General features: G+C 44.2%; 3 protein-coding genes across 4 annotated transcripts; all 3 read right to left on the bottom strand.

Moving 5' to 3' along the window:
* Positions 1-12,333: 12,333 nt before the first annotated feature.
* Positions 12,334-64,715, bottom strand: TXNRD1 (thioredoxin reductase 1). 2 transcript variants are annotated; one of them, XM_024579060.3, is made up of 15 exons: positions 64,556-64,715; positions 63,036-63,145; positions 46,271-46,393; positions 44,251-44,323; positions 42,956-43,075; positions 39,777-39,919; positions 39,247-39,362; positions 37,324-37,549; positions 34,831-34,923; positions 34,160-34,236; positions 32,850-33,006; positions 29,496-29,603; positions 26,837-26,932; positions 24,093-24,227; positions 12,334-14,246 (listed from the first exon to the last, which is right to left on the bottom strand). In XM_024579060.3, exons 3-15 carry the CDS (start codon positions 46,355-46,357, stop codon positions 14,184-14,186), a joined length of 1,494 nt encoding a protein of 497 aa, XP_024434828.2. In that variant the 5' UTR covers positions 46,358-46,393; positions 63,036-63,145; positions 64,556-64,715; the 3' UTR covers positions 12,334-14,183. The 2 variants fall into 2 exon arrangements, with proteins under 2 accessions (XP_024434828.2, XP_024434827.2); XM_024579059.3 differs by having other exon boundaries at positions 64,518-64,658.
* Positions 45,159-45,708, bottom strand: LOC112321628 (large ribosomal subunit protein eL32-like). The gene has a single exon (XM_045186814.3). It carries the CDS (start codon positions 45,637-45,639, stop codon positions 45,232-45,234), a length of 408 nt encoding a protein of 135 aa, XP_045042749.2. The 5' UTR covers positions 45,640-45,708; the 3' UTR covers positions 45,159-45,231.
* Positions 50,755-55,338, bottom strand: EID3 (EP300 interacting inhibitor of differentiation 3). The gene has a single exon (XM_024579061.4). The coding sequence runs from the start codon at positions 53,381-53,383 to the stop codon at positions 52,241-52,243; it is 1,143 nt and encodes a 380-aa protein (XP_024434829.2). The 5' UTR covers positions 53,384-55,338; the 3' UTR covers positions 50,755-52,240.
* Positions 64,716-71,835: the final 7,120 nt, after the last annotated feature.

Raw genomic sequence — 71,835 nt, 5'->3', positions numbered from 1 at the left:
AGAAACAGAGCGCGTTAATGGATTGGCTGACTCAGTAGAGCAAAGACGTCACTTCTCCCCAAGTCGATATACAGGTTTAACCCAACCCTCCCAGCAAGAATTTTGGAGCTACAGGCAGATTGTTCTGAACTTTCTTTGGGAAGGCCAGGAGCTAGAATAGCTGAAACAATTTTGAAAAAAAGAGGAATGAAGTGGGAAGCAAGGGGTCAGACAATGGAACACTACTCAGCACAAAAGAGAAATGAGCGATCGGGTCACGAAAGGACGCGGGGCGGGGGCCTTCGGTGCTTATTGCTGAGGGAAGGAAGCCCGTGTGAAATGGTCTCGTACAGCATGAGTCCAACTATATGACATTGGGAAAAGGCCAAACTGTGGGGAGGGTAAAACAGACCAGTGGTTGTCAGGGGCTGGGGGGAGAGGGAGCAGGGCACAGGGCATTTTTAGGGCAGTGAGACTGAAATTCTGAAAAATAAAAGGGCTCTACCCATGAACCCCTCTGGGCTCCTCTCTCCCCACGGCCCCCTCGGCCTGAGAGATAGCAAAGGAAAGGAGAACATGCGGGATCAAAGAGACAGGGGCCTCAGTCATTTTCTGCATCCCATACTTCTTAGGAACCTAGCTTGAGAGCCCCCTTGCCCCGGCTCCTCAGTGGCATTGACATTGACACGCAGTGGCTGCTCAGAGACACTGAGCTTGTCGTCTTCGCAATGGAGTTAAACACACAGTTGGACATAATGAGACCATCCGTCCAGATGAGAGTGAAGCTGCGTTAGTGCCAGTCTCCCCCTCACCCTGCCCCCAGAATGAACCGTCCCCCTGTGTGTCCCCACCGGACATGCCACCAACAACCCTTAATCAAGCTTATTTCTTTATCTGCTTCCATTTCCATGCTATGGCAGGGACCCCATTCATTTGTCATGTATTGAGGGATCCCCCACCTGGGAGGTGGCAGGTACACACACAACATGGAAGACGGAGATGAGCAAGGCACAGCCACTGGGGAAAGGACAATTTAGGAGCCTCGGGTCTTACTAATTCCTACGTCCCTGACATTTAGCGTGGGGCCTGTTGAAGGAATGGATGAAAATCCCTAAATGAGGCTGCAGAAAGTACAGCCACTAAAATCCATTCTACCACTCTGGCCGTCAAGGCTCGGCCCCCTGCACTCAGAGAGGGGCAGTGACGAGGACAAGAAGGGCCCCCGTCACATCAGCACAGATGTGTCCTTTATCACCGCAGACCAGCAGCCAGCCCGGCCAGCCCATGTTGACAGCCCAGGGCTGCTGCCCTTTGTGTGAGAGAGCTGCTAGCAAGAACTGTTCTTCCGGGAGCAGAAATGGTCTTTTTTCTCCTTTTAACAAAAATAGGACTATGCAGTGCGTACTGTTTTGTAACTTCTGGGTCCCCCACTCAACAGCACTTAATGAATATGTTCCCACAGGACCAGGTTCACAAGTCACGCACCGATTTAATGGCTGCCCAGTGTCCCCTGCATGAACGGGTCAGCTTTTATTTAGCTCTTTCCCGAGTCTGGGGTGCTCAGGCTATTTCCAGACTTCCGTGTGATGGGTCCTTAGCAGAGGAATTGCCGGGTCACACAGCGTGTGCCTGTCACCGTTTAGCCTGTACTACCCAATTGCCGCAGAGTCCCCACTGGGAGCGGCTGAGCAGGGGCCCTGCCGGCAGGGTACACAGACCTCAGCGCCTAGCTGAGTCCCGTGGGACCAGATGTACTTCGGGATTCGGAATTGGCCGGGTTCTGGAGGAGCAGCGCAGGGTAGTTCTGTGCACCGTGGGACGCCTGCAGCAGATCCCGGGGCGGCCTGCGATCGAACTCATTGTCATATCATCTCCTCGGTAAACAGATGAGTATTCACAATAAGTTGGATAAGTCAAGACCACGGAGAACCTCATGGCTGCTTAGGATGGGTTTTGCTACTATATGAGTTTTGGAGCTAGAAGTATGTTTAAAAAAAAACAACTTTCAGTGTTTCAAATTGTTGCAGTTCGGGTTTATGGCGAAGGGGTGTGTTAAGTAGTCCATTCTGCTGCTTTGTGAGGGAACGTGGGCCAGGAGGAGGTGGTACAGGACCAGAAGTAAGACATCAGCTCGGGAGGAAAACCATCTGTGATTGGATCCTGGCTTCACCCACTACAAGCTGGGCGCCCCATCCAGTAGCTTGCCGTTTCTGGGCCTCATCGCTAAGTGTGCACAGATCCTAGAGCTGTGGAGAAGGTTATAAAGGATGAAGCATGTAAAGCACTTAGCGTACGCCTACCTAGATGAAGAGATGAGAGGTATTAAACTTCCCATAATGGATGGCCGAGCTGGGCAGTGCGAGTGAAGGGAAGCCCTTGCTCTCTCTGTAATACCAGGTGGGGCCAGAAAAACACCAACACCCTTCAAGTCTGTCAGCCCCCAAAGTCAACCCTCAGAATTCTGCTCTCACTCCCCTAAGCGGAAGCCCAGAAATCTGGGGAGAAGGAAGGGCCCCACAGGAGATGCAGTGGTCCTCCTCTCGGTGGCCCCAGATGGCTTCCGCCTGCCGTGGTGGCGCCTGCCTTCAGTCTCGCTGGCACCCCAGCTGTGTGGGGCTGAGCCCAGCCAGCTCCGCGGGACCTCCACAGAGACCTATTTGGGTTTCCCAGAGTGTGGCTGTTGCGAACGAAGGCCTGGACAGTTCAAAGCCATCGTTCCAGGAGCAAGTCAACCCAACACGCGGGCAGGACACCAGCAGGGCCCACAAAACGTCAAACTGTCTCAAGGACACGGGCTGTCCAGCAGGAGGAGGTGTGAGAATGGGCACAGGTGTGCTTTCTGAGAGTGCAGGGGTCCTGGGTCAGACCGCAGCAGGGTGCTGGGGGGGGAGGGGGATGAGGCTGCTGGAGTGGGGCGGGGGCAGGGCAGAGGCCTGGGCTCGCTGCAGGGACAGAGCAGAGGGGAGGGGCTGGTGCCAGGCTTCCTTCCACACGTTCCAACCACACAGCCCTGGCTGTTACTAAACTTGAGAGAGAAAAAAAGAAGGAACGGACTTGGAAATAAAAGCCTGAAAGGTCCTCTGTTGACCAAGTTTGACCCGCGCAAATTATGGCAACTGCGGGCGCTGGAGGGTCTTCACTCCGAGACCCCTGTGTTTGCCGGGAGAGACTTTGCCAGGCCCCAGCTGCTGAGCAGATGGAAATTTTCAGAAGCCCCCTCGTCAAATGAGGCTTCCCGAGCTCACCAAACAGACCCTGGTAAACATAAACTGGCTCATCGGTTTAGAGAGCAAGCATCTTTAGAAGAGTTTTAAGATATTCTTGAATCCAGGGTAAAATATTATCAAAAGTGTTTAATTGCTCATAATAAGCCCATTAATTTTATGCAATGATAACTTCATTTCTAAATGTGCCTTCCAATCTTAATCTGTATAGATCTAAGCATTTATACTGTTTTAATCAGTATTATTAAATTTCATCTGTACCCCTGTCCTGTATATTCCATAAACAGGTTTTCGTGTTTTTATACTGCTCATGTTAACTCCAATACTAGCATTCATTTCATTGTATTCAATACCACAGATTTCTTAACCAGACTATTAAAAAAATAGTTTTTCACTATTATAAGTAATGTTGCAACAAACATCTTTGTGCATATGGTACCTTCCTATACCGATGACTTAAATTCATTTCCAGTTATTTAATCAACTGTATTTATTGGATGCCTATTATAGGAGGCCCTGGGGATAAGTGAACAAAACAGACACAGTATCTGCTCCAAAGGCTAAACATTCTATAATTTAGTAAGTTTCTATCTTCCTGAGTGGGTCTCAAGTACAACAATAATCCTCTGACTTAGAAACTGTAGCATTTGCAGCCAACAAAGGATAGACTGGGCCCTGCCAGCTTCGGCTACATGACAAGTAGTCAGGGGTCATCAACGGCACCCCTCCCCTTCCCACCAGGAGCAGGGAGGAGGCACAGGTGGGGAGCAAACAGCAGCTCTTGTCCGCAGAGCTGGGCTGGAAGACAGAGGCTGGGGACCCTGTGCTGGGGGCTTAGACTCCGTGCACCGTGAGCCTGCCCCACCCCTTATGGGGTAGTGGCAGGGCTGGGATCTGCAGGCCTCCCCCCACCCCCGCTCATACCCTGGGGCCTACCCTGTAAACTGCTGGGATTTGGGGTGTAGAGAAGGCAGAACATTTGCTTCCTGTGGACAGACTGGCTCTTGATGGGGAAAGGATGTGCAGAGCATGCTCACCCCTTCTCCTGACAGAGGCTAGGATGCTATTTCATCTGCAGCCCCCCTCTCCACTCCCATGCTGCCTGGAGGTTGTGTGTTCTCTTAAACTTACAGCCCCCTGCCCCAGCAACACCAGCTCCTGACACCCACCTCCTCTCAGAGCCCAGCCTCTAGGACTGGCCCGCCAGGGTTCCAGGGCCTTGTCAGCAGTCACGGTCACGGTTCAGGCAGCGCCCACAGGCTGAGAGGTGACCCGAGGTGGTCAGAGCGGGAGGATGGCAGCACCCCTCCCAGAGCCTGGACTGCTTGCTTCTACCCTGCTTCTGCCGTTCGGTGGGCTGATGGGTCATGGGGCCGAAGGTCAGGAGGCAAACCCCTCCCCGGCATTTTGGGTCATCGTGGCTGCATTAACTGACTGAAGGCTCGTCATTGTGCATTGCCAGGCGTGTGCCAACCCTTGTCTGTCGGTGTCTGACTGAACCTTCCGAGCGGCCCTCGCTCCAGGGCACTGACCAGGAGGGCAGACAACTTCTCCAGGATCACACTCGCCAGGAGCAGCAGCCGTGGTCGGACCCAAACGTGTCCGAAGGCACAGGCTGGGTTCCCAGCCTTCGCACTGTGCTGTTTACACAGCGCCTGGCCGGCCCTGTCTCTGTGCCTTTGCCCGCACTGCTTTCGAAATCACTGCTCGGGCTGCTAAAAAGGAAAGAACGAGAAAAATTGTCTTTGGACAGACCACACCGTTCCCGGGTTTGGCTGGGGAAAGGCCAGCTCTCTGATGGCCGGATCGGCTGCTGCCGGTGGGCCACATACAGTAACGGCTAACGCAGAAGGAGCTCAGCCCCCATGCCCGAAGTCAGCTTACATCGTCCCACAGCAATCACAGGAGGGAGGCACTGATATGACCCCTGTTTCATGGCTGAGGAAACTGAGGCACAGAGCGTTTCAACAACAAGCCCCAAGTCACAGAGTGGCTAAGCTAGGATTTGAACCACCCTTCTCCAATTCCTTTCTGGCTGAAGAACAAAGCAGCCAGTGCACTCAGAGTCCAGGACACAGATGAGACCGGGAGCAGCTGTTTCCCCCTCAGTCCTTTCGGCATAAGCACCTTCAGGCTTTTCCACGAAACGGTCCCTGAGAAGTGTCCGCTGTTTCTGAAGGTGGGGCTGTGGGGCGGTGAGGGATGGGGTAGGTTATGAAAGCCTGGTTTTATTTCTCGGCCGGGAGACTCATCTGTGACTTATTCTCACACACAGGTACCTAACCCTTCTCAGTCTCTTTACTGACCCTCCCTGCTTCTAAAAATGCCTCTCTGCATAAAACACTCCATTTCCATAATGTGGCCTTTCTTACGCGTGGAGACTTCTCCTCCCCACAAATATTGACAGAGCTTTTCTCCCTGTTGGGGAATTAACAACGCCCAGCCCAGTCTGCATTCACTGCGCCCATCTACGCCTTGAAGTGTACCCGGAGGTTTTCCACTGATTTTATTTACAGAGAGGACTGGCTGGCCCCTGTTGCACTGAGAAGAAAGGATGACCAGACAAGGAGGGGGTCAGCAGAGGTGAGGTTTACAAGCTAGACCTTAGACTGCTTAACGATGGTTTAACTCAAATCCAAACCTTCTCACAAACAAACAGGGAAGAGGAGCCGACTGCTTCAGGGGGGCCGGTTTTGCTCTCCCCTTCAGCAGCTCCGATATTCTGAAGGATGACTAGAACTTGTACAGCACATCACAGAGCTCTTTCTTGTACACCATCTTCTTGAGCCCTGCAGCTGTGGGGGAGGGGTGGGGCCTGCCTGCGGAGGGCAGACAAGAAACAAAGATTTGTTTTTCCTCTGCTTCCCTTCCCTGTCTAGTGTGTCTCTATTTAGATGCTGAGATAGACACTGTACATTGGCTAATCCACTCATTAGACTGGAAAAGGGAAAAGAAACTCACTTTCCCAGCTTCCCTTACAGCTGAGGTTGGCCAGGGGACACAGCTCTGGCCAAGGAGGTACAAGTAAGAGTCTGCGGGGGAATGTTGGGACAGCTGCATAAAAGGTAAAGAGCTAGTTCTACCTTTTATACCCCCTCTTCTTACTGCCTTGAATATGGACATGATGCCTGGAGCTGCAACAGCTATCTTGTGACCATGAGGAAAAGACAAGAGAATTACAAAGAAGCAGACCCAGAACCCTGACTTCTTGGAGCCTGTTCTGTTCCTGGAGCAATGTTGGCCTGGGAGGGGAAACCATAAGTCAGTGCTAGGATTCAAGGACCTGGGAGGGGAGGATCATTAAGGGTGGAAAGGAAGGCAGCATGAATAAGAGCATGGGAAAGATAGCCTCTTATTGTTTCAATTCTTTTATCACATCAAAGAGAAAGTTTCAGATGGATGCTATGGTTTCCTTACCATCTCCCTCTGCTTGCTACAAGAGGGGAAAAAAAGGAAAATGAGAGGGAGAGAAAGAAACATCAGTGTGTCGTTGCTTCTCACATGTCCTCTACTGGAGACCTGTCCCACAAACCAGGCATGTGCCCTCACTGGGAATCGAACTGGTGGCTCTTTGGTTCGCAGGCCAGCACTCAAACCACTGAGCCACACCAGCCAGGGCTTACTACTTCTCTTTATCAGAGAGAAGCCTCAGGCCTGGCATCTTCAGGAGGCAACAGTATCTAGCCAGAATTCGATGCCAGTGTTTTATTTTTCATGACATCTTTTCAACTTATTTGTTTTGATTTAATTCCAAAAGCAGAGTATAAATGGAAATACACAAGAATAGTCACCAACAGTTGTCCCCTACGCCCTAGCCACCAGCTCTTCTCTCCGTAGGCAATCACTATGTGCTCTCCTTACGCACTCGTCTAGAAATATTTTATGCATATGCAAATATATGCAAATGTGTCTGTTGATTGAAAATTTGATCTCTATAGCACATGAGACAGATTTCCATTTTGAGTTTGACCTGTGGTGTGTTTACATTGAAAAGAAAGGGGCTCACTTTAAAGCACAGTGTTAAGTAAATACGCAGAGATGACAAAAACTGTGACTGAGGTATGTGACAGTGCATGCGGGGAAAGCTGGGGAGTCCGAGGGGCCCTGCTCCCAGCTTTGCTCTCTGCAAGGAGGGTCTTCCCTCCCTCCCTCCCTCCCTCCCTCCTCCAAGGGGGGCTGGAAGGTGCTTTGTTGGGATTCAGGCCTCAGGTTCAGGGGCGGTCCTGCCACAGAACTCCTTTCCCCCTGGGAAGGAAGGGCAGCCAGGTGGAGGGCGCAGCCGGGAAGGCTCGGAGCCGTCGAGGGAATCTGTAGGTGGGACCTGCGCCCTGAGTCCCACAGAATGTCAGAAGCTTTGGGGGCCTCTTTCTATTGTTGCATCCACATAATGGGGGTTCTGTTAGATCATGTCTGCCATGAATTTGCTTCCAGGAAGAACTTGTCACCTGAACACTGTGCTCCTTCCTGCCGCACGAGGGTCCTGGGCACAGGTGTGCACCTACGCGCCTGCATGAATGCGTGTGGGTCCCCGTGCGGGTTGGAGTAAAGGAGCAGAGAAGCTGCAGAAAGGGAGCGATGACTCAAAACTCACACCCGGCGTGGCTTTGGTGTGTCCACAGCACTTCGTAGTTATGAACAAAATATGAATGCACCGTATTTATGCACTAGTGAATTTCATTATAAACACAATTAATGTTCTCATTCTGCTCAGACACAACACTTCATGAATCTAATGAACGGAGCCGAGAGAGCTCACACTGTCGCCGTCTGTAACTACATCCACATCTCCGAAGACACACACAGACTCAGAATCGGCCCTTCTGGCTCAGAGCTGAGCAATTCTTACAGCGCAGTAGCTGCGTGGAAGTCAAAGAGGTGGAGCGTGTATAGTGCCGCGCAGAAAAATTCTAAGCTCGATTTCAAAAGGATCAGATGAAAACAGGCTGGGAAATGCCTGCAACTGTCACATTCTGTGATGACCCGCGACAGGCACAGGCTTGATTGTCCTGTGACTAAACTCTTGTGCATCCATTGGCTGCAGGGATCCTCAGAACCCAGGTGAGCCTCGGGGATCCCACCTGAGCATCTGACAGAGAGAATTATTCACAAAAAACTCCAAGCCCCAGGTGCTACATCAAATAAACGTGGGCCTCTGAGTTCCCCGTGACAGACCGAGGCCACAGCAAATGGGTCTTCCATAGGTGGTGTTCATCTATAAAGCCAGTTTTTAAAAAAAAAAATAGACTAATTTTAAGAGCAGTTTTAGGTCCACAGCAATGTTAATCACAAGGTAACCCCCCCACACACACACGGCCTACCCCATTGCCAACCCCCCCACCAGAGCGCACATCTGTGACACCCAGGAGCCCACAGTGACACACCCCGACTGCCCTCAGTGCAGAGCGTGCAATGGGCTCACTCCAGCCGCTGTACACTTCATGGGCTGGACAAACGTCAGTGCCACGCGTCCACCATTATAGTACCACACAGTCGTTCCACGGCCCTAAAAGTCTCGTTTTTATGTACTGACTTCATTGAAATATAAACTATAAGCTTTTCCTCATGTCATTAAATATTTGGGGGGGGGGAAGGATTTAAATGCCTGTTTTAGTTGGAGGACAGGTGAGGCTCCAAGATCAAAGCCCCCAAGGTGCCACTCCTTCAGCGAGTGGGCTGGAGAAGACACACTGAGCTCTCTCTCTCACCCGGCAGGTGGGGGTGGGCAGGTGCTCGGGGCTGCCCAACCCGGAGCCCTGGTTCCTTCCACCTTGTTGTTCCCCCTTTAGACTTGATGTGCTGAAGACACCAGATTGTCCACAATCTGTGTGTGAGTCACCGCCTGGAGGTTTTTCTGGAGAACTGGGGGATAGCCTTGGGGGGGTAGCTAGGTTGGTTAAAGTGCCGTCCTGATACACCAAGGCTGCAGGCCCCACCCCCGGTCAGGGCACATGAAAGCAACCAATGAATGCATAAATAAGTGGAACAACAAATCGATGTTTCTCTCTCTTTCTCTCAAATCAATTTTAAAAACTAAAGAAAAGAGAAAAGAATGAAGAAAGCGAGGCAATATGCCCAGCTCTCTGGTCCATCTGGGAGCTGAATGAGATGGTGCGTGGAGCAGCCCTGGAGGGTGGGCGGCAGAGTGGCTGCTCCATCACAGCACCCTTATTTCAGAAGTCAGGAGAGAGTAGAACTTGTCGTGGTGACGAGAAGCTAAGCCCTTATACAGCACAGCTCTTGAAATTCTGCCCGTGGCACTGGGGAGCCCCCACCCATCTCCCAGAGCTGCCTGACCCCACACCCACCGGGGATGAGCCCAGCCCCAATCAGCTGCTCATTTTCCTCCTTTGCTTAATGGTCTCAGACGTGGACCTCAGCAGAATGCCACAAGAATTATAAGAAGAAATTTATAACAAGATAGTCTTTAAGCTGTGTGCGCCACACAGGAGGCAATTGCATTCCTAATCATTTTCCTGTCTCCTCATTTCACCACGAGAAATTCATTTCACCATTAGGCTCAAATTTACTAGAGTAGGGAGGAGGCCAGGGAAGGGAGGTGCCTATGACAGCCAGTCACCACCCCACCTCCTAGAAGGGAAACTCGTCCCACAAAATCCCCTTCCCATGGTTGCTTCCACACGAGGCTGGGGGTGCAGGGGAGGAAGGTATTAGCTCCTGACGGCACCCCCATGATGGCACCTTACAAGGTTCCTGAATGGGAAGACACTTCACAGCGCCAGTTTTTAATTCTGTCCTCTCTTAGAGGAGGCCTACGTGGGCTTCCAGGTGGGCCGCTGGGGGCCAGAGCGTGGAGGGGTTTTTCTTCCCTGGCTTCTGTACTTGTGCCTTGGTAGACAAGCCTTTCCTTCTGGGTCTCCCTCCTGCTGGCCCCTCACTGTCCCTAAGGTCATCTTCTCGTCCTTGAGCACCAAATGGGGCTCTGAGCCACATTCCAAGTCAGTCGTCACTTGGTCCTTCCCAGGCTGCTGCCTGGATGGGAGGGAGCGGGGCTGCAGTAGAAAGAGACCGAGGTCACCATCCTGGACTTGTACCCTAGCGCTGCCCAACCTCCTATGCTGAGGGCTGAGTTACTCCTCCTGGTCCTCCTCCTAGTAAGTGGTGCCCACTCCCCCAGCACCTTCATGGTGCCAGCCACTGTTCTGAGTAATTTTACATGTGTGCTAACGCGGGCCTCACAGCAGCTCTGCAAGGTGAGCATTACTATCATCAGCAGCATCGTGATGATTATTATTGCATTTGCCCCTCTTACCCCGCCGAGTCTCTGTGAAGACTAGACTTTCCCTTGCTTTCCACTCAGCCCAGCTCTCAGAACAAGTCCAGGCACCTCAGAGATTTTTCATGGAAGCGTGGGCAACCAGTGAGCACCCTGTCAAGTGCCACCGGTCTTACTGCTCTTCTCGGTAACATTCGTCACCGCCTCTCTCCCTGACAACTGCCCCTTTTCAGGCCTCCTCTCTTTCTCACTCTGCCTTGCAATTGCCTTTGAATGTCTCCTTCCCACTCTTTACTCTGACCAAGCTGTGTAAGAAGTAGTTAAATTTGACCATATGCTTACTCTCTGCATAGCAAGGTCATGTTTTAAGTGCTTCATGTGTTTTAACTCATGCAACCCTAGGAAGGTACAATGAGTATTCCTGTTTTACAGATAAGCAAACTGAGGCAGAGCGAGGTTAGGTACAGATTAAGTTGGCCAAGACGTGGCAAAGCTGTGATTCAAATCTGTGTTGCCTCGGTCTGGAATAGGGTAGGACACTAGCCCACTGCCCGCCCAGCTGTCCGTCAGGCACGCAGGAGTAGGGAGAGGTGGGGCGTCCAGGGTGCAGAATTTCACTCTGAGTTGCATGAGGACAGTCCTGTGTGTGCCTCTCTCCCCTCACCTGTCCCATCTGCAGTCCTGCACCTTCCAGGCTGCCCCCGAGCACCGGCCTGCTGTTTGGGGCCTTCCACGGGCTGCTTACAACTCACCGCTCCATCTTTGTCTTGCTCCCATGTCTTGTCTGCTTGTTTGTCGGAATGTCCTTTCCCAGCCCACGTTTATGAGTGTAAAGCCTGCTATTCTTCGTCAAAAAAAGAGAGACTCTGCAGGGTCCTGTGGCCCTGCTCTGTTCTAGGGGGCAGTTACTGGTTTCTAGCAGGTCTCCCCATTTCTACCTGCACTCATGCCCTGGGGGCTTCGTCGTTCAGAGGACTTGAAACATCCCATCTGGGCTGACCCGACATGAACTCTGCACCCTAAACTTCTGCAGTTCGACTCCTGTGTCTACCCCCTACCCCCCATCTCTACTCTGATGTCTGCCAGCTCTCTCCAATGCGGGACCCAAGCCTGCTCCTCCTCCCAGCTTCCCACCTCTGTGAAATGACACCCCTGCCTCAATCCTTCCCATCAGTGATACCCAAAAGGTTGCAGTCACACCCTCCCACCCCACACCCAGTCTAATGCAAAGTGCTACCGGTTCCTCCGTCACCGTGTGTCACAACAGGACGTATCCGTCACATCTACTGCTGCCACCACGACCCAAGACTTACCTTCCCTCCCCTGGACTGCTGCCGCCGCCCCCTTCTGCCTCAGCAACGGATGAGGCCGACCCACACTGGGCGGGGCAAGCAGCCCTGGAGAGTGCCCCAGTTCAAGTGCGTGTCTCATTCAGGAACCCCTCAGACAACCTGGAAGTGATGTTTAGCCAAGTGTCTGGGCTTCCCCGATCCAGTCAGGTTGACACAAATTAACCACCCGGTGTTTATTTTCACTTTGTATCCAGTGTCTCGGATGCAAGCACTCCATCATTTCTTTCCTGTCTCTTCACCCAGTAACAGAGATGCGCAGCCGTGCAGAGTGCTAGGCCGTGCAGAGTGCTAGGACCCACAGTGACCGGGAGTGGGGTGGGGCGGTTCTGCCACCGTACAGACCAGGACTGGCAGGTCAAAGAGGACGAGCTGAAAACTGGAACGGGAAAAGCCAACACCACTGAACCGTGAACGTCAGCTTGCCAGCCCGGCCCCAGAGCCCAGCATCACCGCCGTGCACTCAGCAGCCAGTTCTCGTAACCGTCGACGCGAAAGCTCGTGCAAAGGACCCCAAGACCACCATTCAGTAAGAAGGCACACAGGGTGAGTATCAATAACTTTTAATGGCTCACATTTTTTTTTAAAGAAGAATTATAACAAAAAACCCATGAACTTAATGTTTTGATACATTGGGCAATTACAGAATCTAAACCAGGCCAGTCCATGAAGTGTGACCCTTCCGGGGGGCAGCACCTTCCACTCTACGAAGCCGAGAGAACCACATGATTCGGCACCGTCGCCTCACACTGCCTGCTCTTCTCCCTTCAGAGGCCGGCAGACTCGGAGACAGAACGAACTTTAAAAAATAAATAAAGCTCAACACAGCCAACTGCCTCGATTCCCCTCGCCATTCTCCTTCTCGCATCTCTGTCACACACACAGGTGGGCCGGGGTGTGAGGCAGAGTCCTGTGGGACGGGTTAGGTGCTCTGCTGACGGAATGCCAGGCAGAAGCCTGGGTTCCCTGAGGTGACCGAGAAACGTACTTTGAATCTACTCCTCGGTGTGGTAGCTGAGGAACACGGAGGGGAGGGGATGAAAAAGGAGCTACAAGAGCCACTGGTGGGAGGCCTGATGTCCATCCACCGCACACGCTGAAAACCCAGCTCGCGTAGTGAGAAGGTGGCCTGAATGTCACCCTCAGTGCATTCACACAGAAACCCCCACTGCGGAGTCAATGCCGCTCCGTAATGACACGAGTTGGAATGAAAACGAAGCATAAACACTTCTGCCAAAAAATCCCACCAGGCATAGTCATTCATTCAACAGAAGATATCAAAACCATTTGGTTTTTAAACAAAAATCCTTCACATCCACCTGTGTTCACAAATAATAATAACTTATGATATTAACAACATCCTCAAAAGAGTAATTACCACAAGAGTTAAATCGTAAGTGTAGAAAGAACTATTTCCCTATAAATGTAGTTCTTAGGGAGAGACAGATACATAGTATACATGAAAATAAAGCTATGATATTCTGTGTTTTTAGCTTAAGGCTAAAGTTACCCAGAAAAGGTGTTAAGCAAGTGTGATGTGTTTCAGCTCACTCAGACCAGCACGCAATAAACTACATAAAGACATTTGCCGTTTTTCACATTTAAGGTGTGCGTCTGCCCCGAGATGAGTAACGGTGGAAATCACACCAGACTGCTGAGTTCCCCGCAGTGGAGCATCGCCTCCAACGGGCTGGCCATGCAGCCGTTTCCTTTCCTAAACAGAACGGAAACTAGTAACAACTAGCGATGCAGCACGCGGGGGCAAATCCGGCCAGTCAGTCACACATTTACTTGCTTGAACATGTAACTCATTAGGGGAGACGATGCTAGACAGGTCAGTGGAGTAGAACAGAACGTCTGCGTTCACGGGGCGGGCCTATCGGCAGCCACTAAGAGAGCCGAATCATGCCTCTCAAACAACGAGGCCCTGCCGTGCACAGTTGAGCCATGACTTGCCTTGTACAAAACTCGAGTGCTAACGTTTCTCATCTCTAGTATCATTAACACCTTGGAAAAAACAGAAATAGTACCCGGCACTAGAAGCCTGACAAAGAGAGTAAGAAAACCTGCAGAGAAGAGACATGCGGAAACTGCTTCGCCAGTTGTTCCATCACTGCCCACCGCGTGGGCTTGAGGCCAGTGACTTCATGGACGCATCCCTCCGATGCACTGCCGAAGGCCAGTTTCGAGTCCATCGTGGTGACCCCAGTGTGATGCTGCTTGCCTTCCATTCACCGCCTCCTACCCAGGAGATCCAAGGGGGCCTTGGGTGATGTAAGCACAGGACACACAGGTGTCAAAGCCCAAGAACTTTCCTGAAAACTTCACCTTGGATTTGGGCAAGGAAACACCAGTGGGATGGAGTCTCGGCAGCAGCACCCACACCGGGGCTTAACCTCAGCAGCCAGCCTGCAGGATGCTGCCCCCAGAGCGCTTGGTCACCGACAGCGTCGTGAATACCTGCAGGAGGAGACAGCACGAGATTCTCAGACACCCGAGCAAATGCGTTACCAGGGAGTAAGTAGTTCAGATCGCACTACACAAACCAAGGAGGGCAGTGTTCACCGAAAATGAAAGAAACAGAGAAGCAGTATGACCAAGGATATCCTCAACTTCTCCAGAGGATAAAAGGGGAAAGACATTTAAAACCAAAGCAAAGAGAAAAAACATTTAGGTTATATCTGATAACAAACTTTCTTAGCATGAGGGTGATTGAAACAAGTTACCCAAGTTGCTTGTGTGTTCTCTAAAAAAAGTGCACTGTGAAATATTCTGGATCTGGAGAAAGGTACACAGTGCACTGTTACAAACAGCCCGTGCCTGCCGGGCCCAGGGAGCTCCGTGAGCACAGTTAGAGGCCCACGTGTGCCCCGCCTGGTCACTTCCTCCCCACTCCCCCCCAGTCAGTGCAGACCACACTCCTACAAAGTTCTTCCTGCTTTCCTTTGTAGGTTTTTAAAAACTTTACATGAAAATGGCAGATGGTGTATGTCCCCTTCTACTACCTGCTTTCTTGGCTCGACACTGTATTTCTGTAATCCATCCATATGGAAATTTTGTTCTAATTCTTCCATTTTTCACTGAACAGTTTTCAGTTACTCTAGTATACTATATATGCTGTGTACTGCAGTATCCAACCTTTCAAGTAGTGAATGTATTACAATTGCTTATCCAGGCTCCTTTGGCTGGCCGTCCAAGCTACTGCCAGTATGCTATTTGCAACATGCTCTGTGACACCCAGGAGTCTCCTTGCGCCCAGAGCCAGAGGTGCAGTTGCTGGGTTGGGGGGTAGGTGCCACTCTGACCTGACTGGGTTTCCAAGGTGCCTGACCAACCGGCACTCTCATTTGCAGTGACTGAGTTCTCACTTCACACCCTTGCAGACATTTGGTGCTTATGGATTCAGAGGCTTAATTAATAACATCTTTAGGCAGCTTTAACTTGCTACTGCGCAAGATGGCCTACACATAAAACAATGGTACTCAAACTTTGTGAACAAAGCCTACTCATACTTTCATACTAACTAAAATACACAGAAATTATACGAGTTTGGCAGACCTAGGGAAAGGCCGAGGAATCTCATTTTTAGCAAGAGTCCCAAGTGATTGGTTGTTACACAGGTTGTCTACGAGCCACACGAGAATTTCTCGTGCAACACCAGCATCCCAACCCTAACCATCAGCTGTTTATCTTTGTAGTTTCACCAAATAAGAAACATGCAAAAAAAAAAATAGTATTTCTCTATCTAGAAACAGATTTTTATTCCTGGCCTAATGGAGTAATGGGTACCAAACCAACTGTCTTAGCCTAAACAACCAAAAACCAGACAAAACACGGGAAATACTTATTTTAGCTATCAAACAATGGGCAGCGGGCTGCGACCCCCGTAAGAGGAGAAGCAAATCACCGAGGCTTCAGTAGGTCTTGGCTGTCTACCTGGAGGCATCCACAAGCCCCGGGTGGACGAACCCAAGGGGAGCACAGATGTCGTGGTGACAAGGAGACAAGAGTGGACCCTGGGGAGGCTGAGGCAGCTAGGATTTGGGGGGGCGATTTCCCCAGACAAGGGAGCTACCCAGAAAAAAGAGCTCCAGAAAGCAGGTCCATCATCTCTGGCTGAACGCCCAGCTGCACAGGTCTAGGGGACAGGACCTCACGAGGCCAGGGGAGAAACCACAGCCCCAGAGCTGGAAGCCGAACAGCCGCCAGTGCCCAGCTGGGATTAAGAGAAGTCCCAGTTCTCATGAGCTGCAGTCCAGAGGCCTCCCCTGAGCACCTGGGGCAACCACTGGAGGCCCCAGAAAGCCACACTAGGCAGAGGGCGACGCATTGCTAGCCCCGGAGTAAAAGCTACTCTAGACTGACCTACCGAAGCTTAAAACCAGCCTCCTAAGGATCAAATGAGCCACTAGGGTGTTAATGGTCCACCACAAGGAAACCCAGGTACCTGGAGCAGATTCGAAATGCTGAAAGGAACAACAGAAAAACTGTCAACTACAATTCTACGGTTTACAAAAAAATACTTCCATGAAGAGAGCAAAATAAACACATTTTCAGACAAGCGAAAGTTGAATGATTTTGTCACTTGCAGACAAACACTACCAAAAAATGTTCACAAAAGTTGTTCCAGCCGAGAGAAATGGCATTGAGGGACGACACCTTTCCCTCCAAAGGGGAAACAGAGTCACAGTCACCTGCTGGCGCTCAGCACCCACCGCTCTTACGAACCTTCCGTCCTGTATGACTCAGGGCAGAATATCCCCCTTCTGCCAGGCTGGGCTTCAACCCCACCCCTCACACGTTCTTATTTTACACATGACTCGCCCCCACTTTTTATCCTGAACCTTGCTTTTTCCATTGGTCTTTCTCAGACTGTACTTATTGTAACGCAATCCTCCCTCAAACTTAGGATCACCTCTATTGCCAATGTCTCTCGTCCTCTTTCAGCCAAATGTTAAGCTGTTTGGTATTTATGGTCTAGTTTTACTCCCCATGTCACTGAAATCTGGCTTCCATCCCCCCATCCCAAGGGAACCCCCTCCCCCACCCCTCCCGCACAGCCCATCAGTAGCTCTCACCGCCACGCCCAGAGGGACAGCCTGCAGTCCCCATTTACACAGTCTGTCCGCAGCATTCCGCGCTGTCGGCCTCACCTACCACCTTTTAACGGTTCTCTCCTCTTGTGTCCTTGACAGGGATCTTTCCTGTTTCCGTCTTTTGTGACTGGTCCTCAGCCATGGCATGGAGGTGTCCTGCAACACCAATTGCCCAGCCCTGGCAGCGGCCAGAGCCCCTGGGCTGGCTGGCTGTAGCCCCCAGCCGCCCAAAAGTGCTGCACAGATACTGCCACTGTCACGTGGTCCCCCCCCTTTGGATACCTTCTAAGTCAGTGGTCTCGTTCAGTTCACGCTCCCTTGTAGGCAGATGAATCTGCCACCTCTCCAGCCACGTGTCTCTCCTGAGCTACGCACCTGTGAGACCTAACCAACAGCGCAAACTGAAAATGCCCAGCACGGAGCCCGTTACCGTCCCCAAGTCCCGTTCCTCTCAGTGAGTGGCTTCACCACTACTTGGATGCCAGGCCACACACCTGGAACGGATTATTAATTTTTCCATCTTCGTTACTATGACAGGTAATCCATTGCTAAGTCGTATGTTTCACTTATCTGTTAAATACGATGCCTCTTTGTGTTAACCTGGCAGTTCAGGCCTTCACGATTCTGAATGGCCACTGTGAGATTTTCAGCATTTTCACCCCGCCGTGGCCACCTTTGGTGCAGACCACACACTGCACACTCCCACCCTGTTGGGACACTGACCTGGGGGCTGGGCTCACTCTGGCCAAAGACGCGTGTGTGGAAGTGGCATGCATTAGTCTTAACGCCAAGCGTGCGTTCCTCCCTCCCTCCCCTCTGCCACTTGCCAGCGCGCCGCAGGGAGAGGCCGCTCCATCGGCCTGGTCCTGGAGTGCAGATGCATAGAGGCTGAGCTGCAGCTCACCCGAGATGACCAGAGAGCACTGGCAAGGAGTCAACCTTTGCTTTTAGAGGCAAAACCAACCAAAACCAAAACACCACCCAAACAGTCCACCTACGCTGCCCAGTCATGGAAACACAGAACGGCTTGTGTTCAGCAACTGAAGTGCAGAAACATACCTGGTCCCTGAGTACAACTGAAACTTTAATCCCAACCGTTCTGGTGGCACCGAGTGAGCTGGGCGGCGACACTGGCAAGGCTCTGCCGAGTCAATGAGCCCTACCCTCCCTACGTGGACCACCCTTCCGAGGCCATTAAGTGTCTTACTGAGACTGGGCGCCGTGGCTCATCTGGGCAGGCCCTGCGTGGACTCATGGAGGGGCTGCACCTTGTTGGCGCCCCTGAGCACCGAGATATGTTCTTTAGTCAGCTGCCCCTTTGGTTCCTGAGAAACATCTGGTTCCCTGGCTCTTATTATGAAAAGGGAAAAGAGCACACACACACACACACACACAATCAAGGCCACTTTGACTCATGCAGATCAAAACAGCAGGTGTCCGCATCAAAACTACTTCTGAATAGAAGGGGAAAATAAAATACTGTTGAGTAAAGGAGGAACAACACTGAGAAAAACCCTTGGTCTGCTGTAGCCTTAAAGTGACAAAGCTTTTCCACTTTCTTATACACTAATATGTCACCAGCACCTCAAAATTCAGACCCACGTAAAATGGTCAGTATTGGAAAAGCATTAAAAATATGAAGCCAGAAGAAACTACTAACAATTCATATCCAAACAAATAATTATGAGAAAGAGTTCATACTTGTTAGCAAAGATATGTAAAAATCCCCCTTTGGAAATAGGTTAGCTCCCCTTTTATAATAATGCACAAAATTTTGTACTGAATTTTGGAACATTTTCATTAGCACTCTCAAATTCAATGCTGATGATGCTGTAAACTAGTACAACTCTTGGGAAAAGCAATAAGGCTCCTCTGTTTAAAAATGTGTGACTGTGGAAGAGGACAGAAAGACAGTGTTCATTAACGAAAACAGCTGCGTCAGAATGAAGGTATCACGGGCAATTGAAAATAGCAAACATGCTCTCTTTTCAATTTTTATAATGGGAGAAAGATAAAGAGCCAGGGATGTACTCAAACAAATTTCAGGCATGTGAATTTGCCAGCCTAAGTTTTCTTTCTCAGGAATTAATTTAGAAATAGAACTTGCAGCAGATTTGGATAGAAACTGAAACACATCAAACATGCAACTAGATAACAAAAAAACAGTTCTTACCAATTTTTCTTATACTAACTTATGTTTAAAAGACGGGGAAGCCAATACACTGCCAGGGTTGTACGTGCAAAAACCAATGGGGTCGATTTTTACAAAGATTTTATTTGCACACAGCTGCTTTATAATTTTCACAAGAACACAATTTTAAAAAATGAGAATAGAGGCTGCCCCTTCATGCTTTTCTATCCAACACACAAAGGGTCAAGGGTCGCTGGTTCGAATCCCAGTCAGGGCACATGCCTGGGTTGCAGGCCAGGTCCCCAGTGAGGGGCACAGGAGAGGCAACCACACATCGACGCTTCTCTCCCTCTCTTTCTCCCTCCCTTCCTCTCTGTCTAAAAATAAATAAATAAAATCTAACACAAACACACACACGCACACACACACACACACACACACACGGAGTCAAGTGCTGCTGCAGGCTTCACCTTACCCTCACGTCTGGCCCCAACACCTCCAAGCCTCACGAGACCCCCTCACTCTAGACTGGGATTGTGTTGACTATTAAAACAAAACATTTGATGGTGGGCACTGAAATTCACGTAAAGACATTTTACAGGGGTCTTTTCTAATGTTCTTTCCTCTGGAGCTATATCTCCCCTGCAAATAAACTTGATTAGTTGAAATTCCTATTCCAAATGATGTGCAGTCGGTCTCCCATTCAATTACTGCTGCTCAGCTGTCCAGAGTAAATTATCGCCACAGTGTCTTCACACTGAATGGTGCTGATGTACTGCTGATGCTCCCGGCCTTCCGTACTGACACCGACGGGGCTTTCGGTCAAAATGAAAGCAGTTCCCCCACCCCCCTTGGAGCAATTCTGGGAGGAAATACTTTAGAAAGGATTCTGTCTCAAAGAGCAAAGTCTCAACTGAGGAATTTGTTGACTTTTCTAAGTAGTTACTCTTCAAAACCAAAAATACCTGCTCGATTGCTGGTGCTATTTTATCAGAACGGTGTGGAAGACGTTGCTCAGTGACTCATTCTGCCCACCACCCACAGCTGGCCTGGGGCTGTGACTAGTGCTGCACACTCTAAAGCTGTGCTCAGGACCAGTTTTTTAATTATTATTATTTCTAATCCATCCAATGCACTGACATTTGTGAAGTTCAACAAAAATGTATTAGGAAAATACATTTTTAAAAGCCATAGAAACTAAAACTCAATTTTCAATTATTAGATCAGATACTGTCAAATTACTCAAGTTTCCAAACCTTTCTTCATTTCCATCCTTAACTCCGTAGGGACTGGGAGCAAACATTGTGTGGCTGGCATTTTGCACAGCGCCCTCTACAGGACACAGCTTGATATGAGAAAACAGTGTGTCCAGTTTCAAGTCCACGGCAGAACCCAGCATTTAGCACAGAGAAGAGAATCCTGAAAGTCCCCTACCTATCAAATTTTACTTGCCCTTTATCAAGCAGCTTTAAAAAAGATTTCCATCATAAGGGGTCAGAAGCCTTTGGATTTTCAAAATCTAGTTTCTAAGCAAGTAGTTCACAACCAGGGGCTTAAAAAAGAAAAATCCAGAGGTGCTTTTTCAAAATACACATCCCTCCCTACCCCCTCAAAAATATTGCAACGATGACCTTTAGTGAAGCCACACTTACAATGAAATGCCCTGGGGAGACCTGGCCAACAGGTGTAGGTAGTCACTGAACATCGACCACACGCCAGGAAGTCTCCAAGACACCCCTGTTCCCCCATAATGCTGCTTACCAACCCTTCGAGTCCGCTCTTCTCTCTACTTCATTTAACGCGGAAACCAAGCTCCCAAAAAGCTGGGTGACACTGCCAGGCTCACCGAAAAGAAACTGCTGAGTGAGATGACAACCCAGGTCTGTCTCCTTATGCTCATGGGGCTACCCATAGTCATTTCCAGTTTTTAATTCTGTGTCAACTATTGTAGAAAGGTCTGTGGCAATGGAGTATCACCTGTACACCATGGTGCCTTGGGGCCAGACAGCTTGAGCTGGAATCCCGGTCCTGCCACTTCCAGGCTGGTAACTGTGGGTGAGTCCTCATCTGTGAAAGGGAGATACACTGCCACCTGTCTCGTGGGCGTCTTCTAAGGACTAGGTAAGTGAATACACATACTGCAGAGCCCCGGACACACACAGCGGCCCTCGTCAACACCGGTGCCACTCTCAGTGTTTCCCCTCGAACCCGCTCTTTCTTCTACTGCTTCCTGCTTCAGGCCACAAATAGGAATCACTCTCCGGTCTTGCCTGTCCACATTTCCCAACAGCTGGCCAGTACTATCAACTCTAATTCCTGTCTCAGTGTATCGGTGTCTCTCAGTTTCCGCTGCCACCACCCCAGTTCAGGCTACCACCCTTGCCTCCACTCGTGCCTCCTTCAGTCCATTTTCTAGTGAGCCGGAGTGATTTTTCTCCATGTTGTATCTGACCAGTTATTCTCCTGCTTTAAGCTTTTCTCAGCTGAATCCCAATTCCTCAGGATAAAGTCAAAATACCCTGCACCCTGGTTCACAAGGCCATGCGTGACCTTCCCCTTACTTCTCCAGTGTGAATGTGTGTATATACATATATGTTTTTTAAACTTCTAAGCTTTTCGAGCTACAGCAGTCTAGAGGGACTGTCAGTTCCTGAATGAGCCACGCCTGCTCCCACCAAGGCCTTTTATCTGGTGTTCCTTCAGACTGGCCAACACCAACACATTCTTCTAGTCTTAGGGAAGCACTCCCTCAACGCCCTGCTCAGACATCCCTACCCCAAACAGCACTCGATACTTACTCTGTCCTAGGCCCTGATACACGGAACTGTGATCGGCACTTCACTCATCTGCCTCCCTGCTCTCAACTGTGTCTCAACTCCCTGCTGCGTTCCCGAGTGCCCAGCACAGTGCTACGCACACCGCTGCACAACAAGCGTGTTCCCAGTGGGAGAGCACTCAGCGTTTTATCTCATTAATCACCCACCAGCTTGGAAAAAAGGGGGGAGTTGTGGAAAGCCCTATCAAAGCAGTGGAAATTGGCTTCTGAGTTTCAAAGTCATAAGAGAGAACCAAGAGATGGAGAGGCACAGAGGGAAGTGGTTAAAAAAAGGGTTCCCAAGTGAGCCAGGTGTACCATGGGGAAGAGGCACTTCGCTGGCCTCCCTGCAGACAGGGCTTCAGGAAGACGCCCCGCCTCTTCACTGCATCTCTGCCCAGCTGGCGGCCACCCTACCCGATGCAGCCGGCTCACTGCTGCCTGAATCACAACACAACAAACACTGCCAAGGGGGGCGGAAGGAGCCAAGCCCTTGGCTGTCTTCTAACCAGCCCAGCGAAAGCAGAATTCAGATAAAAAAATCAGACAAACATACATAAATTGGAAAGTTAGTTTTTCATGCATATTGGAGATGACTGTGGTAGCTTTCAAAGATCTTGACTGGCATCAAGACTTTTACATATATTCACCGTTGTAGGTTGAACTAAGTCCCCCAGAAGGATATGTTCAAGTGCAAAGCCCCAGAACTTGTCAACGTGTCCTGATTTGGAAGTAGGGGCTTTGCAGATGTAACCAGGTTAAGGTGAGATTGTAATGGATTAGATGGGCTCTCATCCAATGACTGATGACTTTGCAATAAGAGGGAAAACCGACACAGACACATGGGACGTAAGGCCATGTGAAGACGGGGGCAGAAATGGGAGTGATACATCAGTAAGTGAAAGGACACCAGAGATTGCCGGCAACCACCAAAAACTCGAAGGGGCAAGAAGGGCTCTTCTCTGGCGTGTCTGGAGGGAGCGTGGCCCTGCTGACCAGACTTCTGGCCCCCAGAGCTGTGAGAGAATAAGTTTGTTGGTGTAAGCCACCCAGTTTGTGGTGCTTTTTTATGGTAGCCCTAGAAAACAAACAAGCTCATTAAAAGTGTTTTTTTGGGGAAAAAAAGAAGTTAATTGGCTCTTTCCCTAGGCAGACAGTAACAGTCTTAGTGTAGTCATTACGCTGAATAAAAGATATTATCACAGCACATTCTTTAAGAACATTAATCTAGGCTCTTTCCAATTTTTACGTTGTATTTTTTGAAGTTTAGTTTTAGTTCACAAGACAGCAGTTTTCTGTGAATAACTCCCCAGTCACTGACCACGATATTATTTTATGCTACCATCTCAGCCAGGCGCACAATAATTTAGAGGACGCTATCTCTAATACAGCAAAGCAAAAGAAGGAAAATGTTTTCCCAGGTCTTGATGCTGGCCTTTCCTACTCAGCAAAGAGCCCAGTTGTGTAAGGGCGATCAAGAACGGAGACCAGCGAGTTAGCAGGCTGCCGAATGAAATCTGGCAGGAGTGTGTGTGTGCATGTGCGCGTGTGTGTGCGTGTGTGTGTGTGTGCGTGTGCAAGCACAAGGCGCACGGCGGAGACCACGGACGATGGTGGCCAGACAACAGCTGCACTTTCATCTCCACACTTAAGCTAGGATGAGACAGCTCCTGCCAGTCTGCACCAAGTTCTCCAGCAGAGACACAACCCGCAGTTAACAGTGAGCATCACAACACTGGACTCCTGAACGGTCACTGACAAACGTGAAGAAACACTGACACCCAGAGGCCCAGAGGGGTCAATTTCCAATTCTATTGTCACATGTCTCATCTTCTAAAAGCATCATTCTCAAATTGCATCCTCTGATACCTGAAGCTAAAACAGCACACATATCATTTGGCCTCGAGGTGGCCCCGAGAAAAATAGTATTGAAGATCTCTCTGGGTGTGAATGGCATTATTAACTGACAGCCATGGAAATAATTTAGAAGACACGGTAAGTAAAAAGATTTAAGGCACATCACCATAAATCACTCTGACGGCTTTTACCACTTAGTAGCATGACAGCACCACCCATCTGAAAGGGGGAGATATGGGTTCTGGAGACAAGGCCTTGTTGTGAGGGATTCTCACTCACTAACAAGCTGGAAGGAGGTACAGGAGTGGCCGGAGTACAGTGGAGAGAGCACTAGCTTCAGTGTCCTAGATCTGCCACCTGTAAGCCTGGGGATGGCGCGCAGAGCTCTGCAAGCGTAGGCGACCCACCTCCGCACAGACGGGGTGGATTCCGATGGTGCTGTCCAGCTGCTGTTTGGTCAGTCCACACTTGATCGCGGCTGCAAAGCCTTGGGTGACTTCTCCAGCATTTGGACCCAGTACGTGGAAGCCCACAACACGTTCCTAAGATATAAAATCAAGTAACACAGTTACACTTATTTTTTTTTTCCCCTTAAAGGCCTAAAGTATTTTCCCAGTCCATTCTAAAAACCCCATTCAGAAATGGCCAAAGACTTATACTCGTACTAACACTTGCTGCTATAAGCTATTTAGGCTGAAGACGACTCCAGCACAAGCCCATACAGAGTGTGGGGCACATCGAGCAAGAAGGAAGGGACAAGAGCTGGCCATGAGTGATGGTGAGGGGACACATTAAAATAAAAACTGTCTGTAACTCCAGAAGCATCACCATGATCTGAGAAGTGTTTTCGAAGGGCAGCTGAGTCCTCACCTCCTCTACCCGGCTGCCTCCAACCTCCAGATACACTATCTGTGATAGCTAAAACATTTAAGGGTACTCGATCAAATCAAAATTCATTTGAACTCAGGTTTTGGGGACAGATTAAACTTAAGCCCCTTCCCATCTGAAAACATTTTTGAAAGCAATAGAAAAATGTTTGGTAACTCTGAAGTACCTGTGTAGAAATTAGTTTCAATAAATTCGAAGTCCCAGACTCAGGAAGAACTCTGCCAAGAGCAGTGAAATTCATTCCACTGTTCCGACTTTCAGAGGCAACTCTGACTGAGCTAGACTGTCTAGTGCCCAGTCTCCTCGTACCAGATGTGGTGACGCAGGGTGTGGGTGCAGGGCCTTGTCTAAGGTTCCCTGCCTCTATGGAGAGCAATCAAGAAAGTCACTCTGTTGCCAAAGCACTGTAATCTGTTCCATGTTGGACTGACGGTACTCACCCTGACAATCAGGGGGTGAGTATACCGATAAACAAAGCACATTCAAGGTCTTAAAATATCTAGATATACATGTAATAACATGAATAGATCTCAAAATGAGATTAAAGACAGCTCTAGCTGGTGTGGCTCAGTGGATTGAGTGCCAGCCGGCGAATCAAAGGGTTGCCGGTTTGATTCCCAGTCAGGGCACCAGCCTGGGTTGTGGGCCAGGTCACCAGTATGGGACGTGCAGGAAGAAACCACACATTGATGTTTCTCTCTCTCTCTTTCTCCCTCCCTTCCCCTCTCTAACATAAATAAATAAAATCTTAAAAAAAATAAAAATAAAAAAACAAGTTGCAAACCTCTATTTAGCTGAGGATACCACTAAATTAAAACACAATGTATAAAGTTTATGGATAAAATATGAACAGGCAAGACACACCAAGTTCAAGACTGTTGCCTCCGGGGTAGGGAAGAAATGAGGGGTACAGGATCAAGAAGGACTACAAAAGCTATGGGGTAATGGTAAACAGCATGGAACCTACCTTGTCCAAGTCTGACTCCCAGCTCTGCCGTTAACTAGTACATGCCCTGGCGCAATTTGTTAACGCATCTAACATACACCTAACGTAGCTGGCATCCCTATCTAACATACACTCACACAAGTAAACTTTTAATAAAACTTGTCTAAAAAGAAAAAAAACATCTAAAATTGTTTCTATGTCAACTCTATATAGCTCGTTACGGGTTAACCCAGTGTATTCACTTATTAAATGCATATATAATGACCTTTTCTGCAGAGGACCCAGGTTTTCCTAGAACCCTGGGTTCTGCAAAAAGCAACACACTACTATGCTACTGTCTAGAGCAATAGCTTCTAAATAGGACATGTAGCTTAATTATATTCAAATCCAAGATAAACAATTATAAGTTTGTTAGGCTTTTAACATATGGATTCTTTAGCACCATTTATATTTGTACTGAGGACATTTTTTCTTAAAGTAAGATCCCAGCCAAGTTAAAAATACCAGTTCTTATGGATGTAATGACCACCACAGAGCGTGTGCACAGACATGCACGTGTCTGGGTTACAATATAGAACGAGGGGCAGCCGTCGGAAACACTTGAAAACCAATGATTTCGACACGTGCTCTGTCAGTGTGGAAGCAAACTGTAAGGTCAAGGAGTTTGCTCACAGGCCCTCGTTACCTACCGATGCTACATGTAGCAGCAAGCACTAAAACCGTCAATCAGAACCCAATTCAGCCTTGGCCGGGTAGCTCAGTTGGTTAGAAACGTCATTCCGATATGCCAAGGTTGTGAGTGATCTCCGGTTAGGGAACACATAAGACGCAACCGATGACTGCGTAAATAAGTGCACAACAACTCAACATCTGTCTCTGTCTGTCTCTGATCAATTAAAACAAAAAAGAATCCAATTAAGAGTTCTTCCTGTTACTGCTTTCTCATCTGTGCCAGCTGCTTGAGGGCATAAACTCGCACTACTCCTGTTCTTTTTTGTTCTGTCATTATTTTAGATGCTCGATGACTTGATTGGCTCCCTGTCACACACACGCGGAATTCGCAAGTTGTCCCTCTGCTTCCTTCACTCAGCACGTTTAACTGCCTGTCTACTGCGTGCGGGGCTCTGTGCCCTGAGGGGGAGGGGAGACCGAGCACGCTGCCCCGGCCCTGGCCCTGGCCCTGGCCTGCCCATGCCCTGGGGAGACTGACGGGTGGGACAGGGGAGGAATGCAACGTGCATCATGTGACCAAAACAGAGCCACACACTGAAAACAAAATGAAGTTAGTTGAGAGGATTCAACGAGAACTGTACTTACACTGTCTTTCATATTACAGACTATTTTTGCGTAGCATTTGTTGCTATCTCTTGATGGAACTGTCCACTCCAACGGCCAGAAGTAACTATGGTAAACCTAAGAAGGTAAGAGCACAATTAGACCCCCCTTCTTCAGAAGCATGTTCGTGAAACACTAGCTGTGGCACAGACAGTGGAGGCTCTTTGGTACTTAGACTTTTGTTAAACAATAAAATGCAAACGGAAACAGATTCACGGATGCAGAGAACAAACCAACGGTCGCCAGAGGGGAGGGGGCTAGGGGCTGGTGACAGAGATGAAGAGATTGAGGAGTCAGATTGGTGGTTACAAAGCACTCCCGGGGATGGAAAGTGCAGCACAGAAAATGTCAACAGTATTGGAATGACTACGCACGGCGCCGGGCGCACACTGGACTGCTCCGGGGATCGTTTCGTGAATTACGTAACTGTCTAACCAGTACGCTGGGCACCGGAAACTAACATAAAATGATACCGAGTGTCAGCTGTTACTGAAAACTAAAATTAAAAAAACAAACAAAAACCACACAAACCACCAATAAAATCCATGGAATAGGTAGGAATCCAGTCAGAAAGCAAACGACTGTAAACCGCTACTGTCAGACCCTTTTGCTATACGCTCATGCCTTACTTACACATCAGGCTGAAAAGAGGAAACCCTAAGGAAAAACCACAGGGAGCAGGCCAGTGAGGGGAAGGAGCCATGTCATCACTGGCTGTCTTGCATTAACATATGGATTAAAAATAACAGAAACCAACACTATCTGGTTACCTGAGAGGAATGACAACTTTGGGCAGGAGACAAGTACAGTGCCAGCAACGATGATAGCAATTACCTAATCTTTTTGCTTAACGCTTCCAAAGACATCCCCTCCTTTGGCGTTATTCACCAGAAGTACCAAAGGGAGGCAGACAAGGAGGGAGGGAGGATGGGCCAATGGAAGGACACAGACATCCTTACTGATGTTTCGTAAACTTAAGTTTTGGAGGACTAAAGGGATTTACTTTCTCCAACTTCTGGCCTCAATTCAAGACATATTGTATATGGTTGGCTGCCTTTTAAAAACATACTGATTATGTAGACATTATAGTAAGTGTTCGTTTATATTATAAAATGATATGAATTTTTCTTAAAATATAGGTTACTAAACTGAATGTATAGTATCATAGTATCATAACAATTATACAGGTAAAAGATGATTTAAAAAATTATACCCAATTGCTAATAATTATTGCTATAAGTATAACTCTGAGTAACTCTTTCCTACTTCCCATTTTTCAAAATTTCAACTCTTACAATAATAAATGCAAATTTTAATAAAACAAAATCTAAAGATGGACTGTCAAGAAATGGAATGTATAGTAAGAACCTTAAAATTCAAATACTTCTTGATAGGAATCTCTTCTCAGAAAATAACCAGAGAAACAGATAAGAAATAATGAAGAAGTTCATCATTCTATTAATAGTGAAAAACTGTAAACAGACTAATAAAGAGTGGTATAACAAATTATTACAGAGCATCCCTAAAAAGATATTACACAAGTCATTTTAAAAATGGTGTGTCTAGGGGGGAATGCTTAGGACCTGATATTAATTGTAAAGTAGGACTGAAAACTGCACATAACTTCATCACATTTTTACAACCATTTAAGGCAAATGTACCGACATAAAATTACACATCATATAATATATAGAAATATACAAAAGTATTGAGACAAGAATATGCCAAAATATTAATTAGCAACTATCATTTCATGAATTAAAATTTCCTTTTTATATTTTCCTAATTTTTCAAACTTCCTATAATGAGGATTATTTTTAGAATCAGAAAAAGTTAGTAACGCGTTAGTAATAGACCAAGCTATTACATGCCACTACTAATGTACACAATAAAGACAAAGCCTGGTAAGAGATTTAAAATAACCTTGCACCCTAAAACCTGCTCTTTTAGAAGGTTCTACTCAAAACTTTCCCCCCACGATTTAAAAAGCAGCAGTCGCGTCGTGCAGCATTATTTGTGTATATGGAAGCAGTGCGCTTTGTGCGCATTCTCCTCAAGTGTGCGATAAAAGGTGAGTGGTAAAGCTAATATAAACTAGGTGACAGTGGTAGAGGGGAAAATTCCTACCAGAACAGTAGAAATGTAATTAACTTTAATTTTTTTCTTTGTAGTTTCCCCTATTTTTCTTATTTCTAACAATATTGTTTTAATTTAAAAAATGAAACCAGTAAAAGTGGTTCTAAAAAGTAGTATTGTTGGGTCAACTGATGAAATAGAAAAATAGAAGGTAGATCAGATGAAAGTATTGTATGAATATTAAGTTTCCTAAATGTGATAACTATCCTGCGGTTTTATAAGAAAATGCCCTTGTTCATAGGAAATACATACCGAAATATTTAGGAGCAGGTGGGCATTCAACTTACTCGCAATCAGTTCAGAAAAAAAAAAAAAGATACAGAGAAATACAGAGAGACTATGAAGTGTAAAAACCAAATGGGCAAATGTAAGTAACACATAAATCTGGATAAGGGGTATATGAAAGTTCTTAGCACTATTTTTCTCCTTTTCTGTGTGCCTGAAATGATTTTTAATTTTGAAAAGCCAGTGGTAGTAACGTAACACAGGAGTAAAGAGAACTTACCTCAATATTTTCTTCCCCAAATTTCGCCACAGCTTTCTCTTCAGAAAGACCACAAGCACCATATTCCAAAGGAGTAAACACAGTGGTAGGAACATTTTCATAGTCGCACTGTTTCAAAATGGACAAGAGTTAAGACAAGAGAAATTGTAACTCAAGAAAGGTTCATAATTGGGGAGGACAGCGACTAGTAAATCTGTACCAAACGTATGGGGAGTCACAATCCCAGATATAAACTGCTATGCAAGAACCGTGAACTAATGTGATGCAGGTGCAGCAGAGGTTTGAAGTCATGAAGAAATGATTCACGTGACGCTACCAACAAAGACATACTTCCTCTCCCTTTAATAAAGCGGCCAAAAATAATATGAGTGTACCCAGAGCTGACGGTCTCATTTTTGGTGACAGCAACCAACAGATGTCTGAAAAACTGATTAGGTAATATATATTAAGTCGTAAAAATATTTTATGACTTCTGGCCCAATAATCTCACTCTTACACATCTATAACAATTTAATACATAAGAAGAGCGGCATGCATTAACTGAGCAATGCTGTACTTCTCTTCAATAGTGGCAATATCGGAGCAGCTTTAAAATGCAAATGAGGATGTGGTTCAACAGTACATATATGCAGTATAATATTATGCAGCTATTAAAATGAAATGAAAACCATAAAAACACAAAAGTTAATGATTCTCTTTCCAAAGCGTATTTTATGTAAATAGGCACAGATGACAAAAGGATGCTTAAGTCAAAGAAGTTGTAAAATGCTGGATTAAGCAAATAAATAGGTTTCTCAACCACCAGATTTCTCAGGGCCTTTAATATGCTGATGCGAATTGTGAAAACTGTTATTATGTAAATGCAAAATATGTCTGTAAATGCTATTTGGTGAAAACCTACCCAGGCACATTTGCCCATAGAGGGGGGTTATTCTGCATTTAGAATATGAGAAACTGAATTCTCACTCTCTAAAACAGTAGGGTGAAATCTTTAAATGTGCCTCACTCTAGAAATCATAAATATAATCCTTTCCCTCTATGAACATAAGCCTTTGGAATTCTGATTCAAAAGTAAAGGCGGACATCCGCTCACAGCCATAATGGTGTATTAGGGGCCAGATTTACCTCCCTGCTTTAAACTACTAGGAAACCAGACAAGTATGACGCTACATCCTTTAAACACTGGACAACAGCTACAGAGCAGAGCCCCACCAACGGCAAAGCTGCACAAGGAGAACTCTTGAGATCTGCAGTGAGGCTCTCTGGGGGTTTGGGCTGAGTTCTGTAAATGTGCCAGAGGGAAGTACTCGAGTGCAGAGAGAGCCACTGGAAAGCAGAGGCCCCCAAACGACCAGAGCTCTAATGGGACTGGAAACGCCTCCTGGTCCCATGGCCAGTGTAGAAAGAGTTCATGACGTAAGAGGAATGGAGTAGAGACCTCCAAAGGGCATCAATTTAGTAGTGAAACTGAATCATATCCAGATGACAGGCTGCTGTTGCCAGACCCCAAAGAAGCTGAAAAGCAAGTTACAAAGGGATAAAACTAATGCTAGGTAACTTAAAGGGCTGTCAGAACATAGTCCGACAGTGTACAGAGCAACTCAACAAAACCCAGCACTGAACAATGTAAAATGTACAATATCTGTATCCATCCAACAATATCCAGATATGCAAGGAACATGCGAGCCAATACCATAAGAAAAATCAACTAATAGAAACAGACGCTGAAAAAGAGATGATGGAACTAGCAGAGGACATTAAAAGAGCTATTATAAATATGTTCTGTCTATTTAACGAGGTAAAGGAAAACCACCTGCTGAAGAAAAGAAACAGGAAAATTTATCTTAAATAAATGAAAAAAACAATTTGACGCACCAACTGCACAAACTGAGATTTACAGCCCAAGACAGTGCAGAAGAAAAAAAATCAGTGAACTTGAAGACATCGCAATAGGTTCTCTAAGAAAATGAAGCACTGAGATGGGGCAGGGTCAGGTGGAGGGCGGGGAGGGGACACAGAGCAAAGCATCAGAGACCCATGGGACGATATAGTGAGCCAACATTCATTAATTGGAAGCTAAGGGAAAATTAAAAAAGGGGAAGACAGAAAAAAAATAACTGAATGGCTGAAAATTTTCCAAATTTGATGAAAACTATAAACAGATAAATCCAAGAGCCTTGGACAAACCATGAGCAGAATAACTATAAAGAAAAGCATGCCGAGCTTTTCTCTAGATTATTGCATTAAAGCATGCAATAATCAAACTGCTAAAAAATAACTTAAAAATCTTGAGAAACAAAGATAAAAAAAGTTCACTTTGTACAATCTATGCAACCACAAGACAACAGGTAAATTATTAAAATATTTAAACTAACACCGTAAATCTAGAACTTTATATTCAGTAAAAATATCTTCCAAAGAATGAAGGCAAAATAAACTTATTTTTTAGCCTTGGGAGCTCTCTCCCCACCCCATTCCATGTTGGTTTCTTCCCTGAGTATTCTCCTTAGTCCTAGAGTTTCTTTCCTCCCTTCTTTCCACCCCTCCCCTCCCTCCTTCCCTCCTTCCTTAAAATTTTTGATATAATTCACATACCATAAAATTCACCTTTTCAAAGTTTCCAATTCAATGGTTTTTCTGTATAGTCATAAAGTTATGCAACTATTATCACAATATAATCCAGAAAATTCCATCATCCATAAAAGAAATTTACACCCATCAGCAATCATTCTCCACCCTCACCCCCCACACTTCAGTTAAAATAAACTTAAAAAAAAAGAAAACAAAAGCCAAAGAAATCACCATGAGCAGACATGCATTCAATAACTGGTCTCATGAAACAACCTAGGAGTTTCAACTTCCTACACTGACTTTTAAAAACCACATTAAAATATTAATATAACACATTCAACATTCTAGGAGCTGAAGACATATTTTTAGAAACAACAGGGAAATAAAGCCTGAATACCAGTTTAAGCAGCTCTGCACATCGATATTATTATCCAGACCCCCAACCCTTTCACAGGTGCCATAAAAAGCTCCTTGGTATACATGAAATTGATAGAAAATGCAACTATTATGCGTATATGAAACATAACAGTGCTGAAATGTGATTAATCAAGCTCATTTTATTCTTAGTGTGATTCCAAGAGTGACATTTTTCTTAATAAAGTCACAAAGGTACAGCGTCCTAACTATGTCGTTTGGAATTCAGCTAATGAAGCACATCTAGGGTGCCATCATCAAAATAACTAAATTACTCAAGACCTGGAAAACTTCCCAACTGTCCCCAGACAGAGAACTGGGAGTGTTATTAAAAACGGTGTCGCCATGGGTGACAGCCGTGACACTCACCTTGACAGTGGAACCTGCATAAAGCCTCTGAGCCAGCAATCGGCCCGCCTGGATTGCTACTGGGGTGAGCTCCGGCTTCCCCTCCAGTATATCGCCGATGGCATAAATGTAAGGCACGCTGGTCTGCTCTTCATCCGTGACAGGTATTTTTCCAGTCCTGCAAATCCATTCGGTTAAAAATCATCATTAATTACCATTATTAATTGAGCAGAACAAAATCCCCTCTATCCCCAAGAAGCCCCAAACTGTGACTCCAGCTGAGGCAATGTTCCAATGTATTACCAAAACAAAACAACTCAGAGGAAATGAAAGCTTAGAGATAATTCTCGCTGCTATTTTTAAAGGAATAAGAAAACTATTAAGAAACCCTGGGATGGGAAAGCTAGAACATAGTGATTAAGAATAAGGATTCTAAATTGTAATAACCAGGTCTGTTGGTTATTACCTCTGTGATCTTGGGAGAGCTATTTACCATCTCTAAGCCTCATTTCCCCACCTAAAGATGGGAATAACGATAATGGGAATGATAGCAAGAAGAGAAAGAACTCCCACATCTATCTACCATAAGGGGTTGTGAGGACTGAATGAGAGTCCCTGTAAAACATTCAGCACAAGAGCCCATGGCTCGCAGTAAGTACAGAATAAATGTTAGCTCTTAACCTATGAAATCTAAACCTTAGAACCAACTGGAAACAGGCTAGCCGGTTATGAAAAAAATGGAAAAATACTCCTCACAGAAAGACTAGAAATCTCTTCGCCTGAATAAAAGTGATTCCTGCAAGGACTGACGGCTTGCCACTACTCAAGGGGGCTTGCCGTCCACGCCACATGCTTCTCCTTGGCTGCAGGAAAGGTGATACTGGGAAATGCCCCGTGCCGCTCCCACAGCCGATACCAGCCTCAGTTACCCAGTGCAGGGGTGCGGTCCAGAGGATTTTAACTTTTAAAGCACTGGAAGAAGTAAAAGTTTTCATACCTGCGACTGTCACTAGAAGTGTGACCACTCTAGTGACCCTAAAACTTGGTAGCTTGAAACATGGTCCAAAAAAGCACACACCTACAGTTAACTGGGGGCTGCACCTTTTTCTGTGCACATTAAAGAAACAAAAAGCAAGCCATTACAGTTCTCATTTAGATTTTGAAAAGAAAAATGAAAGTAAACCCAACAGAAAATACTGTGAGTGGCAATAGAAGATTTTTTCTGAGCTTAAATTCTCTATGATAAAAATAAAAATCTAAAACTCCAGTATTAATATTAGAAGTACCTGAAATAGTATTCAATAAGATATAAGGAAGATTTTTTTTCTTACTTCTCATTTATCTTTACCCCCACGGTTTCCAAGCCAATTTTCCTTGTGCAAGAATCTCTTCCTATTGCCAGTAATACCTGAAAAATGAATATACAGTGACTATTAACAAAAAGTTTTTATGTGAGTCATTGAATCATTATTTTTTCTACTTATTAAATAAGCCAACCTGATTCATCCATAACTGGAAAGAAATATTTCATTAAGAAAATACTGCAAGAGTTTAGACAATTACAATCTTTAAAAAAACAGCCTTCAAACAGGATATAGCAGAAATCCTTATCCATTTCTCCCTAAGCAAAAGGGAGTTACCAATTCCTTAATAAACCTAGACAAGATTAAAGACAAAGACAGCACAGCCTATGAGTGAATTCAGTTATTTTAAATATTAAAAGTGGTGGTCTGGGGAACTGAAAGGGAAGAACATGGGACAGAGAAATTCTAGCTCGTTTAAAAATGCCGATGCTTTTTTACAGCCATTTGAGAAACAATATTTTAAGTTTACACTGGAGAAATCTGAAGCTATCCCTGTACCACAGCAAATCAGCATGTCACAAATTAGAATGGGAACAGAACCAGTGACCTTGCCAACAGCCGTTTTAAGTACCCAGAAAATTTCCAGTAAGCACACTACTTGCTTTGTAATGAAGTACAGACCTGGGTCCCTTCCTTACCGTATTGTACTCTCCTTCGATGACTTCGTCACTGTTGGTGGACTGAGCTATCACCCTTAGTCGGCCTGGTGTCCCTGCTTCAATCTGTTCGACCTACAAAAGTGATAAACTTTTACTCCACAATAAACACCTGTATCAAGGTGGATAATTATGTCCTCCCTTTCTACCTGGTTAACCCAAAGTTAAAACACAAAATCTGGCTTCAAAGGTCTTTTAAGTCTCATCTCCCTCACCTTAGCATCATTAGGATGCTGTCATTCTCTTCTTATCCCCTTTTCTCGTCGCTTAATGTTCCTAAGCAGAAGTCAGAGAAAAAAGCAAAAGGGAAAGCCCGAGGAAGCAGACTATATGTAATCCCTAAAATCGAGCCAATGACTCACTGTCTGGTATGTCACCCAGAACCACCAAGCCCCTGTAGAGCCACTGCTGCTCAAATTCAAGGTTTTCTTTTGACTGCGGACAATCAGCTTTGTCTACAAGGGAGAGGCCAGGGGATAGGTCAGTCAGGACACAGGTAATATCTAAAAGCCCTAAAAACCATAGTGCATGAGGAGGTGTGTGCATTTATCAAAACTTGTTAGGAATGCCGGGAGGAAGCGAGCAGCCCTGGTACTGGTGCTGTGACAGATGAGACCAAACACTAACCCACTGCACACAGGTGTGAACGGTAACTTACAGACTGGGTAACGACGACTGAGACCCTATTACCTGGAGGCTTCTGCAAGGATGCAGTGACCCTGATGTCTCTGCACGACAGACAAATCACGGGTTGCTGTGAAGTGTTTCCTGGGAGAAATCCATCAAAGTAACCTGCAATTTCCACCCTACCTTTAAAATACAACCACTCTGAGTGGAGAAACTGTCACGGTTGATTTTATCTTCAACATCAACTAGATAGTAAAGATTTACTTCTTGAAGTCCCTTTCTTATACAGTTAAGTCCCTTTGAACATACTAGAAATGCCTTTCCTATTTAATTTGAGGTAAATGTTCTAATATTTGGAGAAAAGTTGAATTGGTCCATGGCTTAGATTTGCTTAAAAATGATAAGGACCTTATCCCACCTCTAATTCATTCCTGGCTCATTCACTTTCAGTTCCAGTCAGGCCGTCTCTGTATCCAGAACAACTTCTGCATTTAGAACAGTTTTATTCCCCACTGAATTTTTGCTCATACTTTGTTCTTTGCTCAAAATGCACTCAATCCCTCCTCTCTATAGAAGGCTTCCTCCACTCAGTCACTTCATAATATAGCAAGTGTTCACTACTAGCCTCTGGGGGATCAGACACCCCAGTAACCCCAGCAGAACGTGACGTGCACAGACACAGGTTTATTCACCAGGCAGAGTCCACCAGTCTCGAAGGGGCCCACAACTCCCTGAATGTTAAGATGATTATAAAGGAAGAGGTTACATTTTCTATCGGCACAGCATACACATATAGCGTTGTTTTCTAATCGCTGTCCGAATGCAAACACCACCTCCACTCCCTAAAAACAGCCACAGCAATCAAGCACCGACAGCTTTCAGGAAATTTGTATTCAACCCTCACAACAGTATTATGAGACTTACTCTGAGCCAGGTATCATTTTTCTAACTGTAAGCTAATGTGATCCTCGCAAGAACTGGGATAGGTGCTATTATCATCCCAATTTTACACAAGAAACTGAAGCGCACAAAAGTTACGTAATTCCCCAAAGTCCTATAGCAGGGAACTGGGGAACTGCATTAACTCCAGGTCACTCTGACCCCATGCTCCACGCTCCGTCCACGTTAAGAGATTCATGGTCAGCATGATGAGACTACCTGAACCCACAGAGCAATTTTTAAAATGACGGCTACAGTTCCTTAACTGTAACAAAACAGTCACATCCTTGTCTGCCCTAAAGGAAACTATCAATCTGAGACACAGGAAAATGTTTGATTCTGTCACTCTTATCTTTCAAACATCTGTGGTAGTTAACAAGTCTCAATACAAGTCCCAATATAATTTGGCATATTATTCAGCCCATTCAAGAGAAGATTAAATGAGCAAACAAGGCAGCCCGCATAACAAAATGAGATCAGTGTTTTCAAGGAAGCTGAAACAATATAGTGCACTTACTGACTGCACTGTATACTGCGCAGAAAACCTTGCAGGAAAAGATTTTAAATCAGCCTAGCCTTGAATTCTTACTTAAATCACTGGTATGTATGAAGAAACAAAGTATAACAACAAAGATAATAAAGGAATGCATAAAGTGAAGCATTAAACAAAAGAGAAGCAAAGGTAAGAAAGCAGAAAAGGAAATTAAAGTATTATTCTTCAAATAGGAACAAAGCCATTTAGGCAGCAGGCAGGTACAAGTTTATGCACCAGTATCACAACACTGAGAAATTACAGCGTGGACCCCAGTGGCTTATAACACTGAGAGAACGCTTCTATCACCCACCCGACTCTTTCCTATCTTCTAACCTTAGTATGGAGCCAACACACTTATGGGCAATTCCACTTACTTTTATCGGTACGAACTGTCTTATAAACCTGACGCCATGATCTTCCATATATTCACCAATTTTGTTGGCCATGTCCTGGTCAAATCCTCTAAGGAGAATGGACCGTACCATAACAGTCACATCTAGACCAATGCCAGCAAGAAATCCAGCACATTCCAAAGCGACGTAGGATGCTCCGACCACCAGGGTCTTACCCGGGCAATAAGGCAAGGAGAAAAGATCATCACTGAAAAGAAATTTTTATAAAAAAAAAAAAAGAAAGAAAGAAACAGAAAAATGTTCATATGTGAATAATGACCAAATCAAAGTAAATATTTCTACTTTCTTATGAACAAGACACTTTTAAGACTCAAAACATTTAATCAGCTACACATATAATATATAAGAAGTTTTTATGAGGTCTTAGACTCTACCTTCTTGCCACCCAGTTGCTTGGGGAGAAGCTCAAGCTGCCTCGGCCAAGCACAGCAAACTGTCTAACTTCTGACAGTAATCCAACTCACAGCCAAAATCCTTCTGAACTGTCTGGAAAAGTTCTCCACTCGTGTGTTTATTATCATATATTTGAAAACCTAAGCCCTCAGCCCAGCACTCGGCTGTCTCTGAGGGGGAAATCTGTTACTTCTCATCTGGAATACCAATTACCAAGAGTGGGGAGAAGGGTGGGGACAGGCTTGACATGCTGTTTTTGTATAAAAGCCAACTATAAGAAGTAAAATCTAATAAATAAATAAATAAATAAATAAATAAATAAAATAAAAAGTAAAATCTGACAAGATCTTCCAGTCACGTGAAGAATATGGAAGACATGAGTGATATCACAAAAGCACTGTGAGAAAATGCATTTGTTTAAATATGAGAAAGGAGCCTAGTCAAGACCACAAAGACAGCAGCTGCCATCTGAGCCGCCCCGTTTGAGTCACAAAGGAAAAAAATATTTCCCTCCTCCCCCAAAAAAGGCCTAAAAAAGAATAATTTGTAACACAGTCAGAAAATCCTGGGAAAAAAGGCATCCTAGAGGACATATTTATCAACAATCTGTCTTAATGCCTTCATAATTTAAAACATCTGAAAAACAACATCACCAGTACTATCACTCCATGTGCAAAAATAAGTCTCTTAGCAAAACCTTCCTGCTTGACTCATTTCTTTCAGAAGGCCCGTCCCCAGTGACACTGTGACCTTTGGAACAACAGTGAGTAGGGCCTAGGGTTTCATAAATCTAACGTCTGCCATCCTCTAGCTCTTTCAGTGTCCACTCTGCAAGTTGTAAAAGGGAAGCGTAACAGATGACCCAAGTTTTGCCAAAAGTATGTATGTACACGTGTATCATTTACAAAATGTTTGTGATTATTCATCTGTTTTTTGTTTTGTTTTGTTTTAACCCTCACCCAAGGATATGTTGATCAATTTCAGAGAGACAGGGAGAAAGAAAGATTGATGTGAGAGAGGAACACCTATTGGTTGTCACTGAACACACCCAGAGCCAGGGATTAAACACACAACCCAGGTATGTATCCTGACCAGAAATCAGACCCGCAACCTGCAACCTTGGCATACCGGGATGCCACCCCAACCAAAGGGGCCACCCAGCCAGGGCTCCATCTCGTTTTACGTCATATATTTATAAAATATACTCACACAAATATAACTTTCAATATAAGCATGTATCTGTATGTTAGTAGTGATATAAACTCTGGGTGGTAAGATGACCAATGTTTAGAGTATTGAATTTTTTAAATGTTCTCTCGCCTAAAATAACTTTTCCTTTCTCTTTTTCCCAATTCCCTGCCCCTGTAAGGAAAAATATGGCCAAAAAAAAAAAAAAAAGGCTAAGTTCCAGGAAATAGACAAAATGGGTTTGAAGGAAAAAGTAAAACCATAAACCCACAATGGTTTTCTTTGCTGAAATTCTGTGCTTACCTACTGATGCAGTATTCTTTGTCACCAGGGATGCCCAAGTAACGTGGCCTTTCTCCAGTAGCAATGAGAAATCTCTCTGCTGAATAGATTTTTTCTTTGCCTTTGTTATTTGTTGCCTACAAAGGAACCAATGTCAAAGGAACCAACTTTTAATAGTTGTTATCTCGTGGGAGATATAGTTAACAAGGGCTATTCACCTCACTGTCCAATTTGATTCTCATAAAAATTTGGTAATACGTTAGAGATATTAACGCTCAGAGTAAGGAAGGGACTTTCTCAAGGTCACAGTGCTAGTCAGTGGCAGAGCTGAGACTCAAATCCAGGCAGTCCGGCCCTGGATCTCGTACTCTGACCTCCTGCCAAACCACAAAAGAAAGCCCCATGAGATGTGACCGCAAAATCACCAAGTTGGACAACGCTGGGTCATAGCGGCTATTACTTTCATTTGGATAATCACCTTCTCTTTTCCTCCCCAACCTCCAACCGAAGCTTAACACAGACAGAAGTTACTCAGGCCGTCACACCATTACCTTAATCCTGTGAGGACCAATAAACTGCCCATATGCATTCTCATAGGTGACTTTCTTCTCCCGCAGAGCCACCCGGTAGCCCCAGTTCAGGGAACCAATGTGATTCTGTACAGCTTCTGTCATTTTTTCCCAGTCATGTTTAACTGCACAGGAAAGTAAGACAAAACAGTTGTAATCCGATGCTGAGCCACTGGAACGTCACCTCGAGCTGGCCAGGCAGGACTTGTGTCTCACCTACGTGTGCTCTTGTGCCCCCCACCACAACTGGATCTTTTTTTTTCTTTTTTAAGATTTTATTTATTTATTTTTAGAGAGAGAAGAAGGGAAGGAGAGAAGGAGAGAAACATCAATGTGTGGTTGCCTCTCACGTACCCCCAACTGGGGACCTGGCCTGTAACCCAGGCGTGCGCCCTGACTGGGAATCGAACTGGTGACTCTTTGGTTTGCAGGCCCATACTCAATCTACTGAGCTACACCAGCCAGGGCCGCAAATGGATCTTAAGCCAACTCTGTTGCTCCTCTTTGCCCCCAGCCCACTACAGAGAACCAGGCCATACCCTTAAGTTCAACAATAGTAGTCAGACTAGCAGAACTACGTAGTATCTTTAACATTTTCAGTGCACCTTCCATTCAGCCTTCAAAGCACCGGAAGGGGCATGAATTACTTCCGTTATATACACAGGGAAATGAAGGCGGGATGGCTGGCCCAAGGCCGCACACTAACCCAGTGGCAGACACAGATACACACTGTGGTAGAATATATCCCCAAACTGCAAGCCCCCAACTGCAAACCAAAGAGCTGGCCTTCTTTTTTCTTTTTTAAGATTTTATTTATTTACTTGTAGAGAGAGGGCTAGGGTGAGAGAAAGAGAGAGAAACATCAGGGTGTGAGACATACATCAATCGATTGCCTCGCCCCCAACAGGGGTCCTGGCCTGCAACCTGGGCACGTGTCCTGACCGGGAACAGAACTGGTGACCTTTCCATTGCCAGGCCAGGGCTCAATCCACTGAGCCACACCAGCCAGGGCTAGCTGGCTTTCTTTGTATTGACAATGGGATTCTAAAACTTCCAAAATACTTAATATTTTAAATGTACATTTAACACTTGAGCATAGAAGTCAAAGAAAGAAATCTGAAAAAATATAAAGCCCATAAATGTTCCAGAAAGGACCACCCATCCATTCAGTTTTACACAATTAAGCTCATGTAATTTTGTTTTTTAAGGCCTGAGACTCTCTGTCCATTCTCCATTTGGAGCTTTAGGGAAAGGGCAGATCACAGGCTGAGTCCCAGACCTGTCACTCCCCCATCACCAGGCAGATTGAGCTGTGCTGCCCAGCCCAGGTCCCTTTCCGCCCTCTCCAGCTGGGAGCTATCTGCAGTGGCACAGAAGACAGTCTTCCCAGAAAACTGGAGCCCTGTGCTTTGTTCAAGGACACAAGATTAGATGTGTTTCTATTTGAAAAATGCAAAATACGCCTTCCTGGGAACAGGAGCCTCCAGGGGTTTCTCATTTGAAAAATAAATCTCCAAGTTTCCTTCTTCCTTTAAGATCTAAAGACACAAACATTTGCCTAAACCCACTGAGTCTTCACCACAATCATTTTAAGAGCAAAACAGAGGGAGGCGATACTGCTGCTCCCTCAGTGGTGGATCCTGGCAGGCCACTCCCACACAGCTCAGCTCGGTTCTCACAGCTGGGCGGGGCTTCCTTCAGAAAGCCCGAGGTTTAATGACAAAAGCTGCAGACAACAATAAACAAACCACCAGGCTTGATTTCAGAAGGGGGAGGCTTTTAACGAGAGGGCACAGCTCTCTGGCCCTCATCAAAGACTGCAGGATTATTGCTTCAGCTGACAAATACAAGAGGTGAAAGGTATAAAGATAGAAAGCTATGTATTTCTACCTTAAAATCTGGAAAGGGGGAAGAAACACAAGAGGTAACACTGGTAAATTGGTTGGGTAAATAATTTTCGTAAGAACAGACAAGATAAATAACTTTTAAGTTTTAAGACTGTGAAATTTGGGGAGTTTTTGCCAGTTTTAATGCACAGATGTGAACTCCGATTGTGGTGCCTTATTACTGGTACATGACAGCGACGGGGATATTCTTTTGCTGGAAAGAAAACACCAAATTTACCAGGTTATTTCCCCACCCACCTCACTACAGAGTCTATCAGATTCAACAACTCAGTTGGCCCTATTAATAAAATTCACCTTCAGGAGAGGCCTGTACTTACCTCTTACCTTTTTAAGATTCTAAAGACCCAGGAAGCAGCCTTCTAAGAGTTTGAGGAAAGAGCTATAACCCCCAGAAAACTTTTTAAAGTAACTGATTTCTAAGATTCCAGACTTGAAAAAAAGTACTGTTGATTTTAAATGAGAAGAAAAGCACCAGTAAAGGAAGCATGACTAGTTTGAGTGGAAGCAAAATTTTTCAAAGCATGTACTTATGCCTTGGGTGTTTTTTTTTTTAAATAACAAACTACTAATTAAAACTAAAAAAAACAACAAAACAAAAACCCCCCACAAAATAATTCACCCTAGCTACTGGCTGGAAGATTTTCCCTCAATTGCTCCACAACCCACAGATCTCAAAACTAAACTCAGACAGGGGCTGCAGTTTCCTACTTCAAGGACACAGTGACCTCGGTCATTAATTAGCCATGAAGCTGTGCCAGTCCTCCTGTTATTCTTCTACCAGATAATGCAACGTACTTTGTAAAGTCAACAAATTCCTCAACTTTCCTAGGGCACTCTAAATATTTTTAATTCAACAAAGACTAACCATCCTCTCTCTTCTCAATAGGCCATCTCTCCACCCCCAAAATATCAGCTCATGAAACAGACTTCTTTGGATCACGAAAAATGCTCGGCTTCAAAGGAAAGTAAGTGCGACTTGTATGCTCCTATGAAACTCTCTAATGATGACAATTTATTTGAAAGAATTCTGGTTTTCTATTAAACAAAGATACTCCAAGTGCAACATCCGTTCTTACCATAATAGCTGTGCAGCCACATGACACAGGATAACTGCAGTGACTTTATCCTTTTAAAATGTAAACAATAAAAACCACTCCTAGGTTACTGCTAGTCTCACAGAAATGGATGATGCACCGAGAGATCACAGCTCAAACGCCCCCAAATTGCGAAGGGAACGACCCCTCTCCCCCATACCCATCTCCTCGACATTCCAGCCGTAGTTCCGAGAGTCTCTCAGGGCTTGTCCTAACAAAGCTGCTTGGTGCATCAGTTTCTTCGGTATGCAACCCACGTTCACACATGTTCCTCCGAGACCTGTAACAACATTGAGATACCAGTTTACAGGCTGCTTTACAGTCGTTCAAAGGAAAAGCTCCACAATAGTTACCATTCTAAGAACCCTTAATGGAGTCAATACTGTTTGTACAAGTTTATTCCTAAGTCTTGTGACATTTCTAAGTTCAGACAGCCTTATGTACCAAACAGAGCCATCCGAAAACAATACAAAAATGAGCAGATTTCTACAACTTCCACATACTCCAAAGGTTCAAAGTAATTGACTGCTGATAAAAATGCCAGAAATTGAAATTTTACTTTGTGCACAAGCCTGTACTTGCCACTGAATCTGTGAACAGGGCTACCTGATACAGGGGTTGTGAATATGAGCGTGATTGGACTGTCGTGGCTCTGAAGGTACACATAAAATTGGGTATATGTGAGCATTTTATAAACTGTATTTTCATTAGTATTTTATTATCAAGGAATCAACCTCCATGACCGTCACGAAGCCCAGGCAGGGTTAACAGTGATGCGTTCTGGAGGTAACCACACGCCACTCTGCACTTGCTGGTTATAACCACGCTCTTCTCTCTCTACCTCAGATGAACACCAAACCCGTGAGGCCTCGATCCTTGCCCTGCTATTCCGGAAAGATGTCAAAACCAACTATGTAGGAGGCTTTTTCAGAGGAGAAGACCACTTAGTCTTCCCAGAAGACAAACCCTCTACTTTACTTTCTGAGGCAGATAGCAACTCCAAACCACGGACAGGCTGGGAGCTGCGCAGGCCTCAATATATAAGCACTGTTTCAAATCCTCACCCAGGGATATGTTTTTACTGATTTTAGGGGGTGGGGAGAGGGAGAGAGAGGGAGAAAAGAAGAAATGGGGAGTGGGGAAGACATGGGAGAGAAACATCAGAAACATCGTGGGTGCCGCCCTGACCAGGGACCGAACCTGTGACCTAGCCATGTGCCTGACTGGAAGTGGAACCCACAGCCTTTTGGTGTATCAGGACAACATTCCAACCAACTGAGCCACCCGGCCAGGGCAGAACCTAAATTTTTAACATTTAACTGGAGTCCACTTTAACTTAGCATAAAAGAGGTACATGTTTTGTTTTTTATAAATGGGTTTTAGCAGTCATTTAAACCAATATCAAGTAAAAACCTTCTCCTACAAGTTCACTTCTAAAATATTTTTAAAACTTACCCCATCTAGTTCCGAGAGGAGTTGGAGTGACAAAGTCCAGGACCATCACCTTCTGGTTAAATTTGGCTGCCTCCTGGAAAACAAGATTGTTAAAATGAGTTGTAAAGGTTAACATGGTAGACTGGAAGTGGGATGTTAAAAATCCATGCTATTTTTATTAGGCTACAATGCCAAAGGCATAACCAGTAACCAGTGATTAATACGTGGGAATTTCATGTAATTAGTGCTACTTCGTAAATAAATTAAGCAATGCTTAATCATAAGAATAGCTTTAAAAATATGCAGATTAGTTATAAAATTGTCCATCAACCGGAAACCCTAGCACCCTCTTACATAATCCCACTCAACCAGTAACAAATTAAGCAATAATCTGAAAAACATATGCCTATGTCTAAGCAAGTGTTAACTAGTCAGTAAAACAGATTTACTGATAGTCTATAGCCCTTGATTCTGCATGTATCCTATAATATTTTTTAAGTACTTTTGTTTTGTTTCCATGCAGAATATTAGAGAAGTTTTTCTATTGAAATTGTCAGACTTTCTAAAACCTTCATGTGAGGAGCAAATGAGAAAGTCGGCATCCCTAAGGTTCCCAAATCTATTTCAGGGGAGCGATGACAGTCACAAGTTCATTTTGAAGAGTATCCATTATGTTTCTCAGAGGCCAAGCTTTGTGTATTGGCAACTTCCAAGACGTCCAACAATTATTTCAAAGTACTGAATCTACGTATCTTTCAAAATCCCCATCACTACAGCAGAATACACACACCCAGTATTACTCCGGAGTCATTTATAGCAAAGCACTGCTGGACACCACATATTGGCCTGCCCCTAATTTGGGAAGCTTCTTTTGAATCTACCTTTACTGATTCACCACAAGCTACACCTTCAAGGAGTATAAGCACTTCATCCTTTTTTTTTTTTTTTTTTTGCAGAATTTTAAGGTTTTATTAACACAAATACAATGTGCACACAATCTGTCTATTCATTTTCTTCACTGCGCAGTCTGGCATTGGGATTGGTGACTCTGATGGCCAGCTGGGCTGCTCTTTCCACAATGGCTCTGCGGTTCTTTGAGGAGACGTTGTGCGCAATCTCGGCACAGTGAGATTTGTTGCACATCAGCAGCACTTCGAGCTCCTTGACGTTATGGACCAGGAACTTTCGGAAACCACTGGGCAGCATGTGCTTTGTTTTCTTGTTGTTCCCATAACCAATGTTGGGCATCAAGATCTGGCCCTTGAATCTTCTGCGCACCCTATTGTCAATACCTCTGGGTTTCAGCCAGTTCCGCTTAATTTTGACATAACGGTCTGACTGGTGCCGAATGAACTTCTTGGTCCTCTTTTTGACAATCTTGGGTTTCACGAGGGGTCTGAGGGCCGCCATGGTGCCGAGTAAGAGATGGCTGCCACCTCCGTAGGCAGCGCCGAGGAAGAGCACTTCATCTTTTAAAAGAAACTCTTCAGCAAGAATGACAGTTCCAAGGGCCCCTTCACACATGAAAAATGTATCTCAATTCATGGCCAGGAGCCTCACTCCTACCTCCCTCTATCACCCCCCGGCCTCAGTTCGTGGTTATTCTCTCAGCTCCCTTTAGAAACACAAGAGGCAAGTCACTCTTACTGGGTTTAAGAAATCAAACTGCTCTCCATCTTTCTCTTGGAGAGAAGGAGTTGGGAATAGGGAAATCAAAGTGAAAAAATATTAGTATTTATTAAGAATAGAAATATATTTATTTAATTTCAACCCAAAAGTGTTCTATTTATTTAATACAACACCTTTATTAACTTTCAAAAATCAACCAAACTTAAAATGAATGAAAATGCATCCAAAACACTGGGCCCAATACTTTCATGTAAAGAAAATATAGTTCAACCTGGAAAAATGAGTGATAAAGTGGTCCCCTTAACATGTTCTACCCAAGTTAATGTGCAAAATGTGACAAGAGTGGCCCAGACAAACCCCACGGGGAACCTGGAGACCTGATGTAACCCACGTAACCCACGAGGAGCCTTGCCTTGGCAGCTGCCAGTCCTCCTGAGCCCCCTCCGATGACGATGAGGTCAAAGTCATAGGACTCGGGGAGGTCCTCAGAGCCGTTCATTTTTAGTAGCTTTTTAAGTCTGCCCTCCTGATAAGCCTAAAAAAGAAAAACAACGAAAAGGAAAAAGCTTTAACTTAAAAGCAGCAATGTTTGAAAAGCTGTGTGAGAAAGAAAATCTTTCTTTAAAGAAAAGCAAAGGGAATTTTCAAAGGAAACAATGTTGCTTGATGTATATGACAGCACGCAACTGGAAATGTTCAGCCTTCTCACACCGCAGAGAGCTACTGTGAAGTGTCACGTGAGTGAGGTCTCTGTGGCCCAAGGACATCAGTTTAGGCCTAAATTGAGTTTGATTAGCCCTTTTATCCTAGCACTTTTAAACTAGGTTTTTAAAACATCTGTACTGTATGTTTTTAATAGAATCATTGATACAATTTGTCACTTATCTTTACTTTCTAGTCAAACGTAGAATAACGAGTGGGCTTACATCTCAGATGACGATAGGGTCCCAGTAAATAGCAATGAAGACATTAGCCAGATACTTAAGGGTTTTCTGCATTTTTTAGGTAGGGCCTGGAGTCTAGAAATTCGGAACTAAATCATGAACTGACATACGCCTGCAGGAAAAGTTAAATGTAAAAGTCCCTGCTTTTGTATTATAAACAAAAGGGGGAATAAATAAATACACACGGCTCTATAAAGCTCATTTCTTTACCTATATGCAAAGCCTCCTATGCTATATTTGTTACTTAGTTTCCATGTACTTAACAACATAACAGGCTTTATAACTGTTAGACTTGTAATTGCATTTTTTATGATAAATATTTTTTTTTATTGTATTTTTCCATTACCTTTTAGTTCCCTTATACCCCCCCCCATGTAGACTTTCGGTTTTAAAAAATCATTTCATTCCCCTACTTTTTATACACATTATTTATCATTTCTTATTAGTTTTGAATGCTGTTTTGGTGATATATTTAATATTACCTTTTATTAAAACAAAAATCTGTGCTAAGATGAGATAAAACCTGGTAAATTAAAAAACATTTTCTTTGATGCTCATTAACAATCAAGTTTTAGCCTTCATACAAAAAGCCCCGAACTTACCAGCCTAGACTGTACATTTTTCTCCTGCCTACCATCAGGTGCAGGGGGTGAAAGGCAGAGCTTGGGGTCAGTAGAACAGGATGCTTGGGGTGTGGGAGGGGGTGCGGTAGAGGAAGGTGGTGGTGGTGGAGGAGGAGGAGGAGGCAGCGCTGCAGGAACACAGGAGGGCCCAGGGATGGAAGGCAGGACACCTGGGAACCAGCACCAGTGAGGACAAGACCGCATCACCCTGACCGTCTGTACAAAAGGTCTAACGTGAGTGGCTGGCAAACACAGCCAGTGTTCATCAACTGGCATTATGGCACAGGGTCCTCCTTCAACACAGGGCACTGTGGGGGGAAAGAATTTGGAGATAACAGCTATTCGGACCAAAGGATCAACACAATTTTCAGATAACAAGCGTTACTCTCTAGTTCGTCTCAAGGAGCATAAAGCTGACTTGCTGGTTTGAAAGAATTAATAAATGCAGCTAGGTGTTCTGGAAAACAACTATATTTAATCTCAGCCTCATTTTATCTGCATGTACTTAGCACAGACGGTGCCAGAACACATCACTGGCTGTATAAAACCACCGGTTCTTATAACCGCCTCCCCCAACATATCTACTAGAACAGGAAAAAAAATGCATTGTCATGCTGAAAAGCCACATACTCCCTCCAACAATGTTTATCATCTGTTCTGTACTGAAATTCTGTATCAGAGGGTCCAAGGTTAAAGCCAAATGATACCAACCAGAGCACAGACTTCACAAAGAAAGCTCTGAGTGAGCCTGAACATTTTTAACTGTAACATCAGCATAACATGTACAACTGAAACATTCACCTGACCCCAGAACTAAACACGGTATCTCTAAATTTTAATCTAACTTAAGAGTGCAATCGCTGTCATTCAGCTCCGGGTAAGTGGTTTCCCTCCTGAAATATAAATAGGACAGACAGTAGAAGACAGCTCCCCCAGGCAATGTGAGGAAGGAGCATGCAGATGGGGTAAGGACACAAGAAAAAAAATGCTCCCCCCTTTCTCCTCCAATTACAAGTGCTAGAAATAGGCGCTCCTGATCATAGTAACTATACAGGAGGTCTCACACTTTTTAGTCTCAGGATGCCTTTACAACCTTAAATTATTTAGGACCCCAAAGGGCTTTGCTCAATGGAGTCTGTTTATAACATTTAGCATATTAAAAATTAAAACTAAGAAAAAAATTAAATATTTTAAATTATTAAAGTATTAAATTTCTTAAATGTTGTTAAACGTAATTTACTTAAAAACTTTTAATTAGTAAGAAGAGTGGCATTGCTTTATACAGACAGTATCTGTGTAATTCTCTTTAATGTCTGTCTTGACAAAAGGCAGCCCGAATCTTTTCTGTGCTCACTCTGTTGCAGTATCACTTGTCATGTACGTAGCTTCTGGAAAACTCCATGGTAGACTCGTGAGAACTCGAGTGAAAAGGACAAACAGGGTCTTAGTATCACGAAGATACTTCTGACCTCGGGACTTCCTGAAAGGGCCGCGGAGGGATCCAGACCGCACAGAACCCCTGCAGCAGGACGTCAGTGCAAACACACGACACCTCACCTGCGGGTGTTTGCGGGCTTCCGTAGTGGCTCCTCTTTCCTCTCTTCCATCTGCCTTGCCCCCACCCCAGTAAAACACTGCTCCAGATTCCCCTGAAGAAGTCTAAAAGCAATTCAAGCGTACTGGATTTCTTTACAATTAGAATAAGTAATATTTATTTCCCCCCAAACAGGATTTATATCCTTAGACACAGGTTTATACTGGGTTTTCTTACCATTAGACCTGAGTCCTGGTGTTGAACTGACCTGGGTTAAAACACTTGCTCTACTGCTTCTAAACTAGGTAACTTGTGTTAATTGCTTGTTCTTGGAAGTCCCTGTCTTTTCATTTGTAAAGTTAACATACCCCAGTAATTCACCAAACTGCAGTTTAAGTGAGATAATACATACTAGCACAGTGGCTGAGAGGAAAAACCTCTGTAAGTTACTAACTCTCCCCTACCCAAAGAAGGGAACCTGCCCGGGACTAAATCCCAAAGCTCTGGAGTGTTTCACAGATGTCCCTCGCATTTCCCTGCACTGCCCCCTACCTGAAATACCCTCTTCTGATCAAATCCTGACCCAGTACATAGGCAGACTGAGAGTTCAAAGGGTTCTTTTATCAACATCCTAAGAGCCCAAAATCCCATTTCCTCCACTGTCTCCCTAATGTTTCCAAATAACATTCTCCTTTTTTTTCCTGCAGCTCTATTCACACACGTTGTCAAAGCATTTAGCACAGGCTGTTCCACACCATTTAATCCTCACAATAGTCTTCCAAGCAGATGTCTTTCATTTCAGAAATGACAACAGAGAAGCCCTTAAGAGATTAAGAGAACCTTGCCTATGAGCCAAGAATGGAACCCAGCTCTGCATGACTACAAATCTCCTGCTTTTCTCACTATACCATACTCGGTTATTCATATTTCAAAGTACTTGCCACATATACTTTCTATTTTTATCCTTAAGGTAAAGTTGAGATTGGTATTATTCCCTTAGGAAATCAAAAACCTAAGGTTTACAGGTTCAATGATTTGCCCAAAGTCTCTACTAGAATGTTAAAGGGTCAGGATCTGATCCCAGGTCCTTTTGATCAGAAAGTGGTTGTTCCCTACCAAAGTTCTGGTGGAGAAAAAATGTTTTCCTGTAATACTCTCCTTAAATTCAGTTGATTTTATTGAACTTATGAAATTTAAGCCACTCCATTAGTGGGAAACCAGCAGCTGTGCAGTTTGGTTGATACCTAATCTCTATAATTAAATTATCTATTGGTCGATTCTCCTTTTTCTTCAAGGTAAGCAAGCAGTCACTTTTATTTCAAAGTGCTGAGGCAGCTCAGGTATCATAACAGGCAGTAAAAACGAAAACAAGTGGTCAAGTTGATTTATACCTCACCAGCTGTAACTGCAGAGAAGACTCCAAACTTTCACATTCTCTGTCAATGCTTTTAGTCGTCACTAAGTCTCAAATACTCCTAGTAAAGACACTGGGCATTTAACAGAGCAATCTGGCAGCATGTAAAGAATTGAAACAAGACCTTTTTGCTATCATTTTAAGAGTACCTCTTCCTCAAGCAGTACACCTCTGGAAACCAAGGAACTCAGAGAAGACTTGCTAAAGTGCGGGCCAGCAAGACTGAAAGACACCTTCCCCACTGCTCAACAAAAGGGTGGTGGACACCGGGGACGGTCAGCACTCCTTCAGAGTTTCATGTGAAAACTAATCTGTCCCGATGATAAACTGCGGGGAAGGTCAAGGGTCATGGCATGCAGAACCTCTACAAACTGGCACTACAAACTGACCACGAACTGTAAGGGTTCATCTGCTAGGAAAATAATTGGCCAAGTTTGGTGAGAAATTTCTTTTTTTGCTAAAAATCTTCACTACCACTAAAGAACCTTTCCCTCTCCCCCCACCTGCCGCCACCCACATATAAGATCTCTCCTCAATCTGAGGTCATTCATTTAGCCTTTGGACTTCCCTCCTCATACCACACTAGACTTAGTAGGAAAATTTATCATTACTGCTATGCAAAATACTTATCCACTTGCCAAACAATGGCAAAATTCACCAGTACCAAGTAAATTCCTAGAGGGATGGAGAAAAAAAGGTTTATTGGTATGCACTCTGCACCTTCAAAAACTGTTTTTTTCTTAAAGTTTTGGCAATAACCTCCAAGTAAGGATGTAATTTATATTTTTAAAACAATTGAAAGTAACAAAAAGAAAAAATTATGGCTTTATGAATAAATCAATCAATTATTTCAGATTAAACAGGTAGTTTCCAGGCACTTAAAGTCCTATTAAGAAATGGAAAATTGAACAAATATTCAAGGTTGTTACATAATGAAACATCACTGATTTCTGAAGGACATTCTGTGTAGTAGCAGAAATTACAATGAGAAACTAGGGACCAAAGAAGAAATTAACCAAGTAGATAAAGACTAGAACTGGGTGTTAAAAGATGTTGTTTGAAATAATCTGACAAAAATATCGTCTACCTCTGAGGACTAACTGACAAAGTAAATCAATTTTTGCCCAGTTTAACATTCAAATGGAACAGTTAAAATAAAAAGAGTTATGGTTCTCTGGTGCCGTACCTTTGCATGATTCCATATATTTGGCTTCCATGTCCCCTCCCACTGTACCGTTCCTACCTATGACCAATTCCTACTCACCTTCAGCACTTAGTTGATGCCTCACCTAATACAGTAGATACTCTATTTCTTTTGAATCTAATCACAGAAGAATTATTTAGAATATGGATACCCACTAATTAATCTGAGTTGTCCTAGCATCGAAGCAAGGCAACTGATTTTTTTTTACAATGTTAATAATATTGCATATTCACTGACCTACTGATAATCTTTACCATTTTTTTACCCACCCTTTCCCCAACATGATTAGGAGTCCCACATGGGATTCCCTTCCTTCCCTGTAACAGAGGAACAGTTATCACAGAGCATCATAACCAATTTTTTTGTAAATATCAAATACCTTTTAATTTCTGAAATTGTGAACTGATTTTTATTAGTAGAGTCTAAAAGGACATTCAAAAATTTTTTCCATGAACATGCCAGTAATTTTTTAACAGATCATGACAACTTTATAAACTACCAAGAAAAAAAATACACTGCACAGTAAAACAATTTCTGATGTTCTTGAAGATACTTTTTCACTTTACAAGAGGTACAATATGTGCTTCTGTTTGGATTTTACACTCTATTTTGAGATACTTTAGAAAATCCACAAAATGCACCCTACACTAAGAACAAAAATATTTAGTAGGAGTTTGTGATCATAGCCTCTGAAATTTCAAAAGTTGCCACAATATTTTTCCAGTCCTGTAAACTCAAAGATATAACTCCTTGTTTCCGGCCATGGGAACTGGGATCACTTCCCTCACCCACTTGGTTAATATTAATCGGCTCTAATATTGGCAGCCTGTCTTGGTCAAGCCTTATTCTCGCGAAACCATCCCTTATAATGAAAGAAACATAAAATATATTCTCCACAGTACGAGAAAAAGATTTTGGATCAACCACAAACTCAAAATAGGACACGGGAGTATCAGGATACTTTCGAAAGTACGTTTGCAACAATCCCAAGATTCTTTCCACTTCTTTTTCTGTGGCTTCTTGATTACTACTCAGGTCCAGCCTCCTCAGCTTTGTAGGCATATCCCCATTTTCTTCCATTCTGTGAGCTTTTTTATGGTATTCGGATCGGTGTTTTGGTGCAGAAGACTGTGACTTGAATGAACCAAAAATAAAGTGGAATGTTTCAGCTCGCAATGTCCAGGATGTTGCTTCTTTGTGCACTGTCTCCCAGAAGGAAAGAGCTATATTATCATCACAGCCGCTCAACTCATTACGTTCATCATCTTCCATCCAGTTCATACCCACAAATATAAACAGAAAATCACAAAATGCAACTTGATTAAAATAGTTCATATCAGAATTTAGCTGCTTTGCTTTTTCTTTACCCAAATCAGAAGCCAAAACAAGAAACTGGGCATCGAGCGCTGCTTCTCTTGTTCGGCTCACTCCATCGAACAGGACATTGGCTTCCTCCAGAGCCTCGGTTAAGGAGTCGCTCGCCGTGTTCACTATGTCTTCACGGTTCTGCTGGACATTGTGGATGAGCTGCCGGTATTGCTTGCGGATGTTCCGGCACTTCTCCTCGTCAGCCACGAGCCCCAGGAGGTTCGGATCTATGTGGGCCTCCCCAAAGCTGAATTCATCAGAGCAGTCGTCAGAGCAGCTGTCAGAGCAGCCATCAGCCCCCAGCGCCACTTCCACCTTCAGGGGCTCTTCCTCCTCCTCCGCCTGCTTCACAGCGTACGCACTAGCGGTGATGGCACGCACCACTGGCTCTTCCGCTTTCTCCTCGCGTCCCCTCAGGGAATCCTTTTCATCTGTCATGCTGGTGACCGCGGGAGCTCAGCGAGCGCTCTGCTAACGGCCTGCGCAAGGTTTCCGACAGCGGCGGAAATTGAAGGGGTCCGTCAGCGCCGAGGCTGCCGAATGCCCATGCGCCCCGGTGCAGCCAGGAAGCCCCGCCCCAGCTCGCGCTGCCGAGCAGCACACGCGCACAGAACAGACGCAACAATGGATCCCAACCCTACGCTGAAATAACATCCGCTTAAGCGATAGGTATTCTTTTAGCATTTACTGACAGTGTCATGTAGCTTTCAAAGAAACACCTGGATGATTTATGACAAAACTGTGGGGAAACTAAAGGTCCTTCCGTTTAAAACACTTGCTGTCACAAATTGCAGTTAAGTCGACCTTCATTTTTCATTCTTACTATGATTCAAAGGATCTTTTTTATTTTTAGGAAAACTAAATCTGGCCAAGTTAGTTTGTAAACTGTCACTAAGACCAAGGAACTTGACGTGCAGAACCTCTACACAAACAGGCCGAATTCTAAAGTCCATTTGCAAGGTGGTGGTTTGTAACTCAATTCATTATAGAAATGTAAATTGCGCCAATTACTTTCGTGGGCCCTCAAAAGCCCTCAAAGGCCCAACATCCTCCAACCTACCCCATGGGAGGTCGGGGGTATTCATCAAGTGTGAGTACTTCAGTGCTAGAGCCAGATCAAAAGTGGGGAAGGGGGTGGGGGCCCGAGAGGTATTACACAGGCGATCTTTGGTTCCATCATCCATGGGTGGTGGAAGGATAAAGTGAGTACATTCTCTGCAAAAGAGCAGTTTTATTTGAAAGCTTGCCAAAAGCTAAAGGCCACACACTGAATGGATAGTAAATCTGAACCCTAAAAGGTGAGCAAAGCTATGAAGATTTTAAACACAATTGGTTTTATGGATATGAAAGTGAATGGTGTAAATTGGGCAACTAATCTAAAATGGAAAATTCACCCACTAGTTTACTGGGAATTCCAGTACAGTTGGAGAAAGGCAGTCACATGAGCAGCAAGTATACATAACATTAAAAAGGAATAATTTGATTTACACTGGGGTAAGAGAGGAAGAAGCACACATTTTTCAAAAACACCACACATTATGGGTACTTGTGCCTATATATTATTCTACCCTATTATACTGCTGGCTTATCTAAAGCAACAAGGTGATATATAAATATTCCAAGCAAAGCTGTTTTCACATGGATGTGTTTGAGTATGCACATTTCGATGTACAAATGAATGTAGATGAAAAACTTTGTTCCAGACCTGTTGCAAGTTACTTGGCAAGAAAAGTTTTCATTTCAAAGAACAGCTTAAGAGAATGAAATACTCTTGCTTTTCACTCTACTCATTGAAAATAAAGTTGACTGCTTTTCAGAAAGTCAGCCTTACCCTTCTCTGGAAAAAGCAAGAGCAAAACAAAGTTGGGACCCAGGATCAAGAAGGCGCCACATTTTGCCCCCAAGTCTGGCCAGTTACAAACTGATATTTAAACCGGTTTTAAATCTTAGATGAAAACACATAGCTAAGTCCAACTCCCAAATCCAAAAATGTTTGCTTTTATCGTTAACCATGTTCTTGGGAACTTCCGATATCCACTTCACGTTCAATAAAAGTAACTCAGAACTCCAAAAGGTAAACCAACCTTCCCACCCTAAGGTACCTATTTTCTCCTGGCTCAGAGAAGGGAAAATAGGCTGATACCAATTTGCTCCATACAGAGCCTTTCATCTTAAGAATTTCAAAATGCTTTACAAAAGTAAATTAATTCTCCTAACCTACTTATAAAGTATTACTAATACTATTTACAGGGATTTCTCAGGAGATAACAGCCCACACAATTTGCTTAAAGCAACAGAACACATAAAGACAGCACCATATTATTAAGTTGTGATTTCCAGTGCTTAATTCATTCTAGGCTACATCTCTGTCCCTAAGGAAGCTTAGTAACATGTAACTTAAATTATCGTCATTAAGCCTGTTCACATTATATTCTACCTTCTTAAATCTGCCTCAGAACACAAGGTTCAGATGTAGCCTCAAAGTAAAAATTTCACGCCTAATGGTTTTCCCTAATCATTTATAGAATGGGAATTTCTACACTTGTGAAGCTTTAAATCACTAAACAGTGACTTTCTAACTAAGGTCAAATTACTGGTAATAATTATATAAAAAGAGAGAACACTTTACCACTTTAAAAAAGAGAGAACAGCAATACACAATTTCAGTTAGACTGGTAAACTTCTCTATGACTTGTAACAGAAAGCAAAAAAGCACTATTACTCAAAGAAATCACTGAAGTCTACCTTCTTCATGCAGTAAGATTAGTACAGGCAACCAGTGACACACAGCTCGGCCTCCAAGATAATTCGGCTCCTCCCCTCCCCTTTTTCCTCCTCAGGTGTTGCTGCCAGGGGCTCCGTGTGGTCTTCCATTTCCTTTCTTACTTTCTTCAGTTTTCCCTCCTGCATTATTTTTCAGTTCCTTTGCTAGGAGTTCAGATTCATTCATTCCAAGCATTCTTAAGCTCCTTCCCACAACCCCCAGTGCTCAATATAAACATGAAGGGATGAATGTCATAAATTACAGGTCTCTCTCTGGCCAAATAAAAAAAGAACACAGATAGGGTCCACTATCTTTTCCAGTGGAATTTTTATTTCAGGATCACTCTATAACAGGAGTGTCAAACTCATTTTCACCGGGGGCCACATCAGCCTCACGGTTGCCTTCAAAGGGCCAAATGTAATTTCAACTCCTTAACAGTTAAGGAGTAATTATATTTATGCAGTCCTAAAATTATTTCCGCCCTTTGAAGGCAACCGTGAGGCTGATGTCCCCGGTGAAAACGAGTTTGACACCCCTGTTCTATAACAAGTACATGTTTAAGAGTTTAAGTCCTGCACTCTGACAGATAAGAATTACCCTGCCATCTAGCGACCTCCCTAAACATTTCTGTTCCTTCTTTCACAGCACTTTTTCTCCTCTCATCCTGCCAGGGTATCTATTTAACACTGAGCTGTAAAGAGATGTGGGAAAAGTCCTAGTTTGATTTGTCAGAGTAGCAGAACGCTAGGTATATTTTCTCTTTCTTCTTAGTTTCCTTTAAGGTTATGCTCCTGAATGTATATACTTTGCTTTGAATGATTTTTTAGTATTAATGGCAAACTTTGCTACAACCAAGCAAATGAGTTTCTGAAGCGACCATGAATAGTGAGGAAAGAGGCAAACCTGGGTTCCAATCCTGACCCATTAGCTAGTAATGTTACCTTAGTGAGGTTTCTTAATCTCTAGGCCTCCAGCTTCCTCATTAGTAAGATGGGAATCCTACTATTTACATCATAGAGTTACTCTGTGTACTGAACAAGAAATTACATGATAGATTTGACAGTATGTTCAACTACTGAGTAGATACTTAATAAATCCTAAATTATCCCAAAGATAACAAATGTTTAATAAACATTAGACACCAAATAGAAAAATATAAACCAGTAGCTTCACTCATCGACGTTGTTTTAGAAACAAAAACATTTTAAAGGTTGAATCCATAAAGGAGGAATAAAGGAATATATCCTACTATAACAAATACCAGTGAAAAGAAATTTGCCATATAATAAAATTTTAAAACCTAAGGTTTCACCTAATGGAAGTGTGTATAGTACTTTCAAAGGTAAACCAATCTACTAGATATTCTGAAGCAGATCCACAAAGAGTATGGGCCTACATGCAAAATTATTTATGTATCATTTTCTCCTGAATGGTTCCTTCAATTTCAGCAGTATCCAAAAAAGGCTTTGAATAACTATTCTATTCAAATAATATTGGCTTTATTGTTAGTGGAATAAAAGATAAAATGACAGTCAAGCCCCACAAAATAATTTGGAGCCATTCACTGAAATATTTTGGAGTATATAACCCCCACCCCTACTCTGTGGTAACAGTTGCACACTCAACTGACACTTCAGAAAAGCCAGCCTGTCCGACCTGCCAAGCCTCGAGCCCCAATGTAAACAAGGGTGTGACAGGAGGAGAACAGAACCTTTCAGGTTGTAGCGGCAATTACCAACTCTCTGGGGCCACCTCGGGAGTCAGCAATGACCAGGAAGATCGTTTTGATGGATGAGGTATAGGAAAGCACCTAGTACATGGCTTTCAAAGGAGGCAGCCTGAAAGGAACTCTGCTCTGGTGGCCTGAGTTCAAATCAAAACTGTATTAGTTTCCACTTATTTTCTTCAGTTTGAATTTCCTCATTTGTAGAATGAGTCTAGTGAATGTCTTCTCTGCCATGTAGAGTGGCTGTGATTCTACAATGGAAGAATCACATACAAACACTGCTGACAAATATATTCTAAATACACACACTGCCCTACGGACTCGTGCTGGAGATAACAGAGTGCCTAGCTCGAAGTCGAGAACACAGGTACGCACTCCATAAATAGTAGCTAAATAGACATGATCTGACTTGCTTCTCAGCTGGCCTGGACACACGTGCACAGGCAGCTGAAGGGGGACAACACTGCGGTCGTACAGCTCTTCGAAATTCTGAACTGCTTTACACGCTTCCGAGACTCTCTCCTGAACATCTGAAGGCTTGGTCTTTGATAAAGACCAAATCTTTTTTTATTTCTTTTTATTTTTTTATTTTTTTATTTTTTTTATTACTTTATAGTTGCTCAATTACAGTTGTTTGCATTTTCTCCCCACCCTGCCCCCCACCACAGGCAAGCCCCCCTCCCTCCCTTGGTTCCACCCTCCCCCTTGGTTTTCTCCATATGTCACCTATAGTAGTTTCTGAAAAAATCAGGAATCTTATAGCCAAACACCTCACTTAAGTGAGTCTCCTATAGCCCTACCATCATCCATCCATTCAGCAAATACTAACTGAATGCATAGTAGGTGTTAAAACAGAAAAGATATAAAAATAAATCATTTTTGTCCTAAAGGAAGCTAAATTTAGTAGGCACAGAGGAATGCGGTTCCACTCAGCAAGCACCTAATGAATGAATTCCAATCTGCCGGAGCTATGCTAGGAATACCAAGATCTGCATGCGGTCAGCCCTGAATCAGGAGCACCCATCACACGAGGGAGATGAGGCATGGATCCCAATGGCAACAACACAAAGCCAAGTGCCAGAAGTGTGAGTATATCGGAGTGAACTTTATAGACAGGCCTGGGTTCCATTCCTGGCTCTGCCACTTAATTACTGTGTACTGGGCATGCTCCTTAAATTCTCAGGGCCCATTTTCTCATGTAAAACTGGATAACTCACCTCCTTCATAAGACTACTGTAAGGATTTAATCAAGTAAGTATTACAGCACTGAGTCTAGTGAATGTAAGGTAATCAATAAATGATAGCTACAATCATTAATATGCACGTCTTAAATATTTGCTGAGCTATATATCTAATATAGACCTGGGATCACAGGCACAAAGAATACAACTAACTCTCTACTTTTTATATAGAAGCCAAAAAACAAAATCATTGGTGGCATTCCTCCTTTTCCACAGAGGAGAATTTATGGAAGTACTGTGGGAGGGCAGAGGAGGGAAAGAATGGGCAACTCTGGCCTTGTACTCTAAAACAGGCAGTTGGGAAAGTGGGTTTGAGCAGGAAGTCAGGAAATGAAAGAACAGAATGAAAAAGGGGAATTTTGGGGACTCCAGGTGTAACAGTATTGCCAGGCACTTCCTGTAGATAAGGGAGCAGAACAGAAGATAACCAGAAAAGTAGGTGGGGCCCCGATCCCTGAGGACACAGAATACAAAACTAAGGAACTACAGGTTATCACAAATACAGACCTGGGAGCAGCAGAGAAGCAATCAGAAAGGTGATTCTGACAGCTAATGGACTGGAAAGGGAAAGAGATCAGAAGTGGAAAACAAGTTAGAGACTGATGAAATGGTTTGAGCAAGAGGATATGAGCAGCCGAAATAGTGTGGGCAAAGCTAATAGAGGTGGTGGGCACATACACAGGAAACAGGCCCTGGTAAGCAGACAGACAGGACAGGTGCCAGGAAATCTGAACCCTGGACCACCAGAATAGTGATGCATACTGTAAAAAGAACAGCTACGCAGCAAAAAATGATTTGTGTTGTCACTGGGAAAAAGTGGGAGGAGGGGGCACTGGGTCTCAACAGGGATTCACAACCAGTAAAAATTTGACTATATATAATCAGCACCAGATAAATTCATTTGCAGACCTAATAATCTGTGCCCCCTTTAAATTGTGTTAGTCTTGACTGCATTCCTTATTTTTAAGTAAATCAGAGCCTGTTCACATCCCTCATCTTCAAAGCAGTCCTTCAATTCTCCTCAGACCTTAACCTTCAGTAGGCCAGAAGCAGGGACACTGCTCATCACCACCCTTCAGTGGACAGGCCTATGGTAGGAGTGCCACCACGCTTGCCACCAGCCAAGGAAACATTTCTCTCTTTTCCCTCCACCCACCTGTCAACTCTGGGCTACAAAAGAGAAGCCTGAAGAGAATTAAACCTACTCAAGGAACTTCCTGGTGGCTCTCCCCTGCACCTGGGGTTTCTGGGTTTCCCTCCCAGACAATTAAAAGGAAGATAAGAGACCAACAAAGGTAAGCATTTCCTGATCCCCTTTTCTCAGCACTTCCTCAAACAAACAAGTTTACACTTCTTCTAAAGGTTTTTAAGTTATTTAGATGTCCTGGGAGGGAAAGAAGAAGGGACAGATCCTAGATGGAAATGTCTCAGAGGAAAGAATTCCAAAGACAAAGTTTTCTGCCAGTTTTGGTACAATATTAAGAGAGAAAGGGAATGGCTGGAGTTACTAAATTCCCACTCATCTCCCGGTGTCTGTCCAGTTATGAGTCTGGTTTCTGGACACTGTAGAAGTTAGGCTTGGAAGGAGACCTGCCTTTGTTTCAACGCCCACCCCACCTCAAGGCTGGAACCTGGGGCTACCTGACTGCTGCAGGATCCCGTCTGAGCTCCTCCCACAACTGTCTCCCAGTTCACCTGGATTGTTCATCATGCACTGAATTGTGCCTGTCATCTCTCCCATTATTGCTTTGAAGAAATTAAGTCCCACGGTGCCAGTTTTAGTCTTCCAAAACTACTTCCCCAAACTACTGAAGTCTAAGTGAGTCCCGCACTTAGTAATCCAATAAGCACTTTTTCATTCACTTTGCTTTTCTCTATCCCACCAGTGGTTTCAACACTCTGGAATCCTGGAGACACTGATTTACATACAGGGTTCCCGACAAAGAATACTTGCAATCTTGCCCTTAAGAACTAAAATGTTCATGCAAGCCAGAAGTCTTGGAGCAGCAGGAGCTCCATTTACAGTTCTCTGAATTTAGTAGCTCTCCAATTCCAATTTTACACATCAACATACAAGTCCTAGACACAGACAGCGTATTTCCCCATTTTTCTAGTCAGGTATAAATTGTTACCTACTGAGCTATCATTTGCTATCTTCTAACTATTACATTATGGGTATTAAACAGTAGTCCTTGGTTTTCCCCACTTCTAATTATTTACCAACTGATCCTAACCAAACTATCTTACACATTAAAGTAAGTCCCAAACTTGGTATTTATCATAAGAATCACCTGAGGGGGCTTGCTAAATACATACGTACATACATACATACATGTATACAAAAAGACAGATTCTAGTCCCTTCCAGAGGGTTTACTCAGCAAGGCCCCAGGTAAAGCCCAGGCAGGCACGTTTAATGAGCACTCCAGGGGATTCGGTGCAGGTGGTCCATAGGCTACAGGTTTTGTAACACTTTAAAAAACCTTCCTGTCCGTAGTCATCTAAGCTCATCAGTTTCTCCCAATACAATTCTCACTCCCTTATCTCCTACAGTAAGTACATTAAAAGCGAGGTGAGTTCTGTTGTTGCTGCTGTTATTTATCGAGGAGGGAAGGGAGACAAAGGAAGAAACAAAAGGAGAAAGGGGAAGCAGACGGTTTTAAAGGTTCCCTCTCCATTATCTATGCTACAATCAGAGTGTGAAATCTTAACCTTCTTTCTTAAGGTGTGGACCTCAAGATTTTAATACTAATCCTATAAGCACTCAATCCTCCACTAAATAAATGCCTTTCTCCACTCAAACCCAACATTCCCCACAGAATTTCAGCACCCACCATTTAGCCCCAAATATGGGCAACCTTTGGCTGGAAATTCACAAACATTTCAAACCAGTGGTTCTTACAGTAGTCTCTTCCTCCATTTCTTAGTACTCATTAAAAACCAAAAATAAATCAAATAATACAAAGTTGAATGGTAAGTTTACTTAAAAGAGATGTGCCAAGTGATCTAATCATGAGTTGATGGTGTGCTTGTCATTCATGGCACTGCGCTTCCCCAAATGGTTGAAATGACCTGTGATCATATGGAATTGAAAACATCGGATCATATCAATAAAATGGGTCCAAAGCTTATAAAAAGTCACTCTTTTTACTCCCACTGATGTTAAAACCAGGACCATCTGTAGAATTTATATAAAGATCAAATAACTTTTAAATGCAATTTTATGACACAGGTGGAACACAGAGATCAGTCAGACAGGAAGGAATATTAATAGATCTTTGTCTTATTTTCCAGGCAAACTAAAGGTCTGAGTAACACAATCATTTTAAATCAAGCCAAAAGCCTTACTAGCTCTTCACTTTCCATTAACTTGCTATTTGTCTTTGAAGTCTATCTCCATTTCCTATGCCCATTTTTCAAAAATGTAAATAAAACTCTTTTAGGAGAAAAGATAATAAATAACACAAATTAATTGGTAATATCCTTCCTAAAGACACACACTTCTAAATAGATTTTACATTTAACTGAGGCCTCAGGTTTACTTTCTCAGAAGGAAATGTTCAAGTATGAGTTCCATTTCTTAAAAATCGCATAAGCCACAGACAAGGACAAAAATGATGATTAGCAGCAATCAAAGATGTATCAAGCTGAAGGGATTATGAGGCTTTCTAACCTGGTAACCAACCAGACCTGATGTAGATCATGTTACTACAGCCCCTAAACGTGCAGCCAGACGGCAGCATTCTGCCAGTGCCCGAGGCCATGACCCTCTCACCCCTCAGGGCATGGTCCTCCTAGGAGTGCCACCGGCTCGCCACCGGTCAAGGAAACCTTTCTCCCTTCCCCGCCACCCAAGTGTTAACTCTGGGTTACAAAAAAGACACCTGAAGAGAAACCCACTCAAGGAACTTCCTGGTGGCTCTCCTCCACACCTGGGGTTTCTGGGTTTCCCTCCCAGAGAATTAAAAGGAAGATAGAGACCAACAAAGATAAGCATTTCCTGATCCCCTGTTCTCAGTACTTCCTCAAACAAGTTTACACTTCTAAAAGTTTTTAAGTTATTTAGACTTACTGGGAGGGAAGGAGGAACGGACAATAGAAGGAAAAGGACACTTAACAACTCATTTTAAAAGATGAAAATAGTTACATACACCATTCCCCAGTTCAGAGATTTCCTCAACGTTTCATCAACTTGGACTAACACGTGATCTAGACCGTGTGTTTCTCGGTCATTTTCTAAGGATGGGCTCCGTCTGGAGGCTCGTTCACATCCACCCTGGCTTTGAAAGTTGGTCTGCGACCACGGAGGGCTCATTCCCAGCTCAGGCGGGCGAAAGACACATCCATGACTCCCACCTACCTTCAGGGTTGGATCATAGCCGCCTAGCTTTCTCCGTTTCACAAACACCACGGGTACGTTGGTCTCCGAGGTCAGCTCGGCCAGCGCTCGCTCGAGGCCCAGCCCGTCCTCTGTGGCACAGAAGCAGAGAGGGGAGCGGGTCAGGCTCTCCGCCCAGAGCCGCGGCGGGAAGTGCGCGGAGGGGGCGGGGGCGGGGCTTCCGCATCCCAAGGGCGCGCCCCCAGGCCACCCGCACACGCCGCCTCCCCGCAGAATAGCGCCACCTGCCCCAGCCCTCGCAGCGAGCGACCTAGGCCTGCGATCCGCTCGGACCCTGGACCCGGTCCACCTGCACAGAAGCCGGAAACACGAGGCCAAAACGCCAGCGATCCGTCCAGATTCAAATCATGGCAAGTCTCGCTAAACTTACACCTCCTACTTTCCCAGCAAATTCGGAATTCAGGAACGCCTCAAAAAGGAGGCTTAAGGAACAATTATCCCAGCTTTTATAGAACACCTCCTAACTTAATTTCCTTTGAACGCTGCCTGTATACAGAATGCCAAGATCCAACTTCCAATGTTTCTTTGACATTTGAACCCATGGGGCAAAATTACAAACACTCTGCCCACTTAGGGTTATCTATTTAAGAACCTTGAAGCAATACAGCAACACCCTACATGACATAAGGGGCCTTATGGTCCAATCTTACAGGCGAACTGAGGGAATGAGTCAGTGACAGAATTAAAAATAGACTCCAGTTACACTGACATCAGGCTCATTTATGAGACAAAAACCACACCACCACTCAAAAGTATAGTTGTTTGATAATAATAATGGTAATAGAACCTAACACTTCTGTAGTGCTTTGCATGTATTAACACAATCTTCACAACTACCTTTCTTGAAGTGGGGCCTATCAGGTCCCTTTCACAAGTAGGGAAACTGAGGCACAAAAGCTAATCTGCCCAAGGTCACGAAGCTGGTCAACCGCAGACCCAGTATTCACACTCCACTCAAGCAACGTGGTGTACGATTTTCATCCGCTACCCTGTAATACCTGATACAGTCCGATAAAAGCGCTGTTCCTCTCTTAGCTGTCCGGTTTAATTGCCTGTGGCAAGTCATATGATTCTGAGCCTTAAACATGGAAATACATATAATTTGCCAATGTCTCAGGATTTCTGAGGATTCAATGGTGTGAAAACTCCTTGAAAGGCATCCTTAAATTGTTACAATCTCTTAATGCTGTCCAGGATCTGTCAATCCATTTCACCACCTGATTACCTACATTTCAAGACTCGTGCACTAAGAAACTATACAAAACCCCGTTTTCTCAGATAATTTTGCAAGGAAACTGTCTCTACAAAGAGCTAGAGAAAAGAAACCACCAGGGGGCCGGTGTCACCTACCACATGCTAAGCTCTCACTAACCCAGGCGAAACAATGAAAGCTGCAAAGCCGCTCACTTGCCTCAGAAAAGCCTCACCCCACCTCAGACACACCTTAAAACGTCTCCCCTTCCCCTGCATTCACCACGCACCGGGCAGGAGGAGGTTCACGTCCCCAGCGAGCTCACAGCCTGAATGCTCAGTTAGCCCAAGGCAGGGCTCCAGGCTCTTCTTCAGGTGCCCCACACCTTCTGCTCCGATGCAATGCGGGACTGAAGCAAACAGGGGAACAGGCTGCTGGGTCCTAGTGGCTACGAGAAGCCACGCCCTTGTCTGAGCTGAGCGGGTGGGCGGAGAGCCAGAGTCAGAATGACAAAGCAAAAATCCACTCCTCGTGCAGCGCTGGCAACCTACGCCAATAGCTCAGCTAACTAGGATCCCCTAATTGGGTGACGCCACATCCTCTTCCTGCTCATAGCGCCCCCCCTCAACCCAAGAAAAGAGCAACAACAATTTAAGGAATGTTTGGAACTAGAACCCAAAATAATAGTGTGTTTTAAGTGAACAAAACTGGACTATGTCCTAAGACAGTGACTCCAGAACTTTGCTGCCCATTGTAATCACGGGAGGATCTTTAGAAATGCTGGTGCCTGCTTCCCACCCCTAGATATTCTGTTCTAATAGGTATGGGGTAAGACCTGGGCATCTGGGTGTTTTGGGCTTTTTTTTAACTCCTTGGGTGATTCTAGTGGGTGGCAAAGTTGGGGACCCATTGCCCTCAGGTAATGAATGAGTTAGCCTGGAGGAAGTTAGTTACCAGGCTTTTAAAAGAAAACATCTAGTCCACCCTGACAAATCCTGAAAAGAAGGGAGCATACTTCCCTGCTCTTAGTCATATTCTTACTCAGCATCTCGCACACATAGCTAGCTATGAATATTTTCTGAATCAGTAAGTGAATGTCTTCCCCTCTTCGTTGCATGCTGCAGGGCTGAAGCACACTCGGGTGAACGGGTTGCTGGTTTCTTCTGGCTTCAACACACACACAATCTGCTTTTTTGAGCCTCTTCAATCCTCTCAGCTTTTGAATGCACACACGCACACGCACACTAAACTGACACTCCCGGCATGATAACCACCGTGCGTTTCCGTGAGCGCACGCCTCACCTGATTCGGGGCCACTAGAGGATGGGGCTAGCACACAGGTGTTAGGAAACAATGTGAATTAAGGAGCAAAGAATGAAAAATGTACGGGAAAGAAAGATGGGAGAAAACAATTTCTGTATTAAGCATTTTATAGGCCTTATGTCATTTAATCTACACAATAACAGCCCATGAGCCTGGGTCATAAACTCCTCCTTCTTGAAAATACATAGAAACTACAGCTTATTTCAAAAATATGTCTGAGGCGAGGGACTTGAAAATCATTTAACTTGAAATAAAGTACTAAAAGCAAGTGATAAGGATCGATTTCTAAGAACCTTGTATGACAGACAGGTCCGAGCTACCATAGTTAATATTTTCTAACAGTGCACCAGAAAAGGCTAGGTAAGGCATTTTAACTTCTCACTACTCTTAAATGAGCAAATTATAGTACAAACCACTAGAGTAGCTCCAGGTAGTTATTTTTTAAGTAAAAAAAGAAAATCACCATTTTTTAAAACCTTCACTTTTATTTGAAGTCCCTCTTGCTGCTGCTAAGGGCCCAGATGCCTTACCCTTGTCACAAAACAGAGACAACTCCTCAGCTCTATTTAGTTGCTGGTTAGTGGAAGAAGTGCCTCATCGCCCACATTTTCCATGATGCAGCATCTGTTCTAATCATACATCTTATTCTCTTGACTGGGCCTAAGTTATACCCCCTGCCTGAATTATCTTCCCTTCCTACTCTTTCGAAGCTCATCCGAGATGTCACGTTCTCCGGGAGGGCTTCCCTGATTCCAACCCAGTGTTTATCGACCCTCCCCTCTTCTGTGTCCCCAGATACCTAAAAATAATTACAAACCATCTAAATCCAAGACAGCCCTGGGAAGGCAAACCTTTGTGTCTTTTATCTTGTCATCCTAGAACCTGCCATGTATAGTAAGTACACAGAAAATACTTGAAAAAGCCCTCTGTGCTCTACCATCTAAGCACTCTATAAACAGATCTATGCAGGTGTTGGATCAGAGTCCTACTGAATCAAACCACTGTTTCTCCTGCAAACAAGCCACTCTCACCACACTGAGCTAGGTCACCTTTCTGACACTCGAATCCGCTCTGCCCAAACCTTCAGTGGCTTCCTAGGACCTGCAAAATACAGTCCAAACTGCTCAATTGTACTGACTTGGCCAGGCCCACCCTTGTTAAACCTAGATGTCCACATATTCTGCCCCTACTCAAGCAGCAAAACATTGATGGAGAAAACACAGAAACTAAGTGATTTCATTTTTAAGTCAAGACCACAAACCTCAACATGTCCCCAAAGCTGCCCAGCAAGCCTTTGCATCTCTGGTATATTTGTTTTCCCTGATTCCAAAGTGACTACTGCATACTTATTCCTCTTTTCTCAGACTTCTAATACACCTACAGCTTGCCATTGGCTTATAACCTGCTTTCTACTTTAAGTAAATAGAATCAACTAGTCAGAACTCCCTCCTACTTCCCTCTCAACCACCAACCTGCCATATTCCCTGCTTTCACTCCTGTTTTAGTGAAAGCCAACTTCTCCACTTCTGTGTGGATTCTCATCTCTTCTTGCCTTTTCAATCTTCAGTAACTTCACTCCTGAAATTAGCCTCCCTCTCTGGAATCATCAATTTCTTGTTCTATACCTGATCATGCCCATCACCATACAAACACAGTGCAGTTTTCCCCTTTAAAATAAAGTTCCCCATGTTCCCATGTGCTCTGACCCTCATAGTTACAGTCCCATTCTTTTGCTTCCATTCACAGAAAAAAAAGAAGGGAAGAATTATTTGTACCCTGAAGAAGAATAAGGTAGGATAAGGAGGTATAAGGGAGCAGGATTTTGCCACTCCAATATATGTCTCTTTGGCATGAGGTTTATTTTAGGCTAATTATGTTTAAGAAACAAAAGGATCAGGAAGAGCTTTTTATCTTCCCCTCAACTGCCTAAAAGTATTTTGATAGAGAGCCTGTTCCAGGAAGAAAAGCTATCATCAGACACAACTACAAAGGGCATGAGGTATGGCGGACTGGCAGGAACTTAGCAAAGCCTGCTTATTCAAAGTCCTCTCTGTGTCCCATTGTCTTTGCATGTCATAGCAAACATTTGTTTTTCATTTGCATGTGAAGTCCCAGATGCCTATCCCTTCTCCTTAGCTCTGGGTGGCATATAAGCCTCAATAGCCTGATTGTCTTTGGGCCTCATTTTTTAAGGGGCCACTGTAAACATGAAATTAAACTTGATTGTCTCCCATCCACTTGTCTCATCTTAATTTAATTCTTAAATCAGCTAGAAGAATCTACAAGAGTAGAGGAGAAATTTTTCCTCCCTGACAGAGGCCAAGAAAGATCTAAGAATATGGTGCTCGAGCAGAGACCACAGTAAAGTGAGGGACGAAGCCATAAGGATATTGAGGGGATCTTTACAAGCAGAGGAAACAGAAAGTGCCAAGCCCTAAACTGAGAGCCTGTTTTGTTTGACTTGTCCAAGGACATACAAGGAAACCAATGTGTCTAAAGCTCAGTGAGTGAGGAATAAAGTAGTAGACAGTAAGAACAGAGGAATAAGCCAGGGGTCAGGTCCCAAAGGCCATAGTTATGAGTTTGGGTTTCATTCTAAATGTGATGAGAAGCCAAAGTGTCATGAGAGAGGACTCATCTATTTTGTATCTTAAAAGCACTGCTCTGCTGTGTGAAGAATTGGCTAAGGGGGCTGAGATTTGGAGTGGAGAAACATAACCAGTTAGGAAGTTACAGTGGTGGTCCAACCTAGAGATTATGAAGGCTTGGATTAGTGAGGTGAACGATATATTATTTGAAGGTAAAGCAAATATGTTTTGCAGATGGATAGAATGAGGGATTCAAAAAAAATAAGTAGAATTAACGATGACTCCAGAGTTCAGGCCTTGGCAACTGAAAGAATGGGGGCACTTTTTAATGAAAAGGGGAAACATTCAGGGAGGAAGGGAAAAGATGGGAATGGAAGAAATGGAAAGCAATAGTTTGGGACAAATCCATAGTGTGGTTTCAGAGACCTATTGGTACCAAATGGAGACGGTGAATAGGCAGGTGAATAGGCAACATCTGGAGTTCAGAGGAGAAGTCAAGGCTAGAAATAAAAATTTGGGAGTCAAATGCAAAAGATATTTACTGCCATGTATATTAGTGAGGGTTATGTATTTAAAAAACAATACAATATATCTATAGATATAGAAAAGATCTTTGTAATTGGCTCACAGTACTGTGGGGCTGGCAAGACTGAAACTGCAGGACAGGCCAGCAGTCTGAATGTTGCAATCTTGAGTCTTAATGCAGTCTGGAGGCTTAATCCCTTCCTCTTCGGGAGACCTCAATCTTTTCTCGTAAGGCTGTCAACAAAAGAACATCCAGCCTATGAAAAAGTCTTGTAAGAGTTTATTTGAGCCAAACTGACAGCAATTGTCCAGAAGCAAAATCTCAACAGATTGAGGAAATGCGCTGGAGAATAGCTGCTTTACAGCTTGTTTTATATACAAGAACTAAAGGAGGAAAACTAAGGGCAGCTACATTAAATCCATTGATGGCAGGTTAGGGAGGCAGGAGAAAGCCAAGCTGGGAAATCTCCGAGACTGGGTAAAAAGTAAAACAGAGAGACGCAAATTTCTTTTACACTGGTGGGCACAGGATAGTTAGCATTTATAGCACACAGAGATGGTATTTGGGCAACAGCATGACAATGAGGTGTTCTGCAATCTCATGCTCTGGTGGCAGATTGTGCCCTCAGTGCTCTGCAAAGAGGAGACTACTCTGACATTCCAAAGGCATGTTATCTTAGATACAAAAAGACAACAGACAGGCTCACTTTCTTAGAGACTGACTTTTCAAGGAAGCTACTGGCCTAGGACACGACTACCCGCCATGACTCACCTTAAGTTAGGAATCTTTATGTTTGGACCATCCTATGGGTGGTTATTTTCAGTCTCTGAGTTTGTAAAGTCCGCCATGCAGGCCTCTCCTGAGCTTGTCTGGCTGAGCAGGTGGCCCCTTTTTCATCCACAAAGCCTAAACTGATTGGGTGAAGCCCACTCACATTACAGAGGGCATCTACCTTACTCAAAGTCTACTGATTTCAATGTTAATCACATGAGAAAATACCTTCATTGCAACACCTAAACTAGAATTTGACAAAAAAAAAAACCAACAACACTTGGCACCAACTTGACACATAAAATTAACCATCACATCATGGGAATAGATTAAATTACCAAGGGAATTAATATATTATATTTAGAAAAATAAAGATAATCCAGGACTGAGCCCTGGCAGTGTGCAAAGGAGAAGAGTCCAGCAAAGGAGCCTGAGAAGGAGCTGAAGGGAGGCAGGAAAAAGACAACTACAAGAGAATGTGATGTCTCAGAAGCCAATGAAGAAGTGCTCCCAAAAGGAGGAAGATCAACGCTATCCAGTGCTGCCAAGACATCCTGCAACATAAGGATGGAGCCATGGAAGTCATTGCTGACTTTTATGAAAATGATAGAGGGGAAGAAAGCCTAATTAAATTAAAGGAGATTCAACAAGAAACAGAAAACAAGGACGTGGAGGTAGTACGGATAGCCAAGTCTTTCAAGAAGTTTTGCTATAAAAACAGGTAAGTGGGAAAATAGCTGAAGAGGGATGTAAGATCAAGGCAGGTTTGTTGGTTTTGTTCTAAGAGGGAAGTTATTGTAGTATGTTTTTATGCTGAAGGAATAATCCAGCAGAGGGAAATTTGGCAATTTCCAAAGAGGAAAGTAGGAAGAGCAGATCATTACAGAAGCAAAGTCCTTTGAATATACATCTGTTATTGCAACGTAGACTTTGAAGTCAAAGCTAGGTTCTATCCTTGATTAGAGAATGGAATTATCAAGTTATTCAGTCAGTTAGCCTCATCTCCCCTTTCTACAAGCCCCTGTGGAACTTCTACCTCTTCATTTCACCCAAATCTCGCTGGATCTCTATGCCTCAGCCCTTAGCCCTTTCTAAATCTCTTTAATTACCAAACCCTAGGGCTTTGCAAACTTCCCATCATTCATCAAATCTTAGTTCAAATGTGCCCTCCTTGAGGAAGCCATTACATAAGTCAAATCCCTTTATGAAATGCTCCTGTGTTACTATGTATTCTTTCTGCTTAATACACAACACGATTGTAATTATATGCTTATTTATGATTATTTGATCAATGTCAGCCTCTGCTTCTACAACAGCATAGTTCAATAGAACTTTCTGTGATGATAGAAATGTTCTATATCAACACTTTTCAACCCAATAGCCACTAGCACTTAAAATATGGCTAGGGCAAGTACAGACCTGAAGTTTTTATCTTATTTGTTTAATTAATTTAAATGCAAATAGCCACATGTAGTCAGGGATCAGGATTATTTATGTTCATCATGGTGTTCCCAGTACTTAATACATGGCCCACTTATAATAATTGCTCAATAAATATTTGTTAAAAGAGTCAATCTATAAAATGGGATATTAATAGTTAATTTGTGGATCCCAGCTTTTTCCAAAGAGGAAAGGGGAAGAAAAGATTTTATATGGCAACTGTCACAAGTTCTCAGTCCTCCTATAAAGGTAAATTTGATCTTTAAGAATTTGATCTATCCCAGAGGGTAAGTGGAATAATAAATGAGAACACACTGGGTGGTCTGAGTAAAATAAGATCTGTAATATGCCTAAGAGTATGCCTGAAACATAGTAAGTACTCAAATGTGGTGGCCCATCAGCTTCACAGAGAGGAAGCAAATAACGGTGTGGGAAAATTGGGGAAAGGCTTCAAAAGCAGGTGATTATAAGGGAACCATACCTTGAGGAATAATGAAGGTAATAGTAATGGAAGTAGAAAGTAATGCCTAAAATTTTTTTCATTGCTTATTATGTGCCAGGTATAAATCTGGGTATTTACATGACTCGTTCAATCCTCACAACAATCCTATGAACAAGATACTGTTATTTTTCCCATTTTAAGGCTGAAAGTAAACTGAGGAATAGAGAGGATAATTATCTTGTCCATGGTCTTCTACCTAATAACTGACAGAGCTGTGACTAACACCTGGCTCTTGCCTCTTACCACAATGCTGTTCTACCTCTTGAATAGGTTTTTTCTAGGGGGCAATATGTACAAAGACAAGTAATGGGAAAAATACTGTGTGTGACTTCTGGTCAAGATGCATGCATAGGTAAACATGCTTCACCTCCTTGCACAACCATGGAAAGAATTACAACTAGACCTCAAAACAAGTGACA

The sequence above is a fragment of the Desmodus rotundus genome, chromosome 3 (genome assembly GCF_022682495.2).
Source record: "Desmodus rotundus isolate HL8 chromosome 3, HLdesRot8A.1, whole genome shotgun sequence".
Classification (NCBI taxonomy): Eukaryota; Metazoa; Chordata; class Mammalia; order Chiroptera; family Phyllostomidae; genus Desmodus; species Desmodus rotundus.
This window is presented reverse-complemented; position numbering and strand designations above follow the sequence as displayed.

Excerpts from the sequence above, each read along its gene's own strand:
- LOC112321628 (XM_045186814.3), bottom strand. The coding sequence starts at position 45,639 with ATGGCGGCCCTCAGACCCCTCGTGAAACCCAAGATTGTCAAAAAGAGG.
- TXNRD1 (XM_024579060.3), bottom strand. The coding sequence starts at position 46,357 with ATGAACGGCTCTGAGGACCTCCCCGAGTCCTATGACTTTGACCTCATC. Across the intron at positions 34,924-37,323 it reads GACAGTTCGTACCGATAAAA|GTCGAACAGATTGAAGCAGG; the intron begins GTAAGTGGAATT and ends TCACTTTTGTAG. Across the intron at positions 34,237-34,830 it reads TCGAAGGAGAGTACAATACG|GTATTACTGGCAATAGGAAG; the intron begins GTAAGGAAGGGA and ends TTCATTTTTCAG.
- EID3 (XM_024579061.4), bottom strand. The coding sequence starts at position 53,383 with ATGACAGATGAAAAGGATTCCCTGAGGGGACGCGAGGAGAAAGCGGAA.